Source organism: Tripterygium wilfordii, chromosome 13, assembly GCF_013401445.1.
Source record: "Tripterygium wilfordii isolate XIE 37 chromosome 13, ASM1340144v1, whole genome shotgun sequence".
NCBI classification, from domain to species: domain Eukaryota; kingdom Viridiplantae; phylum Streptophyta; class Magnoliopsida; order Celastrales; family Celastraceae; genus Tripterygium; species Tripterygium wilfordii.
This window is the reverse complement of record NC_052244.1, coordinates 4285181-4339583: the sequence shown is the minus strand read 5'-3', so window position 1 is coordinate 4339583 and position 54403 is coordinate 4285181. Positions and strand designations below refer to the sequence as shown.

The following is a 54403-nucleotide window of genomic DNA, read 5'->3' as shown; positions in this document are numbered from 1 at the left end:
GGGGAGTTATGTGAGCAGTTTGAGGAATTCGATGTTGCTATTATGGGGAATGACCAAAACTTTGCTGTTAAGCCTTGCCATGTCCTTCAGGTTTTAAGCTCAACAACTGGACCAGTTTTGAATTGCCAGTCTCTATCAACAGCCTTCAAGAGTAATATCCATGTGCACTATGATCTGTGACCCAGCTCATGGCCACTGATTGGGTTTTTGTAATGAGCATGTCTTTACTTTATCTTTTGATGAATTCGCATAGTATGGCCTTTGCATGTTCTCATGTTTCTGATGATTCTGATATGCTTATCATACACAAAAATCGTTGCTCATAATTCTCACATCTATTCATTTCATTTCACACATCACTTCTAAAAAATCCAAATCTCACACATTCCATTTTAACAGGACTGAAATTGATGATAATAAAAAAGATGAACCGAATGAACCAGATTTTGGGGCACCCATTAACAATGTTGAATCTGATTCCGACACTGAAGATGAATTTGAGATATCGCCAGAAATGTTAAGGCAAGTTAACCAAGAGGAGAAGATAGTTCAGCCGCATAAAGAAATAACTGAGGTTGTTAACTTGGGAACTGAAGATCAGAAAAAGGAGGTTAGGATTGGTGCAGCTTTTGAAGGAGGAGATAGAAAAAGATTGATAGGTTTGCTACATGAATATCAGGACGTTTTTGCATGGTCATATCAAGATATGCCGGGACTTGATACAAACATAGTGGTCCATAAATTGCCATTAAAACCCGATTGTCTGCCAGTGAAGCAAAAGTTGAGAAGATTGAAGCCGGAGATGCTTTTGAAGATTAGAGATGAAGTAAAAAAGCTGTTTGATGCAGGATTCCTCGCTGTGGCAAAATACCCCGAGTGGGTTGCAAATATCGTACCAGTCCCAAAGAAAGATGGTAAGGTTCGGATGTGCGTGGATTACAGGGATCTTAATCGGGCGAGCCCGAAAGATAACTTTCCTTTACCCCAAATTGACATATTAGTAGACAATACTGCTAAACATTTTGCGTTCTCCTTCATGAATGGATTCTCAGGATATAACCAGATCAAGATGGCACCGGAAGATCAGGAGAAAACTACTTTCATCACTTTATGGGATACCTTTTGTTACAAAGTCATGCCATTTGGTCTCAAAAATGCGGGAGCTACTTATCAGCGAGTCATGGTTACTCTGTTTCATGATATGATGCATAAAGAGATTGAGGTGTATGTGGATGACATGATTGCTAAGTCAAAGGAGGATGAAGATCACGTGACTAACCTGGAGAAGCTGTTCAAGAGGTTGAGAAGGCACCAATTGAAGTTGAACCCCTCGAAATGCACATTTGGTGCAACCTCGGGGAAGTTGTTGGGTTTCATTGTCAGCAGAAGAGGTATTGAAGTGGATCCTGAGAAAGTGAAGGCGATCATGGAAATGCCTCATCCTCGCACTGAGAAAGAAGTCAGAGGTTTCTTGGGCAGACTCAATTATATTGCAAGGTTCATTTCACAGTTGACAACTACGTGTGAGCCAATTTTTAAGTTACTTCGGAAGAATAACCCATCAGAATGGAATGATGAATGTCAAAGTGCCTTTGAGAGAATCAAGCAGTATTTACAAAATCCACCGGTCTTGATGCCTCCGGTTGCTGGGAGCCCGCTTATTCTCTACTTAACTGTATCGGACAATTCGATGGGATGTATGTTAGGGCAACATGATTCATCGGGGAGGATAGAGCATGCGATCTACTACTTGAGCAAGAAATTCACCAGTTGTGAGACAAACTACTCCATGTTAGAGAAGACTTGTTGTTCATTGGCATGGGCTGCGCATAGGCTCAGGCAATATATGCTGTATCACACTACTTGGTTGATCTCGAGGATGGATCCGATCAAGTATATTTTTGAAAAACCATCTCTTTCAGGGAGGATTGCAAAATGGCAGATGTTGTTGTCAGAATATGATATTTTGTATGTTGCCCAGAAGGCAGTGAAGGGAAGTGCAATAGCAGATTACTTAGCAGAGCAGGCGATTGATGACTCTCAGCCTATGAATCCAAGGTTCCCAGATGGAGAAATCTTGTCCTTAGAAATGGAGAGTCGGAAAGATATGGACGGATGGGTTATGTTGTTTGATGGCGCTTCTAATATCGTTGGTAATGGGATTGGGGCTGTGCTTATTTCTCCAGAGGGGAAAGTTACGCCGTTTACTGCTAAGCTTTATTTCAACTGTACCAATAATGTGTCTGAGTATGAGGCCTGTGCCATGAGAATTCAAGCTGCTATTGATGTTGGGATTAAAAAGCTTCAGGTTTATGGTGACTCTCAATTGGTGATCAGGCAATTGTGTGACGAATGGGAAACCAGGGATGCCAAGTTAGTCCCGTATTATCAACACATCAAGGAGTTGATCAAATTTTTTGACTGTGTGGAATTTGATCATATTCCAAGAGAAGAAAACCAGATGGCAGATGCTTTGGCCACTTTGGCAGCCATGTTTGGTTTGGACCCTCGAGGAGAAGTGGAGGTTATCAAGATTGAGAAACGTGAAATTCAGGCGCACTGTTTGAATATAGTAGCAGAACCTGATGGCAAACCCTGGTATTATGATGTAAAACAGTATTTGGAGAAAGGAGAATACCCTCCAGAGGCCTCAGATAATGACAAACGCACCATCCGAAGACTCTCAAGCTCCTTTTTCTTGGATAAAAATGTATTGTATAAGAAAAGCTTGGGATTTGTGCTTCTTCGATGCGTGGATATTGATGAAGCCAAGCAGATTATGGAAGAGATTCATGAAGGAATATGTGGTACTCATTTGAGTGGATATTCAATGGCAAGGAAGATATTGCGAGCCGGTTACTATTGGCTTACCATGGAAAGAGATTGTATTAGATATGCAATCAGATGCCATAAGTGCCAGATTTATGCTGATAAAACTCATGTCCCAGTGAACCCTCTGCGGGTATTAGCAGCACCTTGGCCCTTTTCAATGTGGGGTATCGATGTTATTGGCCCTATCGAGCCCAAAGCTTCCAACAGACATCGTTTCATCCTGGTTGCAATTGATTATTTTACAAAGTGGGTGGAAGCAAATTCTTATGCTAAAGTGACAAGTAACGTTATCGCCCGATTCTTGAGAAAAGATATTGTATGTCGCTATGGGGTTCCCGAAAGGATCATTACTGACAATGGCACGAATTTCAACAGCAAGATAGTAAATGATTTATGCGAGCAGTTCAAGATCAAGCATCATAATTCATCTCCTTATCGTCCCAAGATGAACGGGGCTGTTGAGGCAGCTAACAAAAATATCAAGAAAATCATCCAGAAGATGACAGAGAATTACAAAGATTGGCATGAAAAGCTTCCTTTTGCTTTATATGGGTACCGGACTTCTGTGCGTACATCCACTGGTGAAAGTCCTTTTGCTTTAGTATATGGGACAGAGGCGGTCCTTCCCATTGAAGTAGAAATCCCTTCGCTAAGAGTAGTGATGGAGGCCAACTTGGAGGAGACGGAGTGGGTCCGAGCCCGGTACGAACATCTAAATTTTATTGAGGAAAGAAGATTGGGAGCACTTTGTAGAGTACAACTTTATCAAAGACGAATGATAAGAGCACATCACAAGAGAGTGCGTCCTCGTTGTTTCAGAGGAGGGGATTTAGTACTAAAGATGATTCAGCCACCTCAAAGAGATCGCCGTGGAAAATGGACTCCTACCTACGAGGGACCATATGTGGTGAAGAAAGCATTCTCCGGTGGAGCGGTAATTTTGACAAAGATGGACGAAGATGATTTGCCTCACCCAGTAAATGCCGATGTTCTCAGGCGGTATTATGCGTAAAAAAAAATCCCGCTGGAGTGAAAACCCGAAAAAGCGCTCTAGGCAAAAATTAGAGACAAAAAAAAAAAACAAAAAAAAAAAAAAATCCCGCTAGAGTGAAAACCCGAAAGGGCGCTCTAGGCAAAAATTAGGGAGTCAAAAATCCCGCTGGAGTGAAAACCCGGAAGGGCGCTCTAGGCAAAAATTAGGGACAAAGAAAAATCATTGAAGTGAAAACCCTCATGGGCGCTTCAATTGTGGCTGCAAGTTTGGGTTTCGAATTGTTTAAAGAATGATGGTTGGGACATGGGTCCGTTGAATTAGTGAATTGGTGTCTGAATTGGTTGTTAACTTGTCTCACATTGACATAATTGGGAGTGCAAAATCGGCTTCGTAGTTGCCTGATCAGATGACAGTTATTTGAGCACGCACCCAAAACTGGGGCAGTTTTTGGTGCGCTCCTTATGCTATCATATATTTCACCATGCAAAGGTGTTAGTCCATTAAACAGAATGAGAAGTTTGTTGGTAGGAAGGGAGGACTCAGAGACAGCATCATACAAGTCAGATTTGATCATTGTTAAATGGGTGCACACCGAAACTGGGGCAGTTTTGGTGGAATCTTTGAATTATCACATATTTCATCTTGGAGAAGCTTGGTTTGTTTTTTCCTTTGACTTCTCTACATTCTCGTACATATCTTCGTCTAAGGGTTTTTTCGATTGTCACCCATCATTTTCAATAAAAATGGGGAAGAAATTCATTTCTATAGTTTTATCACTTGTGACATCTTTTTCCATATCCCAATTCAATTCTCATTCCATATTCCGAAAGGTGTATCATTTGTATTCAGTGATTGGCATACATGGCTATACTATTGAATTTATCACTGACAAAGTTTTGACAGAAAACAGGAAGAATGCATTAGGACATTACTCTTGACAGGAATTTGATTGGATCTTGGCATCCTAAACTGGAAAGGATCTGAATGAAGAACCTGTACTTGAGTGTGCACAGATGCAAATTTCGAAAAAGAGTTAGTATGGAAAAGCAAGGAAAGGGAAGGAGATAGTTCAACAGTTTGGGTTCTGGAATGAGTGAGAGCCTTTACTAATCAGAATAGAGAAGATACATTGAAAATCCAGAGTCAGAAAATCAAACCCAACGATGAAGCAGATTTGTTCTAGCAATTCGCAACTGTACGCGTGACTGAGGACGGCAAAGCCTTGAGAGAACATGCATTCACTCATTAATGAGACATTCATATTTGAACAAAATAGGTCATTACATGCATCATTGTTGCATATGGTTTGTCCTTTTTGTATTATGGCAGGTTTATGCAGAAGATACAGCTTGGACGTAGTCATTCTCCTCAAATCAAAGCATATCATCTGATCGAAACATCTTTCTGTCAAGGTGAGATTACAAAAACTCCCGAATACCTTTTCTCAAAAACAAAAAAAAAATCCTTTTTCAGCCAAGCCGGGAATGGCTACAGTGATCCCGAGCATCTTTTCTCCAAAAAAAAAAAAAAATTCATTTTTGGCCAAGCCGGAGATGGCCCCAATGATCCCGTGCAAATCTTTTTTTAAAAATTTACCAAACCCACTCCAAGTGGGATTTCATTCAAGCATTGGCCAAGCCGGGGATGGCCCTATGATCCCGTGCACATTGTCTTTTTCAATTTACAAAAACCCACTCCAAGTGGGATTTCATTCAAGCATTGGCCAAGCCGGGGATGGCCCTATGATCCCGTGCACATTGTCTTTTTCAATTTACAAAGCCCACTCCAAGTGGGATTTCATTCAAGCATTGGCCAAGCCGGGGATGGCCCTATGATCCCGTGCACATTGTCTTTTTCAATTTACAACACCCACTCCAAGTGGGATTTCATTCAAGCATTGGCCAAGCCGGGGATGGCCCTATGATCCCGTGCACATTGTCTTTTTCAATTTACAACACCCACTCCAAGTGGGATTTCATTCAAGCATTGGCCAAGCCGGGGATGGCCCTATGATCCCGTGCACATTGTCTTTTTCAATTTACAAAACCCACTCCAAGTGGGATTTCATTCAAGCATTGGCCAAGCCGGGGATGGCCCTATGATCCCGAGCACATTGTCTTTTTCAATTTACAACACCCACTCCAAGTGGGATTTCTTTCAAGCATTGGCCAAGCCGGGGATGGCCCTATGATCCCGTGCACAAATGATCCTGAGCACTTTTTCAGCCAAGCCGGGAATGGCTACAGTGATCCCGAGCATCTTTCCTTATCCTTTCCGTACGAAGTTCGGTTAACTACACCTTTGTCCGCCTTTTACTTCATAAAAGACATACAAAGGGGGGCAGCTGTAGTAACCGGTTTTCGTCCGGCCAAAAACAAAATACAAAAATAAAAAATAGTAAAAAACAAAAAAAAAGAAGAAACAAAAAAAACAATAAAACAAAATGATAAGGTGGTGGAAAAAAAAAGAAAAGAAGAGAAAAAGGGGAGTGAAATCGGTGGAAAAGAAGAAAAGGGGGAGAAAGAAGAAAAAAGGGGAGACGTGGGGCAGAGTGGGAGAAAAGAAAGAGGAAAAAATAAATTAGAGAGAGGTGGCGTGAGAGAGTGGAGAAAAAAGAGAAAAAAAAATAAAAAGAAAGAAGAGGAGAGAAGAAGTGGCAGGATTTAAGGAGGAAAAGAAATAAAAAGAGGGAAGGAGGAAGGTGGCCGAGGGGAAGAGGAGGCCAAAGGAAAAGAAGAAAGGCCAAAGGAAAGAGAAGAAAAGGAAGAGAAGAAGGAGTTTGATTCTTTTCGGTTTTGTTCTTCCGGGAAGGTAATAGATCCACTCATATTTGACACTTCTTGTTCCATTTCACTATTTATGTTCCTGTAGTTCTACTTTGCATCTCTTGATTTCTAATTCCTTGGATCTGGCTTTCTTTCTTTGGATTTGATTGTTGAAGGTTTATGTCCTTCTTTGCTCACTATTGAAATAAGGTTTTTACTCACTTATGTTGGTCCGGCTGTAACATATGTTCTTTGAATGTTGTGATGTATTGGGTATATATACAAGTTTATATATATATATATATATATATATATATATATGTGTGTGTGTGTGTGTATGTATATGTATATATGCTGGGTTTTTGATATCTATATGTATGTGTTTGTATATATACCGGTTCATATGTGCTTATATATATGTGTTCATATGTGTTTATATATGTATATACGGTGTGTGTATATATATAGTGCAGGTGTGTATATATATATATATGGCATGTGTATTTGTGTGTATATGCGTACAGTACGTGTATATATACTATGGTATATATCTATGTGTTTGGTCTACAGTGTATATATATATGTTGTGTGTGTGTGGGTATGTGCGTACAATAGGTGTGTGTATATATGGGTGCAGTATATTGTGTATATATATATATATATATATATATATATATATATATCTGTAGGTGCGTATATATATATATATATGTGTGTGTGTGGTGTATATATATATATATATATGTGGTGTGTGTGTATATATACAGGGTGTGTACATATATATTTCATTTGTGTTTGTATATATGTGTTTGTGTATGCATGTCTATAATATATATATATATAATTAATTTGATTTGAGTTTTTATGATTATTGAGCACCATTTAACCCTCCATTCTTATGTTTGTGTTTGTTGGGCTTGGATCGGGCTTGAGACCGCTTGGACCGAGGGGCATACCTAGAGGATTTGGGCCGGATTGGAGCAATGGGTCTCAAGGGCAATATTGGGTTTTTGTACATTTGTATAAATTTCGTTTTTGTCACGTATCCTTGTAAAATGTAAATCCTTGTAATGGTATAGTGGAAAATAGTGGAAATGCATACATAAATGTTTAGGGTGCTAGAAGCATATAGACATTAGGAGATGATTTTGAGAATGATGATTGCATTAGAATGCATGCTTAGGACTTTGATTTCTCACACTATGCCATGATGCTTAGATGTATGCTAGGATTGTTTGAGTGCAATAAAAATGAAAGCAACGCGTTAGTCATTAGAATTAATCCAAGCCGTCTCACGTTAATAAAACACATCAAGATTAAATTATGGAATCCTTATGTTTTGATTAAATACCAAAGAGCCTTCAAGATATTGGGGTTCCATTGGCATTCATCCAAAATATTTGGATTTCGTGGACTCGGAAAGCAAATATGTTTTTAGGGATTAGGAGAATTTATTTACGGATTCAACGGTGAGTTTAAAGATATTTGACTCATTCAATGAGCCATAAATGGATTCTTTCTTTTCTCATGAAAAACATAATTGTAAGTAAGGCTTGAATTGAACATTATTCCTTGATTGTGGGCCCTTTTGGTACATCAACCAAGTCCTCAAGAGTCCTTTTTCCCAAATATCCAAACCCACTCCAAGTGGTACCTTATCCAATCTTTGGCCAAGCCGGGAATGACCCCAATGATCCCGTGCAACCCCTTTTTTTTTAAAATATCCAAACCCACTCCAAGTGGTGTTTTCTCCAATCTTTGGCCAAGCCGGGAATGGCCCCAATGATCCCGTGCAACCCCTTTTTTTTCAAATATCCAAACCCACTCCAAGTGGTGTTTTCTCCAATCCTTGGCCAAGCTGGGAATGGCCCCAATGATCCCGTGCACCTTGTTGTCCAAACCACTCCAAGTGGGTTTTTTTTCATTACCTTCCAATAAGACCCATCAAAATGGGATTTTCAAAAACAAATCAAAGCCAAATGGGAAAACATTCAAAGGTAACCGTTTTCGGGAGTTGTGGGGTGCCTAACACCTTCCCCATGCTCAATAGACCCCCTTGCCCATTTTTCTCGTAGACCAGAACAGATGTCCAATTGCATCCTAAAAATCAATTGGTGGCGACTTCATTGTTTTTCAAACCGGTTGCTTCAAAACGGAAATTAAAAAATTGTTAGTTTGTGATTTTATTATGTTTGTGTTATTAGTGTAAAACGAAAGTTGCATGCTATTTCTAAATGCAACTTGGAGAAAAATAATTGCAATCCTCGACTGCGATGACTTGCCCATTCATTTGTGGAGTTTTTTTTGGCTCAAAGTTTGTGCTGTAGTTATCGTCTGGAGTTGTTGTCGGGACCTTTTCTAAATTATTATTTTTTAAATCGTAAAATAAGAATTCTATTAGTTTTTGAGTTGGAATCCAAAACGAACTTGAGTTTCATTCTTTTGTATTTTTGGATAGCCAATAAGAGTTAAGGTTTATGCAACCTTATGTTGTAAAATAATAATATATAGGCTATGATGTTGGGCCTTATAAATTGTATAATGAATTTACCAAACTAATTATTGTATTGTAACTAATGAAAAATAATAGAAGAAGAAGAATTCACGACTACAAGCATAGACAAGTAGTGTGCTTTTTTAAGTCTTATAGAAAAGAACATTGTGAATAAAAGAAGGGAATGCCGGAAGGGGATCTAATGAAGCTTCGTGTCAATTTCCAAGTCGACTCCAAAGAATAAAGTAAGATAAAAATAATAATAGTGTTGGGGTTTTTACCCCTACTAATAATGACATTTGAATGTTCAAGCATCATGTGATAATTGCTCATTATATCTTTGTCTTGCTTGTGTTTTTTCTGCTTCATTTTTGTGCAGCCTAAGATAGCCTATCCTACTAGATAGTTTTAAGTAACTTGATGTAGGTTTTAGCAACTGTGCTTTGGATCAAGGCAAACATGGTTTAAGTATTCCAGCTTAGCAGTAACATGTATTAGAAGATTTATGGGCTATCGTGACTTTTGTAAAATAATAGAGTAGAGTTATCTTTAATTAGAAACACTCTGTCTAGGTGGTTTTAATTAGAGGAATAGTTGTAAGTTTCCTAGTTTTGTTTTAAGAAGCTCCTTAAAATTAGGTTGTGTGATTGAAGTCAACTTCTTAGGTCTCGGAAGATTTGAAGTCTAAGGCAATTAGGGTTTCTAAAAAGCTATATATTATCGTCGTCCAAGACTTTCAAACCTACCGAAGTCTGTGCACAAATACAAAACAGGTCCTTTTGAGCTTCGAAGTTATTTGTTTCATATGTTTTGACAGTTGAAGAAGAATACTGGTGTGAGCTAGCTCTTGGTGGAGTGGATTACATAATGGTGGAATATCAGACAACTTCTTTTCAACATGGATGCTTTGGTTGCGGCCAGAGTTTGAACACCTAACGTAATTTTTGTGTCTTAAAAAACATACGCTAGATAGTTGATGTATTAAAGTATCTTAGGGTTAGATCCTTTGTAATCTTTATTCATATGGTGGATTGTTTCTAAGGTTAATCGCTTGATAGACTCGAGGTTTTTCCCTATTGAATTTTCTTCATTATTTTGATGTGTTTGGTTGTTATTTATTTATTCCGCATATTCCATAATACTTGACTAACAATTCTTGAACAATAACAAACTCTAAAATAGTGTGTGCATGAAAAGCAAGTTCATCTAATTTTCGAGAAAGACACCTGCAGAGAAAAATTCTCCGAGCTTTCCGCGAGGTCAGACTCAAAATGCCTTCGTTATTTTAAGATAAAGACCATGAGTAAAACTCAATCTAACTATTCAAAGAGCACACCTCCATCGACTATTAACACAAAGATTACAGAATTGGAGTGACAACCAACATTCTCTGCCTTGAACAATGCTGGTCAGTTCAAAACTACTTAACCAGAATGGAAAAAAAAAAGAAAAAAAGCTGTAATTTTCTCACTTCAGATGTCAAAACTATATATATATGTTGGTGGTTCTCGTGTGAAACTCCTTTGCAAAAAATCGAACTTTTTTACTCTAATTCGGAAGAAGAAGGAAAAGAGTCTAGACCACACTCTAAAAATAGATGGAAGAAGGCTTAGATCTATAATTATTTGGCACTTGGAGTTTTATTGAATAAAAGTTCGAAAAACTAGAACAAATTGAAGAAAAAACCAAAGATGTTAATACAAATAAAAAAAAAAGACTGACTATAAACATTAAAAAATGAAAAACGCGTTGTAGAAAAGCCCTGACGACTATTTCAAAGTAGAGAAAAATGCGTTCTGGTTGATGAGATGGGATGATGATATGACTTGATCAAATACAGGTACATGCCATGTAGAAGAAACCTAATTGCATTATTTATAATTGCTTCGTCACCTTCTTTTATTTTTTTTGTGTAGTAGTAATGGAAGGAAGAAAATCAGACACAAACATATTACTACTATCCTTGCAGTTTCAGACAAGGAAGATGTGAATTCAAAACTATGCTCTATAATTACTAATTGAATTATTTATAATTACTTGAGCACTATTCCAACACAGATTCAAGATGATAGCTAATCGAATTATTTATAACTACTTCGTCAAGTAGTAGTTTTTTATGTAGTAGTCATAGAAGGAAGAAAAGCAACCATAACCATATGATGAAGACTTTTATATCTTACGATAAGTTGGGTTGAACTCTAGATAGATTTGGCGTAACCCAAAAACCTAACAACAGTATGATATTGTCCACTCTAGGCCGAAGCCCTCACGGATTTGCTCCTCTAGACCCAACGTCTTTGCTTAGGCCCAGAAACCCGGTCATATTGTGTTAGGTTATGAGAACTCTTTATCTACTAGTTGATTCTACCTTAATTAATCGGACAATTGGCAGTAAGAGCACTTTGGACAACTTAATTGTAAAAAGGTCATGGACATTTTTAAAATTGTAAAAAAGTGCAATTTAACGGTAATTTGGTCATCTGACTTAAGATATTTTTTTGTTTATACCTACAATACCTTTCTTCTTCTTCTTCTTCTTCTCCCTTCAACTATCCAACTCTAGTGTGTCGTCTCTTTCTCTCCTTCTTCTCTACTAAAAGTTATCTCCTTCTTTCTCTCCTTCTTCTTCTTCTTCTTCTTCTTCTTCTTCTTCTTCTTCTTCTTCTTGTTCTCGATCTGAATTTGTTCTTCATTGCCTTCTTCTCCGTTTTTGGCCGAGTTTCTCCTCTCCTCATCGCCTTCTTCGTCGTTGCTCAATCTGGACTGCGTCGAGTTGTTCTGCTTCGTTTTTGACAGATCTGGAGTATGATTCGTTTTTTGCAGAGACGTATCACTATAGTATCACTATAGTATCACCAACACCAAAAAACCACTAAAATGATACAATTAAACCAGTATGCATACTTCATCTTCCTAATTACTTTTCCTTTCTTGATTTTCTTTTCTTGGTTACCTCTCTTGTACGTTCTGGAAAAACAGTTACAAGTGCAGAGATATATCACTATAGTATCGCGAACACCAAAAATTCGTTAAAATTATACAATTGAACCAGTATGCATACTTCTTCTTCCTAATTACTTTTCCTTTGTTGGTTTTCTTTTCTTGGTTTGTACATCTCTTGCTCTTTCTAGAAAAACATTTACAGCCGCAGAGATGTATCACTATAGTATCACCAACACCAAAAATCCACTAAAATGACATAATTGAACCAGAAAAACATGTAATGTAATCAAATTTACATTATAACATTTGTATCATCATTTTATGAGCAAAAGATATAAATTGAACACTAAATTGGATCTGCTATTTAAAAGTATCACTATTGTATCACAGTTCGTGGAGAGAGAAAATTAAATTTTAGGTTATTTTGGTAAAAGATGATCTCCAGTGTACTTTTTTAAAATGATGTTTTAGTGGTTGCACTTTTTTACAATTAAGTATAACCTAGTTTACAGGCCTCCAAAAATCCCTTAATTAATTGATGTGAGATCTCATCACCATATCACTATTCTTTTAGCGGTTTTAGACAAGAAGATATGACTTCAGAACTAGGCATTTAGAGCATCCACAGTGGTGCTACTTGTGCACACACTCCAAATTTCACTAAATTATATTCTCTCTCTTCTCCTCTCTCTTAGGTGGCACAATTTAATTGGGTGATTGGGTCCCACGACCTACACTATTCATCATCACTCCATACATTCCAACACTCTATACTCATTTTCTTTATTTTCTCTCTCTTCCTTTTCATCATCTCTCTCTTATTTTCCATCATCTCTCTTTTACTTTTCATCACATCTCTCTTCCTTTTTCATCATCTCTCTTCACTATTCATCAATTATCAACACTTCAAAGATCAAGTATGGACTAATTTTTCAAGTGTCATTTTTTATCACAAGTGTGTATGTAGTGCTTAACTTATCAAGAAAGTATCATCTCAAGTATCCATTGTGAGCATCTAGCGCTTAATTTATCAAGAAAATATCATCTCAAGCACTTTAAAATCATCCCATTGTGGATGCTCTTATGGATCAGATTTTAAAAGCAAAAGTCAAATGTGCTTGGTAACAACCCTAAATAAAAATATATATTTGTATATATTATTAATTCTTGCTCTTTCTTTTCTCGCAAACAAATCTCTTTTTTTTATTGAAGTCATTTTCCACCTCTTCTTCCATCAAAAAAAAGATCAGCAAGGAAATGCTAATGAAATTCAGCTCAAGTCACAAAGTTGATTCGGTCCATATATTATTATTATAATACGATTTCAAAATCTAGATGAAAACAACTTTCTTTTTTCTCCCAAATATTTTTTTTGAAGTAATTCTCCATCTCTTCTTCACAAGAGTGCACTTGATTTACTTAGTGTCACCAACTTTTATATAAGAACTCACTATCCCATCACAGACTTAGATGAAAGCTATTGCATTATTTATAATTACTTCGTCAATTATTATTTTTTTATGTCGTAGTTATGGAAGGAAGAAAAGCAGTCATAACAATATCACTATTAAATTCTTTTGGCGGTTTCAGATAAGAAGAGGCGACTTCAGAATTAGGCATTTATGGATCGGATTTCATAGTCAAATGTGTGGTAACAACCCTAATATAATATATAATTGATTCTTGCTCTTTCTTTTCTCCGAAACAAATCTTTTTTTTCCTATTGAAGCCCTTTTCCACCTCTTCTTCCATGAAAAAGATGAGCCACCTGATGTGAGCCAAATAAGACGCCTAGTTGAAGCCTACAATATTGAGAAGGCCCATCTAGTGCTAAGCCTAAAGTGTTAGGAGGCCCATCTAATTTACTTAGTGGCTAAATTTTTAAGTTTACTTGTTTATTAATTTTTAGGGTACAAGTTATTGACTTGGTAGTTAAGTTTATAGGTCAATATAAAGATCATCTTGTAACATTTTAAGCATAAGACTTTGATTTTGAAGAAGAGAGTTTTTTCTCAATTTTGATCGTTTCCAATGTCCTCTTTGATCAAACGTTGGTTTGATTTTCTTTATTGTTTCCACCTATGTCAAGTTTAGGTCGTGGTAGACCGAATCTTGATCGTTATGTTCCTGTCCGTCTTCATCAACCTCTAGCTAGAAGATTTGGACTCAGAGGACAATAATGATTTGATTGAAGTTCAAATTCATGAAGAAATTATCGAGCATCATAATGAGGATGAGGTTGTCTTGAAAACAATATTCATGTGAATAAAGATTTTAACAGCTTTGTTGGAGAGTATGGAGGTGACATGACCCATGATGATATGATTTAACAAACAAATTTTGAGGTATAACATATTGATTTTATTGGGATTGAGGATTCTAACTTCAATGTTAATTCTTCAATATTACAAGTTGTTAGTGAGTTGATGTGGAACATGAAAAAAATTGAGACTTCGCAATTTATGGAACTCTTTCTTGTAAACATGTCAAAGTGGCCTTTACTTTATTCGAAATATCTATTTCATTAGAGTGAAAGATGACAATTTCAACCAATGAACTGGAACAATTTCATAACTCAGTGTGAGTTATTTTTTACGTAGAAGAGCCTAATGGAGCCTGGAGGACAAATAAGAGGCCCATTAATCAAAGTCTACAATATTGAGAAGACACATCTAACGCTAAGTCTATAGTGTTAAGAAGCCCATCTAGTTTATTTAATGGTGGCTAACCTTTTTTTTGAACTTTTTTGAACTTTTTTGACCTTTGCAAGGACAATCTTGCCCTCAAATTCTGTGAAATTTCAGTTTTGCCAATATATTTTGTTGTTAAGTAAGAAATTGTATTATAAGAAAGAAGGACATAATAAGAGGGGCATACCCCAAGCAAAGAGGCAAAGAGAAAAAGAGCCTAGGCTCAAGCAATAAAACTACGACGTGTTAGAAGAGAGAGTAGCCCTTCAAACAAAAGCAAAAGAAAGAACCAAATCTGGAAATGAGTACAAAAACCAGCTCAAAAAATGTCCTGACAGTTCAGCCCCGTGTTGACAAAATCTATACCAACAGCACCCTTGAACATCCAGTGATGCTATAACCACCAGCTGCCAAACCAGCATGTGATGAACAAGAGAGCTCTTGAAAATGAGCACTCACCTGTTGATGACGTTCACCTCACGTCATCAACATCACCCATTCCGAACAAGACCCCAAATATCTTCTAACATTGGGTATTTACTGCATGCTATCCATGGTGAGCTGCAAACAAGAGCAAAGCTGCATGTAAGTGAACTGACTCCTCAAAAAATTATAATTAGAGATAAGTATATAGTAATTATAAAAAAAAAAAAAGACCCCTTCAATTTTCAATTTAGACCACCCTCTTGCAAAAAGTGGTTGAAATAAGAAGATTTGTGAGAATTATTACTCATTTTATTTTATAAACTTGTGATGTTATTGTTATTTTTCGTACTTTTGAAATCATAATTAATAGATAACTCAAAAAAATTTCGAACGCGTTGTCCCCCAACCCACGCTTAGCTTTGTAACCCTCACATAAAATATGATGTTTCTCTTGCGACACCCTCATATTATGTGCTGACTTCGTCCTTGGGTGCAAACAAGAAAGTTTGCTTATAACATGCTCTATTATGAATTCGACAACAAAGCCAACAGGCCGCGAGGTTTGATTGTGGTAATGAGAATTTCGCTCATACCAAATACCATACACTGTCGCTGTAAAAACAAAGCTTGGCAATAACATGAACTGAAATTTTACTTTTCAGCCGAGAACTGGCCCAATCAACTAATTCAAGCCAAGGTAAATTTGGCTAGGATCTGATTTAAACCCAACAGTCACAGTTTCCAAACCCAAAATTCCATGATTAATTTTCCCATTTTTAATTTTCCTTGATTCCCGAACCCAACTTCCGGTATACCAAGATTCAGTTATCTCGAGAAACATGTCAAATTAACTTAACATCAATTTTCAGTGTATCCCAAGTCAGATATTATAAAAAAGACAATGCTAGAGACCCTCAAAATGTCATCCCAAAAGTTCCCCAAATCTATGTGGCATTAAAATAACTATTGATTAAAAACACACATGTAGGACCCACTTCACATCCAGCACTCCACATTAAATGGGGGTATTTTGGGGGTCACTTTTTGGGGGTCTCAAGCATTATTCTTACAAAAAAGGAACAACATACTGCTTCTGTCAAGTTAAAAAGAAATCAGAGAACGACTTACAGAAGGTGTGAGCCTTCTTGATCTGTGTTTTGTTCCCATTAACGAGATTCAATAAATTTCACTCTCTTAGGGTCCGACGGATCTTCTCCTATTTCTGGGCGTAGAGGATATATACGCATCTTGCGCGACCTTACAATATATTCTGTAGTTATATATGATCCGGCGGCTGATCAATGGAGCTGAATTCTTCATTACAACAGACCCTATTTTTGGGTAGAGTATATGCATCATTTTTCGATCTCGCAATAATTTCTGTAACGCTCGATTCAGATTTGGTAGAGTGTGTGTTTGGTAGAGCGGTTGTGTTGATTTTCAACGCTAACTGTTAAGCTGTGAATAAAAAGCTGAGCTTAAAGCTATAAAATAAGCTTTGAGGTGTTTGGTAAAGCTGTTAACTGTTGTTAGCGGTTAAATTGTGTAAAATATATTTTGTTTATATTATTATTAATTTATAAGTATAATTTATGATGTAAAAATTATATTTATTTCAATTTAATATTTAAATAGCCATTTAATAAGCATAATTATTAATTTATAAATATAATTTATGATGTAAAAATTATAAATATTTTAATTTAATATTTAAATAGCCATTTAATAAGCATAATTATTATATTAATGTATAAATGTAATTATTAATGTACAAATGTAATTATTAATTTATCAATATTTAATATCAATATGTAATATTTAATAAAAGTTATGGGACCCACATGCAAAAAAATTAAAAAAAACAAATCAGTCACTTTTATGAGTGGGACCCATGCCTTTTTGGCATGGGACCCACGCCAAACCCAAACCGCCCAGCTTTTTCTTGGAGGGCGGTACCACACCGTTTGGTGGGTGGTACCGCCCTCAAAAATCAGGTGTTTGGTGAGGCGGTCCCGCAAAGCGGGACCGCTAGCGGTACAGCTCTGTGTAACGCCTCACCAAACACACCTATATAGTTATAGACTTATAGAGGCTTAATTCGCCCTTGATCCCTGATGAGAACACTCACGATCCATTGCAAGAGTCGGCTAAAACGCACTCGGGAGAATAAAACGGACACGGAAACATAACGCACCGTTTTATTTCGGAAGTTTTTTTTCTTCTTGTTAATTAATTAAGAAAATTATTCGAAATAGAAAAATTAGAGTTGTTTATCAATTTCCTCCATTTGATTTTAGTAACATATTGTCATACAAATACATTTGGCTTAAACGTAAGCTCTTGCGGAAGATAAAATTTGCTAAAATACCTTGCACATGTTCAACGTAGAGACTTCGGTAGCCAAAAAGCAAATTACATAACCAAAAAAGTATTTACAACTCTTTTCATTTCATCTTTTTCTTCTTAAGAACAAGTTATCCCCTTCAAGTCAGTCAAGTGATACTCAACCAGCAGAGTAGTATTCAAACAGCACAGCTTCCATCCATTATTTAAGCAAAAGATTATAGAATTCAAGAGACAGCCAACACCAACATTCTCTGCCTTGAACGATCATCTACATCCTCTGCTGAGCTTCTAGCATAGCTGCACTCTTGAAATGTATATATGAGAAGACTGAAAGCAAAATAAAATCAATGAGCATTATCATATATAGATATTTCTTCTTGACATGAATGCTTTCTAACAGCATTAAAAACATGGTAAAAGATCAGAAACAGAAAGAAGCCAGAAAAGGGTGTATTGACATTAAATCCTCAAATTATGGCATAATTTGTTCCTCAAATTATGGCATAATTTGCTCCTCAAATTATGGAATAATTTGCTCCTCAAATTATGGAACATTTGTCCCATAATTTGCTCCTCAAATTATGGCATAATTTGTTCCTCAAATTATGGCATAATTTACTCCTCAAATTATGGAATAATTTGCTCCTCAAATTATGGAACATTTGTCTTAGGGTGTAATGTTTGATCCCTATATATATGAGGTTGTAATTGTAATGTTTGATCAATATACCTACACATCAAATATTGTCTCTATTCTTCTCTACAATTGCTCATATTTTTCTACATGGTATCGGAGCAGGTCATGTTGTAGAAACATTACAGGGAGATATGGTAAATTACACCTCAAATCCAATTTCCCTTATAAATGAGTTTGCAACCTATCTTCAGGAGAAGGGAAGAGTAAATTACACCTCAAATTCAATACATGGAGCTTCTGGTATAGGACACTCTAATTCCACAACCCTCCTTGGTAAGTTTGCTGGGTTCTTATCAAACTCGGGACATCAATCCAATGACAACTTTGAAGGTATTTTCAGTGCATTCTCTACTGCTATAGAATTTAATACCGTGCATGATTTTTGGATTGTTGATTCTGGTGCCACCGATCATATGACAAATAAATTAACCAATTTGTTTGACTTCAAAAAATTTTCTACTCCATCCCATGTGTCAATTGCCAATGGGAATGGTGTTCCTGTTCTTGGTGAAGGTAAACTTAAATTGTTGTCTAAAGATGTGACTTCAATGGCTTTATATGTTCCATATTTTCCAGTCAAGTTACTTTCGGTTAGAAAACTCACTCAAGCTTTAAATTGTTGTGTTATATTTCTTCCTCATGAGGTACTATTTCAAGATCTTGTCACCAAGAAGATCATTGGTAGAGGATTTTTTCTACAAGGTCTCTACTACATCTCAGGAAATTTTCAACCTAGCAAAAGTACTCAAGTCTCGTTTTTTCCTTCTTCCTCGGCAGATCATGTTCTCTGGCATCAACGTTTAGCACATCCTTCAGATAATATTCTCACTAAATTGTTGCCAAATGTTGATACCAATTATTTTTCTTGTGAAATTTGCCATTTGTCAAAATCTACTAGATTACCTTTTGTGTCTTCTTCTTCTAGAACTACTAGAATGTTTGAACTTGTTCACTCCGATGTTTGGGGACCTACTCTTGAATCAATTGATGGTTTTAAATACTTTGTTACATTTATTGATGATTTCTCACGTGTTACTTGGGTGTACTTGTTGAGATCAAAAAGTGAAGTTATGAATATCTTCAAAGATTTTCATATGCTTGTTCAGACTCAATTTTCCTCTAAAATTCAAACACTTCGTTCTGATAATGGCACAGAATTCATGTCTAAAAATATGACACAGTATTTATATTCTCATGGCATTGTGCATCAGACTAGTTGTGTTGGTACTCCTCAACAGAACGGAGTAGCAGAACGCAAAAATAGAGACTTGTTGGAAAAAACTCGTGCTTTGATGCTTCACATGCATGTTCCAAAAGTTTTTTGGTCTTATGGAGTATTAGTAGCAGTTCATATCATTAATCGGCTTCCGAGCCGAGTGTTGTCTTTTAAATCTCCCCTTGAAGTTTTGCAGGAGAAAACTATTGATGTGTCTCACTTGAAAGTATTTGGTTGCACTTGCTTTGTGCATATACAAGCAGCTCATCGTGATAAGCTTGATGCCCGAGCTGCTAAGTGTATTTTTCTGGGGTATTCTTCGACCCAGAAAGGGTATAAATGTTATCATCCTGATTCTCGAAGATTATTTGTCTCCAGAGATGTTATGTTTGAAGAAGCAACACCTTATTATACAAATTCTCAAGATGATTTAGAGGACGTGTTTCCCTTGCCTATATCCGAGATTATTTCTGAAGGGGTTCCTCACAAGCCTAATATTGCTGAGTTTGTTCCGCACCAGGCAGCTGAAAATCCTCCAACTGGACAAGCTGAACTCCTTCCAAATGTGCTAGCTGAAAATTTGGTTGAAAATCCTCCAGCCGAACAGCCCGAGAATCTCCAAGATGTGCATGTGCTTGCTTCCACTAATAATCATGAGGTGCTTGCTTCCACTAATAATCATGAGGTTTCACCGTCATTGGTTCGACGGAATCCTACTCGAAACCGCGTCCCTCCAACAAAACTTCAAGATTACGTCACTTTTTCTGCTTGTCATCCTCTCTCCAAGTATGTCACTTATCATCGTCTTTCCTCAGCTCATGTGGCATTTCTCACCGCTATTTCTACTGTTCATGAACCTAAGAATTTCAAGGAAGCAAATTCTCAGGAAATATGGCGACAAGCTATGGGTGAAGAGCTTCAAGCTCTTGCTGAAAATCAGACTTGGAGTGTTGTTAAACTTCCTCCTGGAAAACAACCAGTGGGGAGCCGCTGGGTATATAAAACTAAATTTCACTCGGATGGCACCATTGACAGGCATAAAGCTCGCCTTGTGGCCCAGGGATTTACTCAAACCTTTGGTGTAGATTACAAAGAGACGTTTGCTCCTGTTGCTAAGATGAATACAGTGCGTACTCTCCTCTCAGTTGCCGTAAATTGTGGATGGTCTATGAGTCAAATGGACGTCAAAAATGCTTTCCTTCATGGGGATCTTGAAGAAGAAGTCTATATGAAACTACCTCCAGGACATCCACAGAGTTCGGATTCTTCTTTGGTTTGTCACCTACACAAATCAATCTATGGATTGAAACAATCTCCGCGTGCTTGGCAGGCCAAGTTAAGTACTGTTCTTCAAGAGGTTGGTTTCTCTCGCAGTACAGCTGATTCTTCCTTGTTCATTCGTCATTCTTCCAATACTATAGTGGTGGTCCTAATTTATGTTGATGATCTTATTATTGCTGGGAATAGTATTGATGCTATTTCTCAACTCAAAACCACTCTTCAATCTCGATTTCCTATTAAGGATCTTGGTTCCTTAAATTACTTTCTTGGCATTGAAATGGCAGTTTCCAGCAAAGGTTTATTTCTAAATCAAAGGAAGTATATTCTTGATTTGCTAGAGGAAACCGAAATGATGAATTCAAAACCAGCATCCACTCCACTGGATAACAAATTAAATCTTGATACAGCCAGTGAACCTTTACAAGGAGTTAGTGATTACCAACGGTTGGTTGGTAAGCTCATTTATCTCACTATTACTCGACCTGACATTGCTTATGGTGTAAGTCTTGTTAGCCAGTTCATGCACGCTCCTACTCTTTTCCATTTGGGCATTGTCAAACGAATCTTACGTTATCTCAAGGGTTCTATTGGTCGTGGCATAGTTCTAGCTAAGCACGGTCACTTACGGATTACAGGATATAGTGATTCTGATTGGGCTGGAAATGCCCTTGATCGAAAGTCCACTTCCGGCTATTGTATGTTTGTTGGTGGAAATCTTGTTTCTTGGCGTAGCAAAAAACAACATGTGGTTGCTCGTTCTAGTGCTGAAGCTGAATATCGTGCAATGACATCCAGTGCATGTGAACTAATATGGCTTAAGAGTTTGCTTGCAGATTTGGGTTTTCCAAGTAGTCTTCCTATGACTCTTTTTTGTGATAATCAGGCTGCTATGCATATTGCTGCTAATCCCGTGTTTCATGAACGCACAAAACATATTGAAGTTGATTGTCATTTTATTCGTCATAAAGTTCAGAATCAAGTTATTCAAACAGTTTACACTCGAAGCCATGATCAACTTGCTGATGTTTTTACAAAGGTTCTGTCTTCTGGTCATTTTCACCGATTATTGTCCAAGCTTGGCTCAATCAATCCTCTTGATCCAGCTTGAGGGGGAGTATTGACATTAAATCCTCAAATTATGGCATAATTTGTTCCTCAAATTATGACATAATTTGTTCCTCAAATTATGGCATAATTTGTTCCTCAAATTATGGCATAATTTGCTCCTCAAATTATGGAATAATTTGCTCCTCAAATTATGGAACATTTGTCCCATAATTTGCTCCTCAAATTATGGAACATTTGTCTTAGGGTGTAATGTTTGATCCCTATATATATGAGGTTGTAATTGTAATGTTTGATCAATATACATACACATCAAATATTGCCTCTATTCTTCTCTACAATTGCTCCTATTTTTCTACAGGGTGACTTACTCTTGTACTGGAGAAATTGTGCTGAAACAGGATCAGAACTGGATCGAATTGTAGGCCTCCCTTTTGAGTTGATTTCCATTGGTCAACATATACATCCTGGCTTCAAGGACGACTGGTCGGATCATGCCAAGGAGAGTTAGGTTGGATCATTGAAAGTCTATATCCATCTTCTCTGCCGTGGGGAGCTCTTTTGACCTTACAATAGTTTCTCGAAACTTTTCGAGTTGATTTCCGTCGGACCGTCAGAAATTTAGTAAATCTAAACGTATTTAGCTTCCATTTCATTTTCTTCCTACTTAGTACAGGAACTAACTTTTCAACAGGGCTGCCCACATTGCAACTATCGTCATTATGGCCTCCATTATCTTTAGCATCTTCTATATCTGATTCTTCAACATCATCATCCATGCAATCTGGGTTTAAGGAGAACTGGGTCAGATCACCACAAGGAGAGTTAGGTTGGCCCACCGAACGACCATGTCTATTTTCTATGTCATGAGTGTATAGTAAATGCATCCCACACTCTTTGATCTTAAAATCCTTCTCTCTGGCATATTCCCCAATATCGAATTCAATTGAGATCTCATCCACATCATCTGCTTCGTCTGGTATCCTTCTCCAATAATTTATCCATGATTCATCATATTTTATAATGACATGATTCGACCGAATAGCATCTCGAGGTAGCCGATAAAACTCCAAACCAGGATAAACACTGAAGCTGTCACCTCTGTTGGTTCTTATATGGCAATTAGAGTTAAGACCATAGTGAATGTACTTGGGGAAGTCCTTGCATTCAAGAACAATGCTGAAAACCAAACAAACGAACTCATCATTAAACCAATGTGTAGGAAGCTTTGAAGTTAGTGAGGATCCCCTGCTTTTATACTTGAACCAATCTGGAACATCACCTCCTGGAAAATTGATCCCGGATGATACAAAATCCTGCATCATGATAAGCAGAATTTTCTTTAATCATCAATTTTATCTTAAAATATGTATATAAATGCAGACAGAGAGACCCATATTGAGAGAGGGAGAGAGAAGAGAGAGAGACTACTTCGCTTCCCGGATAATTGGCTTTTAAGTGTAGCAACTTCCATTCTAAGTCTGCCACTATGCTGTTTCGTGCATTTCGGTCCAATTTCCAGCAATTTAGAAATTGAAATTGAAATTCAACCGGCAAACAATCTGGGCGAGAGTCAAATACTCTTCTGGCTGTCGTGGATAAAGGACTTGCCACCATTTCTAGTGATATGCAATTATCTGCATATATATGTTGGACATTCATCGGAAGCTGAGGCAGTGATTGAAGCCTCTTGCAATCCACCAGGTTAAGCAATTTGAGATTAGTAAGCTGTTTGATGGTAACAGGGATTTTCTGAAAATCGTTTCCAGAGAGATTTAGGCTTACCACCGTAGATAACCAAACAAAAAGGTCAGTTAACTCCCTCAGATGTATATTAACTTCTTGTTGAGGCTCCCTTTTCTTCAATGGAAGATGCAGACCAAAATGCCAGAGCTGTTTCATTTTGTAAATGGTGATGAGGAAATTATTAAGCCTATTGCACCCACCAAGTTCCAACGAGACTAGGGATGTGAGATTGCAGATTGTTGATGGAATTTCTTCGATTGCAGTCCCATGTAAAATTAAAACTTGGGTTTTCAATGGTACCTCTGGAAATTTCTTCATAAGGGAACATCCCCCAAGATATAGGCGTTCAAGATCTGTAGCTAGTGAAAGGTCTGGAATTTCAATCAACTTCTTGGAGTTACAGAGATCAATCTCCTTCAAGTGGACAATACTCTACATAAGAAATATAATTCTCCTTTAAGGATTTATTTCTGTTTCATATGATTTTTTCCAAAGCAAAGTAATTTTACTATATTTTATTTGGTAATTTGTAAAGCCAAAGAATTATAATACATGCAAAACAATAATGCTACGTACTATATGGACCAATTCGTGTAAAAGTCCCACATCTAAAGATGTGGGCACTCATGCCTTGTTTATAAGGCTAAGCCCACCTCTTACCACCATCAAGGCCTTTTCCTAGGCTTGAGTGGGTTGAGCCTAGCCCACCTGCTTGGGCCTAAGGAGAAACAAAGTCGTGCGGGCCCGATGTATCCATGGGAACCGGACAACCCAAAGCGGACAATATTGTTGGTGTGTATGGGGGTGTGGATTTACAACATGGTATCGGAGCAATTCGTTCCTGTTGGACATGACCTCTACTCCACTTGTTGGGTCTGGCATAACCCAGCCCACAAGTGCGGGGGAGTGTAAAAGTCCCACATCTAAAGATGTGGGCACTCATGCCTTGTTTATAAGGCTAAGCCCACCTCTTACCACCATCAAGGCCTTTTCCTAGGCTTGAGTGGGTTGGGCCTAGCCCACCTGCTTGGGCCTAAGGAGAAACAAAGCCGTGCGGGCCCGATGTATCCATGGGAACCGGACAACCCAAAGCGGACAATATTGTTGGTGTGTATGGGGGTGTGGATTTACAACAATTCGTCAAGATGGATTTTAAATAATAAATTGTGAGAGCTTGAAACATTATAAAAACACCTACTAGACATAAGTTTTTTGAAATCTAATCCTTTTTCATTAATATTAAGAATGCTTGCTTTTATATTAATATATTAAAAGAAAAAGATATCTGATTTGTCAGCACATTTTTCTTTGAAGGAATCTAGAATTTATGATTTGTGAATCCATAACAAATGAAAAATATAAAGGTATACCTGTTTTCCTTTCCATAATCGTTCAAGATGGTTGTTACGCATTTCGAGCCTAACTAGATTCTCCATATGAAAATTTGATGGCAAATATGTCAAAGGGTAATGTTTCCAATCCATATATCTTAACTTGTTAGGAAGAGAATCAAGGCCATGAGGAAGGCACACAGCAAACGAATAGCCTCTAATTTTGAGGAACTCAAGATTGTGCATCCTTTGAAATGCTAAAGGATTTATGCTCAAGCGTTTTAGTGTAAACATGTCCAACAATATAGCTTTCACCACTACAGTCCCCTACAAAATGATTGTTTAAAAAAAATATGAATGACAACGTTTTCTACACGTGAGGTTACATTTGAAATACAAAAGTTACTGCATTAGGCTCTTACCATGTTATTTGTTAATACATGACTGATGTCGTCATAATCCCATAGCCTGCTGTATTCCCCTGGCTCTTCAACGGATTCGTCGCGGACAATTTGTCGACCCATTTCTTGTAGCAATTCATGCATCCATACTCCATCCGTTCGAATAGTTATAAGAGATTTGTCAATATGCACAGCAAGTCCAATATCCGTTGAATAATAACAAGCATCATGGAAGCATTTGACTTCATTACCACTCACTCCTTTAAAGAGACAAGCAATATTAAGAAACAAATTCTTTTCTTGGTGGTCCAATCCAGCATAACTTATGAGCAACACTTGCTGCACAGCCATATTTGGGGTTCTCTCTAATTTTCTCAATGCACTTTCCTGTTCTTGCTTGCTCCTTCCACGTAGATGGGAACCCAAGATTTTAAGAGCCAATGGATGACCTTTTGCATAATTTATTGCCTTGTCTGACAATTTCATGTGATGAAATTCTTGTGGATGCTCTTGTTTGAAAGCGTATCGGCTAAATAGACGGAGACTTTCATTGTAATCCAACCTTGGAACATCATAGATCCTATCAACTCCATTCTTAAACACTTGTTTGTCCCTACTTGTTATGAGGACAATACTTCCTGGACCAAGGCAATCGCGTTGTTCAACTAAAAGTTCTATATGCTGAAAATCATCTACATCATCCAAAACAATAATAACCTTTTTACGATGGAGCCTATCCCTTATAAACGGAATTCCCATATTAGGAGTGCCTATATTTAAGTTCACATCTCTCAATAATCCAGTAACAAGTTTATCTCGTACCTCATTTAGTCCACACTTCTCACATGTTTGTTTGATATTTTCAAGAATACAATGCCCTTCAAATTTTGAAAAATTATGATTAAAGAAAGCTCTAGCTAGGGTTGTCTTACCTATACCTCCCATCCCCCAAAGTCCTATAATGCGAACATCTTCATTAATCATGCTCAGTAATGATTCAATTTGCTTAAAGTGAGAACTCATTCCAACAAGATTATCAAAATTGTTTGAGGAAGCGTAGTAAAGCTTGCCCAAAATATCTTTCACAATACTTTTAATAAGCGTAGCCTCAGGACTGAAAAGAAAATAAGTAAACCCGAATTATATGTAGATTTTGTACGCAAGAAATAATTTTTGTAATAATAAGAATATCAAGAAGGGAGAAAAATAAAGGAATTACCTTGTGACCTGTGAATCCCATCCAGATAAATTAGCAGCTTTTGTGAAAGCATGCCTCCATGTTTGCATCTTTGGATGACCTTCATACCGTGCTAAAGCTTGTCCAAAAGGGCCTGATTGTTTTCTTACATGTGATGGATCCACTTTGTAGAAGATTGGTATAACAATTTGTCCATTTTCTTTGTTACACTCCATGATTCTCACGAGTTCATCTAAGCACCATCTTGAAGAAGCATAGTTCTCAGAGAAAATGATTAAGGAAATTTTTGATTCCTCAATCGTCCTAAGAAGAGCATCTGAAATATCATCTCCTCTCCTGAGCTCATTATCAATGAAAGTTTGGATTCTTGCACTACACAAAGCAGCATATATATGACTGGTAATGTTGTCACGAGTATCACTCCCTCTAAAACTAATGAAAACATCATACTTCCTTTGGGAGAGAGAAGAAGAAGAAGAAGCTGCCATAATCAGATCACTATTTTTGCGTCGAGTCAGCCAAAAAAGATGTAACTTTACAAATCAAAACTAGGCTTTAAATACTTGCAGAGGAGTACCGAAAGTCCTCAAGACCCATTTATTTTATTTCTTTTACGAGCAATGAAATGCTAATGAAATTCGGCTGAATTTTAATATTATTATTATGAAAACAACTTCCTTTCTTCTCTCCCAAAAAAAATTTTTAAACTGAAGTAATTCTCCATCTCTTCTTCACAAATTTTTTTATTGAAGTACGCCTGACCACGTCTGCTAATTTTTGAGAAAAATCAATGGTTTGAATCTCTGATTTCCAAGACAGACTTGAAAAGGCTAAATTTTCATTCTAAGGTCCTATTTGTAAGTTGACTAACGGATTATTCACCTGGGACAAGTTATTTCTATGATCTCTTCAAAGTGTAGAGGAGAACACATTGGAGAAAAATAATGGGAACTTCCTTCTTCTTTTTTTGTGTAGTTTCTAAAGAGAAACAATATGTTAATAAATATGTCTATATATTATTTAATATAATTATAGTATAATTATCAACAAACGGTGGTTTGGTTGACAATCGACTGAGTTAGGCATATGTGTGCCCAATTTCAATCAGAAGCAAATTTCTCAATGGTATTTCAAAAATTATAGTGTAATTAGTTTGTTTTGCTATGTATCTTTTTCTTCTTTCTTTTTAATCTTAGGAGGAAAAAAATAAATCTTGATTAATTGGTTGCATAATATTTATGGGAGGAATTTTCTCATGCATGCTTAAAATAAGAACCTAAAATGCGGATCTATATGTTCGCTAATGATTTGAAATATATAGGATCCAAAATAGTGGACCCCACTTGTCATTTCACTTATTCACACCATCAAAAATTGATCCGCATAGGAGAATTCTTTATATTTATGTTATGGTATTGAAAAAAGAAATAAGTATTTGTTTGTACCAAAAGTGACGTCCAATCACCTACTAAAACGTGGTAGCGTGGGGTTCAATTGACAATGGTAAACCAATCACTAGTGGACACATGGCAAGGGCAGGAGGATTTCAAATTGTTCATTCATTTTGCAAGAAATCTAGTGTTATATGAGCTGAAATCTAAGAGTTAGTTACTAGAAATCATGGATGTTTGAAGAGCTATGTTCGAAATGCTACAATCAAAGGATTTGTTGTCATAATTGTTTTATTCTATTTAAAAAAATTTGTTAGATGGAAACCGATATTTCAGTTGGATAAGCGCGGAGGAAGTCCAGGAGAATTCAGAGTTTGCAGCTTACACTTCTTGATATATCTCGGACACGTTTCCAATGACAACATGACAACCAGAGAACAGAATCATGTTTGTCCTGCACCTTGAGCAAGAAGAGACCAAAATATTTATTTCAATTGAATTAAGAGTTTTGTTGCATATATAAAACTTGAATAATATATCTTTTGCTAAATTTGAAGTTTTAACATTTTTCTTTTATGGTTTAATATAACATTTACTTCAAGAACACCATGTATCATTTATGTATTTGATCAATTTTCAATAGATCGGTAAGCGTAAAAATATCGAATCAATGAATTATTAGCCACTCCTTAAGATTTCGAACAGGTTGAAGGTTCAAATTCTCTCTTACGATAAAAATAACTAATATTAAAATCAATATTGTATTTGTAAAAAAGTATAAGATATCGTTATATACTTTTAAAATTTATTTTAATAAAATAGGATTCCAGTTCCAAATATCGATCATTGCCTATCATTACAAAATATTTGAGAAAATAAGTTGGACTTAGGAAACTCTTTATCAACTTTGTCTTATGAAAGTTATGAAATAAATACATTACAAGAATGTGAATACTCTAAGCAAGAGTGTGAATCGGTAAAAAATATTTAAAATTATTGGCGACATTTATATAATGATCCTCAAATAACTGTTGAGGAAAGAAATAAATTAATAAATAGAATTCAAAATACAATATTTTCTAAATAAGGATATGTTTAAACAATATAGTTACAATCTAGAACACCTAGATTGACGACTCGCATAATAAAATAGAAACTATTATTCAACTTTTTGACTCTATTTCGGAAGAAGAAGAAGAAGGAATAGAGTCTAGACCACACTCTAAAAACAAAATTATCGAGTTAATATCATTTTTGACCACTAACAGATATGTCATGTTACAATTCAACCACTCAAGTTTTAAGCATTTCATTTTGACCACTGATATTACTGAGTTGTTGCTCGGGCTGGATTTGCTAAGGTCCAATCAGTCAATTTGATGATCTGACGTAAAAAAAAAAAGTCAAATAAACCCAACTACACAGATGGAATTTTTTATTATTTTTTTCAATAAAATAGACACATGGCAAGAGTTGACCTAATGACTTATGTTAATTGCCTTTTTATTTTTTTATGTAGCAGTGGAAAATTGCATTATTTATAATTGTTTCGTCAATTTTTATATGTAGTAATTGTAGAAAGAAGAAAAGCAACTATAAACATATCAATTCTTTGCAGTTTCAGACAAGAAAGATGTGACTTCCAAAACGAGTCTTTTATGGATCGGATAAAAAATCAAATGGGCGCATTTTTTTTTTTTTAATGTGTTTAGATTGAGGGATTTGGGGGAAGGAAATGGAATATTCCCCTTAATTCTCTCCAAATCCCTCCTTTTAATGAAATTTTTATCTCAATCCTGCTCAAAACACTCTCCTTTATTTTTTATAAACTATCCAAATAAGAGAATTGGAAGGAAACTCTCTTTCCTTTCCCTTTACTTCCTCTCAAATCCCTCAATCCAAACACACTGTAAAGGAATATGGGACTTCAAAACTACTTTTTTCTTTAGCGAATTGTCTGGTAGCTTAGTCCCCAACACCCATTTCTTTTATTTCTTTTATGAGCAAGAAAATGCTAATGAAATTCAGCTCAAGTGATAGAGTTTGTTCGGTCCAAATATTAATGTTATAATAAGACGACTTCAAAATCTAGATGAAAACAACTTTTTCTTTTTCATTGAAGTCATTTTCCACCTCTTCTTCCATGAAAAAGATGAGCCACCCCTTTCCGCTTTGTTTGAACAATATGACTATGTACTTTGATTGCCAACAAATCACAAGCACATGCAGAAGAACAGTCCAACTCTTTTGTTTTGGTAGGAATAAATACTATAAGGATTGTATGCATCATCATTGCGAGATTTTGCTGAAAGGTACGATTTTGCTCCTGGGAGAATAAAAGGGACAGGGACTGGGAAACATAACGCACTGTTTTGTTTCGGGATTTTTTTTCTTATTAATTAATTAAGGAAATTATTTGAAATAGAAAAATTGGAGTTGGTTTATCAATTTCCTCCATTTGATTTTAGCAACATATTGAGATACGATTGACTTAGATGGAGATAAAATGAGTCTTTTTGATCCATAGGGTATGGGTGTAAGCTCCCGTGAAAGGTAAAATCGGATAAATTTTGCTAAAATACTTTGCGCATGTTCAATATAGACTTTGCTATTATTATTCTTTACATTACATGCTTTCCAGTATATGCGAACCGCAGCCATTGCTTTTCAGGTATGCACTGGATAAACCTATGAAACACCACCATATTCCGTAAACTATGCCTAGTTAACCACATAAAACAAATAACAATTCTAAAGTCTTACTTTTCTAACCATGCCAGAAAATCTGATAAAAAAAATGCCAGAAAAAAAATTTTAAAAAAAAAAAAGCTGCGATATTTGGCATAATATTCCCAGTAGAATGGCCTGACAATTGTTCAATAAACCAACACTAATCCTGTATTTTTGAAAAAAAACCCACCCTAAAAGCAAATTACGTAACCAAAAATATATTCACAATTCTTTCATTTCATCTTTTCAAGGACGTTGGTCGGATCATCCCAAGGAGAATTAGGTTGGATCATTGAAGGTCTATATCCATCTTCTCTGTCATGGGGAACTCTTTTTGACCTTACAATAATTTCTCGAAACTTTTCAAATTGATTTTCGTGGTTTCATGTTCTTCCTACTTAGTACTGGAGCTAACTTTTCAACAGGGTTGCCCACATTGGACCTATTGTCATTATAGCCTATTCATCTTATTGGGCCTCTGTATCAGATATATTTGGGCTTCATTTCTTTTGTTTCATTGGGCTGGAGGGTTTTCTTTTTAGTCATCTTGGTCCATCATACAAACGGTGTAGTTTCATTTACTTGGTCATTTCAATATTCTTTCTTGTACATATTGTTAAGTAGCTGTTCTGACTACAAGTCACATCAGATACATTTGTAAATGTAGTTCTTTGGCTAATAGCGGTTGAGTGATCATATTTATTATGTTTGTTATGAAATTTCACATAAATATTCTTGCATATTTAAGATGATTTATCCTTATTGAAACTTAAGGAAATCTCACTATTATGATCGAAAATCTCACTGATTTAAAGAAATTTCACTATTTTGAGAAAAGTGAATTACTTGTTTAAATAATCATTTGTACTCCGTTTGCTATAAAAACATTCTCACTGATTTATGACGAATGAAATTAAAATTTTAATTATGAAATTTCACTATTTTCAAAACAAGTAATGTAATCCTTTTGTTTTCTTTTGAGTTTTCGATTTTTTTTTATATATTGTAGAAGTTTAGGATGTTTTATCTGATTTGTTGTTGCAAGTGTTGTGGAAGGAAACGGATAACAAATTTGAAATCTCATTTTTTTTTGTCAGATTTGAAGGGGAATAAATCATTTTTTGGGTTAAAAATACTGAGGCTCAAATACTATGAGAGTCCTATAGAGAATTGAAAATCCTATGAAATCAATATATTATGGACGATAATCAGAGATCTTGACATAAAGTTGCAAAAAAAAATAGCAGTGAATATTTAACTATTCTGAGAGGTAAAATATCTTGTTTGAATAATCATATGTTTTCTGTTTGTTATGAAATATCATATCAACATTCTTACCTGCTTAATATGATTTATCGTGAGTACAATTGAATTTTTCACTTATGATTTATATACGATTAACCAATGCGCAAAAGAATAAATATCTCTTGTTTAAATCAATGCTATGTTTTACTAGTTTTTTCAGTTCTGAAAGATATCGAAAGTGGGTCTCATTGGAAAGAGATTACTATGCTAATTCTGAATATAAATTTTTTTTATTCCGACATTATTTTGAGAGATACAAAGAAAACACGCCACATACATGTAAGGGCAAATTATGTTTTAAGTAAGATTAAGGACTTATTGGTATAATACTTTTAATGAAATCTTATGATGAGTACTATTTACACTCCCCATTTTGCCATTGACACCCCATTTTTCAAAACCACCAAACACGTCCTTAACAAACTCATTCACACCCCATTTCCCTCTCTCCTCTCACACGCACCATCACCGGCCACCACTACCACTGCTTATTCCGACCACTGACCTATCAAAAAGCTTCTCTTGACCCTCACGAGCATAACCCAGCCAATCTCGCCTCAAACCGTCGCCCGCAACCTCAAGAATCGTCCTTGGAAGCTCGCCGCCATCGTGAAGAAAAAGCTCCGATCCGACTGAATTCGGCAACGAAACGGTGAACCTCCACCACCAACGAGTTCATCAGTCAGAGACGAACCTGACCCAGCCCTTGGCCAGCCGAAACTGACACTGGAATGCCCCATTCACATCCCATTTCCCTCTCTCCTCTCACGCGCACCATCACCGACCACCACTGCTATTGCTTGGTCCGGCCACCATTTCTGGCCACTGACCTATCGAAAAGCTTCTCTCAACCCTCACGAGCATAACTCAACCAATCTCGTCTCAAACCGTCGCCTGTAGCATCCAGAATCGTCCTTGGAAACTCGCGACCATCGTGAAGAAAAAACTCCAATCCGGCTAAATCCGACGACGAAACGACGAACCACCACCACCAACGAGTTCATCGGCCAGAGATGAACCCGACCCAGCTCTTGGCTAGCCGAAACTGATACCAAAATGTCCGACTGGAGTTCACTGGCCATAGGGTGGCTAAGGGCCGCGTTTTTAGATTTTGGGGAAAACGTGGTGTCAATGGAAACATAGAGAGTGTAAATAGTACTCATCAATCTTATTCGTCTATAAACTTTGAAATTTACATGAGAGATTTATTCGTAATTAACTTTGATTTGTATTCTAATTATTTTAGAATCCTTGATTTTATAGAAATATATTAAAAGAAAAATATCTCTGATTTTTCACTATATTTTCTTTGGAGGAATCTAGAATTTATATTTTTGAATCATTGACAAAGAAAAATGTAAAGACATACCTGTCTCCCATTCCACAGTTGTTCACCATGGCCGTTAGGCATTATGAGTCTAACTAGATTCTCCGAATGAAAATTTGATGACAAATATGTCAAAGGGTATCATCCCCGAAGCAAAATTCTTAACTTGTCACTAAGAGATTTAAGCCATTGAGGAAGGGACAATATGAATAGCAAAACAGAAGAGTTGGAATGTTCTTCTACATGTGCTTGTGATTTATTGACAATCAATGTGCAAATTCATATTGTTCATACAAAGAGGCAAGGGGTGGGTGATCTTTTTCATGGAAGAAGAGGCGGAAAATGACTTTAATTTTGTTTGTTAGAAAAAAAAGACCAAGAGTTTAAATTGTCGTCGTTGTCAAGGAAGTTGCAATTATTTTTCTCCGAAGTGTTTGTTTTCCACTGCACTTTGTAGATATCTTAGAAAGAGCATGCAACTTTCAATAATGATACACAAACAAATAAAAATCACAGACTAATAATTTTTTATTTTCGATTGTTGTGGATAAGCCGAGTTCTAAGTCACATCTTCCTTGTGACACTGCCAAAAGAATAGTTATATTCTTATGGCTGCTTTTCTTCCTTCCACAACTATTACATAAAAAAATTAAAAAATGACAAAACAATTATAAAATAATTCAATTAGGTTTCATCTTAAATGGCATGTCACTGTACGTGATCAAGTCACATCATCATCCCATCTCCATCAACCACATCATCATCCTAATGACATCTTAGGTTTTTTTAATTTTTTCTTATTATTTTGAGGTCCAATTTCATTGTAATTGGATATTATAACATATTTGTAGTTGGTTAAAACAATATAATTGAGGGTTAAACTATGAACCCGAAGATTTTATGCATTCATGATGTAATTCCTTGTCTGATACTGCCAAAAGAATAGTTATGTCCTTATGGCTGCTTTTCTTCCTTCCACAACTACCACATAAAAAAATTAAAAAATAGACATATCAATTATAAATAATGCAATTAGGTTTTACCAAAATGATACGTGTCCATAATTTTGGTATCCATAAGTGTCCATAGTCTAGGTGAGATGATTTTGTAAAATTATGGACATGTAGTGCTTCCGTAGGTTTTATCTTAAATGACATGTCACTATAGGTGATCAAGCCACATCGTCATCCCATCTCCATCAACCACAACGTGTTTTTTCCCTTGACTTTGAAGCGGGATTGAAAGTAGTCGGTAGAACTTCGTTTTTAATGTATAGAGACAAGTCATATTTTATCCAAGAAGATGCTATCATTTTCAGTAGTGCTAAGCATCAATAATCTATATATCCATAGGCATCTGTATTCTAAGTAGCAATGTTAACTAAGCATGTGACATGTAAAGTGTATAATTTATTTTTTTTATGTACAAAAATACCACTATATTCAAAACAACCAATCTATATATTCTTTCACACACCGCTGACATCATAAGTTCTTAAATTTTTTTCTCAAACGAAATTTCAAAATATTTTCTCTCTCAAAATATAGTTAGATTTCGAAAAAAAAACCACATTTAAAATCAGCGTGTAAAACTCTTTCCAACAAAACTTGTTGTCAATATGTTTTATCGATTCATGCACTGATTACATTATTTTAGAAAACAATAGAATTAATATATGTAGTACAAAAATAATGAAATTGTTGTCTGTAATACTAAAATAATGAAATTGTTGTCTAAAATACAGAAAATAATAGAATTACATCAAAAAACAATGAAATTATTGTTTGGAATACAAAAAATAATGAAATTGCATCCAAAATCATGAGTTCTTGCTGTAATTCCTTTTTTGAAAATGATGTAATTACAGGTATAGTATGAAAAATATCATTGTTTATTTTAAAAACATGAAAATTTGATAGATCAACATATATATTATTGAGAAACAACTAGAATTGACCACTTGTATTACATAATCGCATCATGATAATCCATTATGTCCTTGTTCTTAAAATATATTGGATATTAGAACATATTCGTAGTTAGTTAAAACAATGCAATTGAGGGTTACACTCTGAAACCTGAGTGTTTATGGCTGCTTTTCTTCTTTACACAACTACTACATAAAAAATTTAAAAAATTGACAAAGCAATTATAAAATAATGCAATTATGTTTCATCTTAAATGGAATGTCACTATACATGATCAAGTCATCGTCATCCCATCTCCATCAACCACAACGCACGTTTGCCCTAGACTTTGAAGAAGACTTGGAATTAGTTAACAAAACTTCCTTTTTTAATGTATAGGCACAAGTCATATTTTGTCCAAGTAGACGCTGTCATTTTTGATAGTACTAGGTTCATAATCTACATATTCATAGACATCAATAATCTAGGTGACAATGTTAACAAAGCATCTGACATGTAAATTGTATCATTTGTGTTTTTTTTTTACAAAATTACTCATATTTATTTAAAAAAACTGGTCCATATATTCTCTCGTACAAACATCATAGGGTTTTTTTAAATAAAATTTCAAAATATTCTCTCTCAAAATACACATCGAAAAAAATTACATATTCGAAATCAGCATGTAAAACTTTTCTCAACTAGACCAATTGTAAATATTTTCTATCAATTCATTCATTAATTATATTTGTTTTGAAAACAATAGAATTATTGTCTGTAGTACAAGATTAATGAAATTATTGTTTGGTATACCAAAAATAATGGAATTACTGTCTAAAATATAGAAAATAATTGAATTATTGTCTGAAATACAAAACAATGGAATTACATCCAAAATCATGAGTTCTTACTATAATTTTATTGTTTTTGAAAACAATGTAATTACATGTATAAAATGAGAAATCTCATTGTTTATTTTTAAAACATTGAAATTTGATAGTTAAACATATATATTATTGAGATTGGATAACAATGGAATTGAGTGAAATTCTGAAACCCGAGTGTTTTATGTGTTCATGATGTTATTCAATTGTCTATGTATAACAATGGAATAACAGTATAGACAATGAAATTTACCATTTCGAAGGCCAATTAATTTTACTAAAATTGGATATTAGTACATATTTGTAGTTGGTTAAGATGATGTAATTGAGGGTTACACTATGAACCTAAGTGTTTTAAGTTTTTATGATTAAATTCTATTTTTTTAAACAATGAAATAATGCAATTTTTGGTTCTATCCAAAAAAACATGAGCGTTGCCCACGAAAAGAGCAACCGATTACAAAATAAAAATTTAAATAGATTGAGTATTTCGATATAGTTTAGCGCGACTCCAATTTATCTACTTAAAACTATCAAATCCAAGTCATAAGCAACTAAAAAATGCACACAAAAACGTTTTGAATTACATATTTATGAGGTTGTTTATTACTTGGAAGTTGTTTAGTTGCATCAAATAATTAAAATACACGTTTGTGAGGCAATATCATTCCTAAAATTGTGACAGTGTTTTTAAAACAATGTAATTAAGAACGGTCAGGTAAAACATATTAACAATGTGTCTTGTTGGAAAGAGTTTGACATACTGAGTCCGAATATGTAATTTTTTTTGAAATCTAATATTTATTTTTAGAGGTAAAACATTTTGAAATTTTGTTTAAGAAAAGAAAAATGGCTAGGTAAGTGTAATTCTTTTCAATTTGTTTTAAAAAAAATTGCCTAGATAAGTGTAAGTCTTTCATTTTTTCAAAAAATTTTAAAATTGTCATGTTAACAAACTTTTATGGCATGCCACCTAGATTATATAAATTATGTACCTCTAGTACTACCGGAAAAATAATTATGTTTTTTGAAACATGGGTTTGGGAAGAGGTAGGATTCTAATCCACGACCTATGGGTGGGTGATCCCTTACATGCAAGGTGATTGTCGTTCAAACAACGGCTCACTTGCAGAAACATAATGATGTTGATTTATTAAATAATGATGTTGATTTTTTTAACAATGATGATAATTTAATTAATTCTTAGCTTGGGTTGACTTTATAGACTTTTAATTTATCGGTTACAGTAATAAGGAAGAAATGCTACGATCACAGATGGGTTCACACTTGCTTTGTTTTATTTGTGCTGCAAAGTTTGAGATAATAATATAAGTATATACTAACAAGAATGGCAAAACTGACCCAAAACTAAAAAAGGGGAATGTTTGATCTAGGGCATGGTGTAAGCTATAAAATTTGCTAAGATGCTTTGCACATGTTCAATGTAGCGATTTAGGTAGCTATTACTATTCTTTTCATTACATGCAAACCCGAAACCACTACTTTTCGAGTATGAACTAAATAAACCTATGAAATACCACCATGCACCATTATCCGCAAAACTATCATACCATCATTATCCGCAAACAATGAATTAAATAAGCACATAAAACAAATAACCATTATAAAGTCTTACTTGTCACTTCATCGTGCTCTATTTTTTATTTTATTTTTTATTATTGAAAATATCATTGAGAAATATGTTTTTCATTGGAATCGAACATTGGGCATTCATATTTCTAACACAGTCGATGGTCAACAGAATCACCTCTCGATAAATCATGCTCTATTATTTGGCATAATTACTACCTAGTAGAATGGCCCGACAATTTTCAAGGAGATTGTAATTGTTTGTTTTCCTATACACTTTGTAGAGATTTTCGAAATAGCATGGAACTTTCATTTTACACTAATAACTTACACAAACTAACAACTTTTATCTTTGATTGTTGCGGATAAGCCGAGTTCTGAAGTCACATCTTCCTTGTCTGATACTGCCAAAAGAATAGTTATATTTTTATGGTTGTTTTTCTTCTTTCCACACCTACTACGTAAAAAAATAAAAATAAAATTGACAAAGCAATTATAAATAATGCAATTAGGTTTCATCTTAAATGGCATATCACTATACGTGATCAAGTCACATCGTCATCCCATCTCCATCAACCACAACGCGTTTTGGCCCTGGACTTTGAAGAAGACTTGAAAATAGTGAAGGCACAAGTCATATTTTGTCCAAGTAGACGTTGTCATTTTCGATAGCGCTAGGCATTCATAATCTATATATTCATAGTCATCCATAATCTAGGTGGCAATGTTGACAAAGCATCTGACATGTAAAGTGTATTATTTGTTACAAAAATACTCTTATTTATTTAAAACAATTAGTCCATATATTCTCTAGCACACCAATTGACATCATAGGTTTTTTATTTTTTTAAACGAAATTTCAAAATATTTTCTCTCTTAAAATACATGTTAGATTTCAAAAAAATACATATTATGAATTAGCATGTAAAATATTTTCGAACAAGACCCATTGTCAATATTTTCTATCGATTCGTTCATTAATTACATTATTTTTGAAAACAATCGAATTATTGTCTGTAAGACAAAATTAATGAAATTATTGTTTGGAATATAAAAAAAATGGAATTATTGTCTGAAATATAGAAAATAATGAAATTACATCCAAAAATAATGGAATTAATGTCTGAAATACAAAAACAATGAAATTATATCCAAGTCATGAGTTAATTTATTTTAGAAACATTGAAATTTGATAATTGAACATGTATATTATTGAGATTGGATATTATAACATGTTTGTAGTTGGTTAAAACAATAGGATTGAGTGAAATTTTGAAACCCAAGTGTTTTATGCATTCATGATGTTATTCCATTATTTTTGAAAACAATGGAATAACAGTAGAGACAATGGAATTTATCATTTGAAGGCCAATTTTACTGAAATTGGATATTAACACATATTTGTAATTGGTTAAGATGATGTAAACCAAAGTCTCATGGAAAAGGAAAAACAAGTAATTTCTAGTGTTTGAACAAAAAGGTTGCTAATGCTTTCCATGTTTGGTTTGGTGGAAAACATAAATTTAAACTACAACATTACTTTTTTTCTTTAATTAAAAACTATTATTTTTACTATATAAATTTTATTTTTATTACATAAAAACTCCACAAGCTTGAAATGACTCCACTGTGAAAAGCACCGTCCCAATTTGCACATTGTCTTCCGATTTACCTCGGCAATTAGCATCCCAGAGGGAAAATGACATCCCGTCCTTGGAATGGGATGTTGTTTTCCTTCCTTTAGAAGTCTTTTCTTAGATGACTTTTATTTGTTTTCAATTGACTGTCTCATTTTTCTGTTAACAAACACTGAACAATACAAAAAAAAATTCCTAGAGTCGTATTTTCCTTCAGACAAACAAAGCATAAGTGTTTTATATTTTTATGATGAAATTCGAATTTTTTTTAAAGAATGGAATAACGAAATTTTTTGTTCTATCCAAAAAAGCATGAGAGCTGCCCATGAAAAGAGCAACCGATTACCAAACAAAAAACTAAAACATATTGAGTATTTTCATATAGTTTAGCACGACTCCAATTTATCTATTTAAATCATAAAATCCAAGTCATGAGTAACTAAAAAATGCACACAGAAACGTCTTGAATTACATGTTTATGAGGTTGTTTATCACTTAGAAGTTCTTTAATTGCATCAAAATAATTAAATTACGTGTTTATGAGGCAATATTAATCCTAAAATTGTGACTGTGTTTTCAAAACAATATAATTAAGAACGACTAGATAAAACATATCAATAATGAATCTTGATTTACATGTTAAATCCAAATATATAATTTTTTAAACTTGTCATGTAAATAAATTTGTGTGACATGCCACTTAGATTATATTATATAAATTATGTACCTCTAACACTACGGGAAAAACAATGATGTTGATTTATTAAATAATGATGATAATTTAATTAATTCTCTACTCTACTAGCTCAGGTTGACTATGTAGATTTTTTATTTAACGGGTACGGCAATAAGGAAGAAATGCTACAATAACAGGTGGGTTCACAATTCACAACGTTTTTGCTTGGTTTTATTTGTGCTGCAAAGTTTGACATAATAATATAAGCTTATTTAATAAACCAACACTAATCCTGCAATCTTGGAACGCACCCTAAAACCAAATTACGTAACCAAAAAAGTATTTACAACTCTTTCATTTCATCTTTTTCTTCTTAAGAACAAGTTACCCCCTTCAAGTCAGTCAAGTGATACTCAAACAGCACACCTTCCATCCATTATTCAACCAAAAGAGTACAGAATTCAACCAACACCAACATTCTCTGCCTTGAACGATCAGCTACATCCTCTGCTGAGCTTCTAGCATAGCTGCACTCTTGAAATATATATACGAGAGGAAAGAAAGCAATATAAAATCAATGAGCATTATCATATAAGATATTTCTTCCTGACATAATATGAATGCTTTCTAACATAGCATGAAAAATATGTAACGGAAGGCAAAGCATAAAAGATCAAAAACAAAAAGAAGCCAGAGAGGGTGACTTACACTTGAACTGAAGAAATTTTTTGCTGAAACAGGAGCAGAACTGGATAGAATTGTAGGCCCCCCTTTTCGAGTTGTTTTCATTGATCAACATATACATCTTTGAAGGCATGCCATAGCCTCATAGGTTCTGGAATTGTAAATATGAGAAGAATGAAAGCATATATAGTATTCAATTTGAACATAAGTGCTTCTAAATTTGCCTTATGAAAGTAGTCCTAGACATCGATATATGCACTGAAAACAAACATCATTATATATAGCTGGGCTTACATGGCATTGTTGATAAACATATACATCTTTCTTTTTCACCGGAAGCTTCCAATAAAAAAAAGTTATTGGGAATTGAATATCTAGTAGCATAACACCAAAAATATATGTAGAAGAAAAGTATAACACAACGAAAATGATAAAAGATCACAAAAAGGAGAACACAGAATGACTTACCCAGGCCCATCTTTATATTCCAGTTTATTTTTCTCCTTCTCTTCCTCGCTGGAGCTGAATCTTCACTGTGGTTGTCCACATTGAAACAATTGTTGCTATAGCCTCCATTATCTTTAGTATCTTGAAACAATGGCTCTTTGACGTCATCATCCACATACCTTGCTTCAAGGAGGACTGGTCGGATCATCCCAAGTAGAGTTGGGTTGGATCATTGAAGGTCTACATCATCTTCTCTGCCATGGGGAACTCTTTTGACCTTACAATAGTTTCTCGAAACTTTTCGAGTTGATTTTCGTCGAACCCTTAGAAATTTAGTAAATCTAAATGTATTTAGCTTCCATTTCATTTTCTTCCTGCTTAGTACTGGAGCTAACTTTTCAATAGGGTTACCCACATTGAAACTACTGTCATTGTAGCCTCCACTATCTTTAGCATCTTGTGTCACTGATTCTTCAACATCATCCACACAATCTTGCTTCAAGAAGAAATGGGTCAGATCACCACAAGGAGAGTTAGGTTGGACCACTGAACAACAATTTCTATCTTCTATGTCACGAGTGTATAGCAAATGGACGCCACACTTTTTGACCACACAATAGTTTATAGCATCTTCTTCAGCATAGAATTCAATTGAGATCTCATCCGCATCATCTGCTTCTTTAGGTATCCTTCTCCAATCATTTACCAATGATTGATTATAAACTAAACAGACTTGAGTTGACTGAATAGCATCTTCAGATCTCCAAATAAACTCCAAACCACAGTTGGCACTGAAGCTGTCATCTCTGTCGGTTCTTATGTGGCAATTATAGTTCACAAAACAGAGATTGCTGTATTTAGGGAAGTCCTTGAAATCAAGAACAATGCTGAAAACCAAGCAGAATAACTCAGCATTACACCAATGTGGAGGAAGCTTTGCAGTTAGTGAGGATTCCCCACTTTTATATTTGAACCAATCTGGAACATCACCTCCTGGAAAAATGATATTGGCTACTCCAGTGTTCTGCATCAAGATAATCAGAAATTTTATATAATGATAATCAGAAATTTTAATTTAAAATGGGTGTATAAATGTAGAGATAGATAGACCCATATTGAGAGAGAGAGAGAGACCACTATGCTTTCTGGATAAATGGCTTTCCCGTGCAGCAACCTCGATTCTACATCTGCCACTATGCTATTTCGTGCATTTTGGTCCAATTTCCAACAATTTGGAAAATGAAAAACAGTATCATCTTGAGCTTTGCAAGAGTCAAATACTCCTCTGGCAGCTGTGGATAAAGGACTTGCCACCATTTCTAGTGATATGCAATTCGCTGCATATATAAATTGGATATTCATTGGAAGCTCAGGAAGTGATTGAAGCCTCCTGCAGTCCTCCAGGTTAAGATGTATGAGATTGGTAAGCTGTTTGATGGCAACAGGTATTTTCTGAAAATTGTTTCCAGAGAGATTCAGCCTTTCCACCGAAGATAACCACACAAAAAGATCAGTCAACTCCCTCAGATGTATATTAACTTCTTGTTGATGCTCCCTTCTTTTCAATGGAAAACGCACACCAAAATCCACGAGTGGTTTTAGTTTATAAATGCTGGTGGGGAGACTCTTAAGCCTCGTGCACCCACCAAGGTCCAACGCAATTAGGGATTTGAGATTGCAGATTGTTGATGGAACTTCTTCGATTGCGGTCCCATCTAAATATAAATATTGGATCTCCAATGATACCTCTGGGAATTTCTTGATAAGGGAACAGCCCCGAAGATTCAGACATTTCAAATTAGAAATATTTCTAACTTGAAGATTCTTAAGCCTATCGCAAAACATAAGAACCAGTTCTTGAAGATTTGTAGCCAGTGAGAGGTCTGGGATTTCGATCAACTTCTTTGAGTAAGAGAGATCAATCTCCTTCAAGTGCACAAGATTCTGCGGCAACAATGAAAAATATTATTTAAACGTTACATCCTAAATAGTATAAGAACATTTTTACTTAGTGTTCTCTCAATATTTCATTCACACTCTACATAATCTATCTACTCAATAGTGGGTTGGAAATCATATATAATGCACAAGATTTTAATTTTACGTTTCAGAAGTTATTTAGGAGTTATATAATGTGCGGACGAACATGTGACCCAATGATAGAGTTGTAGAGTTACAACCTAGATGGCGGTAAGGTCTGCGTACAACTTGCCCTAATCCCTAACCCTGCCCACAACAGGAGCCTTGTGCAAGAAAGTTGTTTACCTACATTTAGGAGTTCTTCATTCTCTTTTAACTTTATTCTTAAATTTTTAAGGCCAAAGAATAATAATACATGCACAAAAAAATGCTAATATATGGAACAATTCGTCAAGATGGATTAAGAATAAAATATTATGGCGAGTTCATAATAATCATAATATTATAAACACACCTATTAGACATAAATTGATTGTATTCTAATCGTTTTTAATTAATTTTTAGAATACTTGATTTTATAGTAATATATTAAAAGAAAAAGGTTTCTAATATGTCACTATATTTCCTTTGGAGGAATCTAGAATTTATGATTTATGCATCCATCATCCATGACAAAGAAAAATGTAAAGGCATACCTGTCTTCCATTCCATAGTCGTTCAACATGGCTGTTAGGCATTACGAGCTTAACTAGATTCACTGGATGAAACTTTGATGGTAAATATGTCAAAGGGTATTGCTCCCAATACATATATCTTAACTTGTTAGAAAGAGAATCAAGGCCATGAGGAAGGCACACAGAAGACGAACAGACTCTGATTTTGAGGAACTCAAGATTGTGCATCCTTTCAAATGCTATAGGATTTATGCTTAATTGTCTTAGTTTAAACACGTCCAACAATATGCTTTTGACTGTCTCAGTCCCCTACAAATCAAGGTGAGTAAGGTAGTTATGACATAAATTAAAATGCATATTGTGAAAAAATATCCATAACGATTTTTTCTACAGGTGAGGTCACATATGAAATACAAAGTCAGTACTTAGACTCTTACCGTGTTCTTTGTCAATACATCACAGATGTCATGATGATCCCACAACCTGCTGCGTTTCCCCGGCTCTTCAATGGATTCTTCACGAACAATTTGTCGACCCATTTCTTTTAGCAAGTCATGCATCCATACTCGACCCGTTCGAATAGTTATAAGAGATTTGTCAATAAGCACACCAAGTACGATATCCATAGAATAATTGCAAGCATCATGGAAGCATTTGACTTCATTAACATACTCTCCTTCAAAGAGACACGCAATATTAAGAAACAAATTTTTTTCTTGGTAGTCCAGTCCATGATAACTGATAAGCAACACTTGCTGCACAGCCATGTTTGGGGTTCTCTCTAATTTCCTCAGTGCACTTTCCTTTTCTTGCTTGCTCCTTCCATATAGATGGGAACCCAAGATTCTAAGAGCCAAAGGATGACCTTTTGCATAATTTATTGCCCTGTTTGACAATCTCATTTGATGACCTTCTGGTGGATGCTCTTGTTTGAAAGCGTATCGACTAAAAAGACGGAGACTTTCATTGTAATCCAACCCTGGAACATCATAGATCCCATCAACTCCATTCCTAAGCACTTGTTTATCCCTACTTGTTATCATGACAATGCTTCCAGGACCTAGGCAATCACGCCATCCAACTAAAAGCTCTATATGCTGAAAATCACTTATATCGTCCAAAATAATAAGAACTTTCATACGACGGAGCCTTTCCCTTATAAAAGGAATTCCTAGATTAGGAGTGCCTACATTTAAGTTCCCATCCTTCAGTAATCCAGTAACAAGTTTCTCTCGTAACTCACTTAGCCCACGCTTCTCACATGTTTCTCTTACATCTTCAATAATACAATGCCCTTCAAATTGGGGGAAAAAATGGTTAAAAAATTCTCTAGCAAGTGTCGTTTTACCAATACCGCCCATCCCCCAAAGTCCTATTATGCGAATATCTTCATCAATCGTGCTCAGTAATGATTCAATTTTCTCAAAGTGAGAACTCATTCCAACAAGATTACCAAAATTGCTTGAGGAAGTGTAGTAAAGCTTGCCCAAAATATCTTCAACAATACTTTTAATAAGTGTAGCCTCAGGCCTGGAAAGAAAAAGAAGTAAACTCGAATTATACGCTGATTTTGAACTTAAAAAAAATCGTTCTGATATTAAGAATATCAAAAAGAGAGAAAAAGAAATGAATTACCTTGTGACCTGTGAATCCCATCCAGATAAATTAGCAGCTTTGGTCAAAACATTCTTCCATGTTTGTATCGTTGGATGACCTTCATACCGAGCTAAAGCCAGTCCAAAAGGGCCTGATTGGTTTCTTACATGTGATGGATCCACCTTGAAGAAGACTGGTATAACAATTTGTCCATTTTCTTTCTTACATTTCATGATTTGCACAAGTTCGTCTAAACACCACCTTGAAGAACCATAGTTTTCTGAGAAAATGATGAGTGAGATTTTTGATTCGGCAATTGTCTTAAGAAGAGCATCTGAAACATCATCTCCTCTCCTGAGGTCATCATCAATGAAAGCTACAATTTTTGCGCTACACAATGCAGCATGTAGATGACTGAGAATGTTGTCACGAGTATCAAGTCCTCTGAAACTAATGAAAACATCAAACTTCCCAAGGGTAGGAGTTGAGGAAGAAGGAGAAGAAGAAGAAGAAGGAGAAGAAGAAGAAGAAGAAGCAGCTACCAATGCCATAACCAGTCACTAAAAAGATGTAACTTCAAAAATCAAAACTAGGCTTTTAAAGAATTGGAGAGGAGTGAAAGTCGTCAAGCAAAAACTTTTTTATTTCTTTTACGGGCAAGATAATGCTAAATAAATTCGGCTGAAGTGACTACTTGCCCTTCTTTATCGAAGTTTCTATCACGTATCTGGTTGATTATGCCATAACCAGAAATTGAAAATTAATAATAATAATAATAGGTGGATTTATTTATTAGTGTAAAAAATGAAATTCTCAAGGTATTTATAAAAATATTTTTCAAATGCCTAGAGGAAAGCTATTACTACTATAGAGAGGTTTTACTGTATTTTTAAAAATAACTTCAAATGCTGGACGAAACCAACTTTTTTTGTTGAAAAATAGAGCAAAACACAACATGGGGAAAACTAACTGCAACTTTATTGACAGAGATGACTTGTGGCTATCTATCTCTTTCAATTCTTGTTCTTTCTCTTCTGCCAAACATATCTTTGTGAAGTCATTTTCCATCCTTTTGAGTTTGTGATTTTTTGGTATTATTATTGTAAAATGAAAGTTAAACTATTTCTAAGATTTCTTCAAAATGCAGAGGAAAACGCCTTGGAGAAAAATAATTGCAACATCCATGATAACGATAAATTGAACCTCTCAATTTTTAAAAAATTCTTGCTCTTTCTCTCTCCCAAACAGAAATTTTTTTCTTGAAGTCATTTTCCATGAAAAAGATGACCCACAACTTATCTCTTCGAGTACCAGTAATTTACAAGCAAAAGTACAAGAACAGTCAAATTCTTTTGCTTTTGGGTAGAATGAATATCATAAGGAATATATGCATCTCCAACTAAGACAATTATTCAGATTTGAATATCTAAGGGAAGACATTAGGGGGAAAATAGTACCAAATAAGATGAAAAAAAAACCATAATTTGAAGCAGCTGCTTTCTGTTAAGTTAAAAAGAAGTTAGAGATCAACTTACTCAAGCTTCGATTCACAGCAGCATATGCAGAGCAGAGGGCCCTTCTTGATTCGGGTTCTGTAACGTCTCCAACAAAGTTCAATAAATTTGATTTGGATTCTTCACGGACAATTTGTAGGCGCATTTCTTGTAGCAGATCATCCATCTATACTCGACCCATGTGAATCATATAAGATATTTGACAATAAGAATCAGAATTCCGATATCTGTAGAAAAAACGTAGCAGTAGCAGTAGCAGTGATTACGGAAGCATTTGGCTTCACTAACATACACTCCCTTAAAAAATGCAAATTAGTCTTCTTCACAAGAGGAATATTAGTTAGAAAACGTTTTCACAGAAAATGACACACCAATTACATTCATTGTGCTTTTTTGAAGACCAACCAATTACATTCATTGTGCTTTTTATCACACGCAAAAGCAGAAATTGAATTTGAATGTTGTCTTTTTCCCACAGATGTTTTTAAGCTTCAGAACTAGCAATATATGGAAAATCTAGAGAAAAAAAAAAGTGATTTTAACTGTGAAAGGATGGCGATGGGCTTGGGCAGTTTCAGGCTCATATTCACGCTTGTTAAAGAAGAGAGGGTAGCAACTAGCAAAGAAGAATACAGTCGTCACTTCCAAGTCGGAAAAAGACATCCTCAGAGGCAACTAGAACGACTTACTGAAGGTAAGACGAAAAAAAGACATACTTTGAAGCAGTTTCTGTTAGCTTAAAAAGAAGCCAGGGAGCGACTTACTCAAGGTGTGATGCACACAAGAAGCGTATGCAGAGCAGCAGAAGCCCCTTCTTGATTTGGGTTGTATCCCCTGTTCGAATGGACGCAACTCCGATGATCTTCCGCCGTCTTCCCAGCATCTCTGCTTCATCTTCTCTTTGGGTTCTCCGCCTCATTTCTACCAGCTGCCCCATGTGGCCTTCTGGGACCTGGCTTGAAGCCTTGAACAGTTGAACCATTCATCTTGAATTGTTGGGCTTTGGTTCAGTTGGGCCTGTCTACAACATTGGGTCGGTGCTTCACTAGCCCAAGCAAGTGTTAAATCTTTCAGTGCCCAAGAAAGATTGATCAGGTCCAACTCTGTCACCGAATGTTCACACATTTCAATTTGAGAATCCAAAGTTGCATATTCTTACAATATGCATATTCGGACAGATTTATGACCATTCAGACAATCAAACTGCAATGTGTCATAAAAAATAAATATAAAGAATCTGCCCAAACATTGAGAATTTGTTTGTGTGTACATATTGAAACAATTTCTACATTGGATTCTCAAATTGGAACTATGAACAGTCGGTTATTAAGTTAGAAATTGACAACTCTTTCAGTGATCAATGTTGCATTACTCTTATTCAAAATGAGATAGCTTCACATTATTTTTACACAACTTATTTTATTCATAATGGTTACATCATCTTTGTATCCATTTGAGTTATTTCTATTTTCAAAGGGCAAAAATATATATTTTGTCCCTCAACTATACCCTTGATTTCATTTTTGTCTTTAAACTTTTTTTGCTCTTAAATCATCCCTCAACTATTTAAAGGTATCATGTACGTCCCTCAAATGATTCCGGCATCAAAAAAAATCATACGTGACATCCCAGTTGGTATAATTTTTACACCTGTCATCTCACTTGGCTTAAATTTTATATCTGTCATCTCATAAAATCCCCAGAATATCTAACGCTTTAAAATTTCCAAACTATTTTGTTGTATAGTTTAAGCACTAAAAGTGTTAGATATTAATAGTTTAGGAATAATATTGTTCCCGTTTGTCAAAATTTGTCAACTAAGATGTACTTCGATATGCCAAATACATGTTACGTTGGATTTTTCTGGCTACTCTCTCATTTGAAGGTCAAAATTGATACATTTCAATAGTTGAAGGACAAAGTTAGAAAAAATGTTTTTAAGGACGAAAATGAAACTAAAGGTATAATTGAGGGACTAAATGTTATATTTTTTCATTTTCAAAGGACTACAATAGCTGCAAGTATAAGGTAGTAGCCGATGTAATTAAAACATTCAACTCAATTAAATGAAAGCTTAATCTCTTCTTCTTCTTCTATCAGTAGGGATGAAAATGGGTCGGGCCGGGCCTGGCTTTGACAGGCCCTAGGCTCGGTCCGTTCCCATTAAATAAGGCCCGAGCTCGAGCTCAGCTCGTTAGAAAAGAGCCCGGCCCTAGGCTCGGCCCGTCGAGCCCCGGCCCGTTTGTTGGCTTGATCATAAATATAAAAAAAAAAACCTGTAAAAATGACTTAAATAAAATCCAACATTAATACAAGTAAAATTATTACAATAGCAGCCAACATTATATAAACTCCGTAAGTAAACTCCAAAATAATATACGAGTCAAATACTTCATAAACAATAACAAAATCTGTAATTAAACTCCAACAATTCTTCTTGATTGTAAGCAGCTTGAATCTCTATGTTTTGAAATGAACTCTGTAACTTCCGAAACTCCAACCTAACAAGTAGCAAAGTATCAATTAACTAAGTGAGTTTGGTAACATGGTCCATATCAATCAACCTATGCATTATCACAGGAATCAATTGATAAAGTATAACCTATGATGGAAATTCTATTTGGGAAAAGGAAATCAGTGACACTTTATCTGAGCTTTTTTTTTTCATACGTTTGCTAAGTTACATTCTTTGAACTATGTATCTCTCTTTTGCAGAGTGGCAAGCAATAAAACTAAGCTTCCATGGCTGCACCCTAGTTTGCAAACACCATCATATTAAATTGATGACTTCAGATCAGATAGTGGAAGGCAAGAAAAGGGGAAAATCATTAGTATTTGGGTAAATAAGAAACTAACATTTGAACCATATGATGCAGAGAAGAAAACATCTGAACACATAGATATCAGCTTTAATAAGAATCTCCAGGTTTTAATTATCACATTTTATTACCATAATATGATAATTAGGAAAATCTAGACCACAGGAAGGAGCTATATTGGACAAATTATGCACCATAGAAGTAAATTAGCACAATTATGTCACATATCATCACAACATATAACTAAAGCTTAATCCTGATATCACGCAAAACCTCAGAGGAATAAAACCAGAGCAATACATTTGTACATACCATACTCTGTATGAAGAAAGATTTGTAAATATTGAACATAATCTAATAGTATTACACTCACCTAACTTTTATGGAACATTGAGAACAAACTCTTCATCCTTTTCTTCTTTCTGCAAACAAATAAAAATAAAAAAACAATCATCAATCTAAAATGTGAGGTTTTAAAACTTAATATTATAGGAAGTTTAAGTGATATCAAATGAAATAATCACCTTGCGCGATTTCTTCTTTAACCCATGAAGATTTCGTATCCAATCACCTTCACACATCAAACCTTCAACAGTTTTTGGTGCTAAATTAGCCCGATATGTGTCAATAACTCTACTACCTGTACTGAATGTAGCCTCTGAAGCTACTGTTGTGATGGGAATAGCTAGAACATCTGAAGCCATTTTTGACAAAATACGATACTTTAGGCTATTTACCCTCCACCAACCTAAAGCATTCCATTTTCCTCTTTCTTCTTGAGAACATCTATAAACAACTTCTCCTAGGTAAACATCCAAATCAAATTTTGTAGGGGGAGCATTTTCAGTCATGTCTACAAACTCATCAAATTTAGACCATCCAGAATTAATATCAACTGTAGAGCTAGAACCAACATCATCTCCCTGGGATTTAGATGATCTCTGGCTACTACCTTCCTCGTTGGTTGAGGCAAAATTAGCTGCATACTGCTCATACATTTCATATAAAGCTCCACGGACCTTCTCAATATTGTATATCACTTCGGACTTTTCATAAATCAATGGAAAACAAAATTCAATCAACTTCATTTTTCACCGTGGATCTAAGACAGCAGCAATCGAAATCAATAAATTACACTCACCCCAATACTTCTCAAACTTCACATTCATTTTCCCAACCATAGCTTTGATGTATATGTTGTTATCCATTGCTCTCTTTTGTAAAATTTCTTTCACTCGATACATCTCAGAAAGAAATAAATTAGAAGTTGGGTAGTCACTTCCCCATATGAGATTAGTGATTGTGTTGAACACAGATAAGATTTGACACACATTCTCTACTCTCTCCCATTCTTCCTCTGTTGGTAAATTATGATAAAGAGGTTCCCTCTCTTTAAAAATAAAAAATGCATCCTTAAACTTCAAAGCAAGTGACAACATCTCAAAAGTAGAGTTCCAACGTGTTGGAACATCCAAAATCAGCTTCCTAGCAGGTAGTTGCAATTGCTTAACTATTTCAGTGAACTTCAAAAATCGTGCTTCAGAATTTTTCAAAAATTTGACACTTTCCCTCACATTGTAAATCACATCATCAATGGCAGCAATTCCATCTTGAACTAAAAGATTGAGAATGTGTGCACAACAACGAACATGAAACAATTTTCCATCAAGTATCAATTTCTTATTTCTTAGAAATGTGTTCTTCAAAGTTCTAATTGCCACATCATTATAAGAAGCATTATCAACAGACAAAGAATAAACTTTATTTTCAATTCCCCACTCAGTCATGCATTTGAAGAGAGCATCAGCAATATCAACACCACCTCGTGGAGGTGGTATATTCACAAAGTTAAGTACTCTTTTCTGCAATTTCCAATTAGCATCAACAAAGTGTCCAGTAACAACCATGTATTCTATTTGTTGACAAGACCTCCACGTGTCAGTTGTCAAACAAATTTTGCTAACATTTTTTAGTAATGACTTCAACTTCTTTTTTTCTTTATCATACTCTTCCATGCAATCACTTTGCGTAGTGATACGAGTATATGGTATATACTCATGAGAACTATTCTTCATGATAAGATTAAATCCCTCTTGCTCCACTATAGAGAATGGATGCTCATGCATGAGAATAAAATGTGCAATACTATCTCTGACCTTCTTATAATCATATATAAAAGCAGAATGAGGAGATGTCTCACTAGTGATTTTACCCGAGCGGAAACCCAATATCTTTTGAGACTTTTGATTTGTCATCCTTCTTGCACATCCCTTTAAATGTCTCCTGAAATGAGATGTCGTGCCACCACTGATTTGAAGTTGCGCCTTGCAATGTTTGCATTGCATTTTGTTTGTTCCTTTTACTTCATCGAACTCATCCCAAACCGCAGATCTCCTTCTCTTTCTTTTCTTATCAATCTCTAGACTTTCATCATTTTCGTTATCTCCTCCCCCATCTCCCTCTTCAACTCCCTCTTCAACTCCCTCCTCATCTTCATTTTCCACTTCGTCTTCCTCATGCTCTTGTTGTTCTTGCTCTTGCTCTTGCTCTTGCTCCAAATCCATAGTCACACCCACGGGCTGTTCTTCTGTGGTAATCACACCATCAACTTCCATCCTGAAATGGAAGAGTATCAAAAAATAGCTAGGCAAATGACCTAGGAAGAGTTATACAAAAGAAAATAACTAACAGTCTAACATGAACAAATAGTTACAACTTTTTTTAGTCATTCATTTAAGTACTATGAGGATGCAAAAGAAAATTATAACTAACATGAGCAATATTGTCATCACAATCTGAAAGATTAAAATAATATAGAAACATAGAATCACAACTAAAACAGGTATAAAAAGATCATAATGTTGTTTCTGTACAGAAGCAAAAAAAGGACTCCAATAATCAAAACTCAAAATTCATGCATTCAAGCAAAGATATCTTACAATTAAACCAGCCTAAAACAAAATTAAACCACCCCCAATAAGCCATCAAGAGAAGAGATCACAACACACAAAAAGAATGATTAAGCAAAATTAATCAATAGCAATTTCTGGAAATCCTCTTAGTCTATTGATTTCTTGATTTTCCTTTCTTCTTTTTACACGTCTGAGAAAATGGAAGACATTTGGCGATGAGGGGGAGGATAAGATTGTAGAGAACTGTGTAGACTTCCTTTTTGACCACAAAGAAGTGTCTCTCTCTCAGTTGTTTTGTTCACCAAATGAGCTGATTGTTGTGGTGGTTTAACTGTTAAGACATTGTATGTATATAAGGTTTTCTTTCTTTGTTTTTTCTGAGGTATTGTATACAGATTATGGTTGAAACCAGAGAGTTTGTAGGATTTGTTGGGTCCCCAGAATGTTTGGTGGCCATGACTACTGAGACCAATGAATGGGAGAATGCTTGCTTGAACAGTTGAACATCACTATCACTTGCAGCTTTTAATGAACATATAAAAACTGCCATTAACAGCATAAGTTGATCTCCAGTCATGATTTCAAGATTAACAGCATAAATTGACCTCCATTCATCACATTTCAAGATTCACGGCACCATTTATGGGAGCTTCTTATGCTCTGTAATGTTTCTTGATTCTTTCTGTTAAATTACCAGTTGTTCAAAGGAACTCATAACTCAAGTGTACAACACCAGAAAAATCGTCGAACCAGATGCTAAATAGGCTTTTTACACAGCACCACTTATGCAGCAAAACTTGAAAAGAAATGGGAATTACTGTACATCAATCTGACAGGCAGACAAACCATCCAGTGCTTTCATACTAATGTTATATGAAGTTCTATGTAATTTTTTTGTAGAATTATCTATAAACTATCTCTCTTGCTACTACTTGATAGCTTTAATCGCTTAAGTATGTAAGCTGAAAGAGGCTTGGGGTGATGACTACAATAAGATTAAGGGATAATTTTAAGCCATGGGCTAATATTATTTCCAATCATTCTTAAACGTATATAAGCAGAAACCAATGATATCACATATATAAAATCTATAACTACAATTATTTCAGGCAAGAAAACCAGAACACGTCCTTTTCCACATAGAAAAGTAGCAAACAGTATTATCACTCCAATATAAAAGCATTTCAAGCATTATAAAAAGCAGTAATCAAAATAATCACCCTTCCTTTGTTTACTTTAGGGTCCTAATCAAGGGCTTATAAAGTGAACACTCTTCGCCAGTAGCCACCATCCCCAAGTCCTAGAGCTGCTTGGAAATCAAAATTCCACCTTCGTTTCCTACTCTCGGATTCTAGGAATTTTTGTTCAACACAAAAGTACCAAAATTAAAAAACGGATTTAAGATCGAGAGAAAAAATACCTGATAAAAGGTCGAGACATGAGAGCTCAAAACTACAGATAGATGCAGATGATGATCATGCTAGTTCTTCTAGTATGGCCGTTTCTCTGCCCATTGGAGAAGACTCACAAAAGCAACGTTTCAGGAAGAAAATCGAGACTCAAGAAGACGTTTTAGGGTTCCTTTGCTCTCTCGGCTCTCGTTCTCTCTGCTACAATTTTTCCGTATAGGAGCAAGGTAAAGAGACTATGGATTTAGGGAATTAGGGCTTCTTGAATGGGCTTAAAGTCTTAAACAATGAGGAGTCTATTTGGGCTGAATATAGGATATATGAATATAGGATATATAAATATACATATGTGTATATACATACAGGCCCGAGGGCCTACAGGCCGGACTTCTCCAAGCTCGGGCTTGGCCCTAAATATCAAATGAGCTTCCCATTAGGCCCGAGCTTGGCCCCTTTGTCTTACGGGCCGAGCTCGAGCCGAGCCTAAATAGGGCCGCCCGTGAGCCGCCCGCGAGCCGCCCACGGGCCGCCCGGCCCATTTTCAACCCTACTTCTA

At 35.3% G+C, this 54403-nt stretch overlaps 4 protein-coding genes across 18 annotated transcripts; all 4 read right to left on the bottom strand.

The window, feature by feature from the left end:
• Positions 1-22185: 22185 nt before the first annotated feature.
• Positions 22186-24907, bottom strand: LOC120012449 (disease resistance protein RML1B-like). The gene is made up of 3 exons (XM_038863876.1): positions 24866-24907; positions 23181-23927; positions 22186-23065 (listed from the first exon to the last, which is right to left on the bottom strand). The coding sequence occupies exons 1-3, from the start codon at positions 24905-24907 to the stop codon at positions 22223-22225; spliced, it is 1632 nt and encodes a 543-aa protein (XP_038719804.1). The 3' UTR covers positions 22186-22222.
• A 2-nt stretch (positions 24908-24909) lies between these two features.
• Positions 24910-26913, bottom strand: LOC120012448 (disease resistance protein RUN1-like). The gene is made up of 2 exons (XM_038863875.1): positions 26447-26913; positions 24910-26341 (listed from the first exon to the last, which is right to left on the bottom strand). The coding sequence occupies exons 1-2, from the start codon at positions 26911-26913 to the stop codon at positions 25237-25239; spliced, it is 1572 nt and encodes a 523-aa protein (XP_038719803.1). The 3' UTR covers positions 24910-25236.
• A 13159-nt stretch (positions 26914-40072) lies between these two features.
• Positions 40073-47649, bottom strand: LOC120012409 (disease resistance-like protein DSC1). Of its 9 annotated transcripts, none has more exons than XM_038863827.1 (9): positions 47424-47649; positions 46729-46934; positions 45233-45473; positions 44035-45127; positions 43619-43906; positions 42138-42947; positions 41025-42027; positions 40581-40707; positions 40073-40399 (listed from the first exon to the last, which is right to left on the bottom strand). In XM_038863827.1, exons 2-7 carry the CDS (start codon positions 46871-46873, stop codon positions 41233-41235), a joined length of 3372 nt encoding a protein of 1123 aa, XP_038719755.1. In that variant the 5' UTR covers positions 46874-46934; positions 47424-47649; the 3' UTR covers positions 40073-40399; positions 40581-40707; positions 41025-41232. The 9 variants fall into 9 exon arrangements, with proteins under 9 accessions (XP_038719755.1, XP_038719757.1, XP_038719758.1 ...); XM_038863829.1 differs by having other exon boundaries at positions 46729-46873; XM_038863830.1 differs by having other exon boundaries at positions 47472-47649.
• A 1336-nt stretch (positions 47650-48985) lies between these two features.
• On the bottom strand, positions 48986-54104 carry LOC120012105 (zinc finger BED domain-containing protein RICESLEEPER 2-like). Of its 7 annotated transcripts, none has more exons than XM_038863377.1 (5): positions 53674-53851; positions 51727-52142; positions 50051-50328; positions 49900-49948; positions 48986-49208 (listed from the first exon to the last, which is right to left on the bottom strand). In XM_038863377.1, the coding sequence occupies exons 1-4, from the start codon at positions 53727-53729 to the stop codon at positions 49907-49909; spliced, it is 792 nt and encodes a 263-aa protein (XP_038719305.1). In that variant the 5' UTR covers positions 53730-53851; the 3' UTR covers positions 48986-49208; positions 49900-49906. The 7 variants fall into 7 exon arrangements, with proteins under 7 accessions (XP_038719305.1, XP_038719306.1, XP_038719307.1 ...); XM_038863378.1 differs by having other exon boundaries at positions 50051-50166; XM_038863379.1 differs by having other exon boundaries at positions 50051-50112.
• Between the last annotated feature and the right edge of the window lie 299 nt (positions 54105-54403).

Bases quoted from the DNA above. Each gene is read 5' to 3' on its own strand.
- LOC120012449 (XM_038863876.1), bottom strand. From the start codon at position 24,907: ATGCGTAACAACCATCTTGAACGATTATGGAAAGGAAAACAG. The intron at 23,928-24,865 runs GTATACCTTTAT...TTTCTTATGTAG, and splicing joins GATTATGGAAAGGAAAACAG to AGTATTGTCCACTTGAAGGA. The intron at 23,066-23,180 runs GTAGTCTCTCTC...ATCATGATGCAG, and splicing joins CCAATTATCCGGGAAGCGAA to GATTTTGTATCATCCGGGAT.
- LOC120012448 (XM_038863875.1), bottom strand. From the start codon at position 26,913: ATGGCAGCTTCTTCTTCTTCTTCTCTCTCCCAAAGGAAGTATGATGTT. The intron at 26,342-26,446 runs GTAATTCCTTTA...TTTTCTTTTCAG, and splicing joins TGGGATTCACAGGTCACAAG to TCCTGAGGCTACGCTTATTA.
- LOC120012409 (XM_038863826.1), bottom strand. From the start codon at position 45,744: ATGGCATTGGTAGCTGCTTCTTCTTCTTCTTCTTCTCCTTCTTCTTCT. The intron at 45,128-45,232 runs GTAATTCATTTC...TTTTCTTTCCAG, and splicing joins TGGGATTCACAGGTCACAAG to GCCTGAGGCTACACTTATTA. The intron at 42,028-42,137 runs GTCTCTCTCTCT...ATCTTGATGCAG, and splicing joins TTTATCCAGAAAGCATAGTG to AACACTGGAGTAGCCAATAT.
- LOC120012105 (XM_038863372.1), bottom strand. From the start codon at position 53,729: ATGGTGGCTACTGGCGAAGAGTGTTCACTTTATAAGCCCTTGATTAGG. The intron at 52,143-53,673 runs GTAAACAAAGGA...CTTCCATTTCAG, and splicing joins CCCTTGATTAGGACCCTAAA to GATGGAAGTTGATGGTGTGA. The intron at 50,573-50,667 runs GTGAGTGTAATT...ATTTATGAAAAG, and splicing joins GAAGTTTGAGAAGTATTGGG to TCCGAAGTGATATACAATAT.